General features: G+C 57.5%; 1 protein-coding gene across 1 annotated transcript; it reads right to left on the bottom strand.

The window, feature by feature from the left end:
* Positions 1–10,983: 10,983 nt before the first annotated feature.
* SLC6A3 (solute carrier family 6 member 3) lies at positions 10,984–53,368 on the bottom strand. The gene is made up of 14 exons (XM_027606423.2): positions 53,083–53,368; positions 51,626–51,757; positions 45,833–46,058; positions 34,491–34,629; positions 33,358–33,492; positions 27,805–27,908; positions 26,505–26,629; positions 23,336–23,448; positions 22,007–22,135; positions 21,259–21,358; positions 18,861–18,961; positions 17,315–17,482; positions 15,682–15,753; positions 10,984–12,282 (listed from the first exon to the last, which is right to left on the bottom strand). Exons 1-14 carry the CDS (start codon positions 53,366–53,368, stop codon positions 12,259–12,261), a joined length of 1,854 nt encoding a protein of 617 aa, XP_027462224.1. The 3' UTR covers positions 10,984–12,258.
* Positions 53,369–55,080: the final 1,712 nt, after the last annotated feature.

Genomic DNA, 55,080 nt, shown 5'->3' with positions numbered 1-55,080 from the left:
GGGAGGAGGTGGGCATCTCTGTCATTGTCTGAGGGGGCTGGTGTCACATCAGGCATGTGCCTGCGAACGGGGAAGTTTGGCCAGTTCAGGCATTGGGAGCGGGGCCCTTGGATTCCACTGCCCTTGGGAGGTGCTGATGGTCCCCCAGGGTGCTGCCCTTATCGACAGCCCCATTTCCCAAGAGGAAAATCAATGAGCTTACAGGTTGCAGCCTTAGAACACACAAGCCCTGTTATTATCTTACAGAAAGCCAGCTAGCCTTCCCACAGAGCTTTTAATGTGACTTCGTGTCAATACTGTGGTTTGCAGTTACCTCAGGAAACCTATTTTGAACAAATAATAGATTCTGTTCTCTGGAACGCATGGGCACACACAACTTCTGGAACCCAACAAGCTGTGGAAACAGCTTTTCACGTGGCAGGAAGCAGTCAGCTCGAGGCGGCTGTGTCTCGCGCCTGATCAAGCTTCCCTGTCTTCAGTGGACATTTCCCCCACCTCCCAGCCCTGGGCTCTGACTCCTGACCGCGTGTGGTAACGACAGCCGTGGACCAGCCACGTGGACGCCTGAGCGACAGGCACTCCCAGGAGCACGGATGCGCCCGGGGCCCCAGTCAGCTTGGGCGGCAGGCTCCCCGGACGCCCAGAGGGCGCGCCCGCATCGGGAGTCACAGCTGTGCGGCCCGGGGCCCCGGACAGCCCTGTGATTGAAAGCACAGAGGCTGTCCGATGGCGCTGTCCTGACACCAGCAGCCACTGGTTCTGTTCAATGCCCACAGCCTACCCCACACTGGAGCTATTTGCAGTTAAGGAAACTGAGGCAGGAAGCATCTGGGGCTGGGGTCCGGGCCGCTGACCACCCCTTAAGCGATGCCCTGGCCGCCCCTGCTGGCGTGTGAGGAGCTGGATGGTGGACACCTGAGGGTCTGTAAGGAGGGGCCGGGGGTCGGTGATGTGCGGGGTCCCCCCAGGTAGGAGGGGGGCTGGGAGTGCCCCGGGCTCTGCCTCTCTGAAGTCTGAGCCACCTCGAGGGGGTGGATGTGCCTGTGGCTGCAGAGGCCCGGGGGCTCCCACAGGCAGAAAGCCCCAACATGGGGTGTGTCTCAGACCCGGGAGCTGGGGCAGGCGCTGGGGGGTCAGCAGTGGGGGACTCGGGGTCCAGTCAGTGGGGAGGAGGGCCTCCCAGCTGTGCCTGCGAGGAGCCGTGGGTGGCTGCGCACATCCAACAGGGGTCAGTCACACGGGATGAGAACGCCGACACTGAAAGGGGAGCTTCTGCCCCCACCGGCTCTGCATTCTTCGGGGACTCGTGGGCTCTTGTTTTGTTAGCCGGTGCTAGGGACTGCATGCTCACGTCCCCCAAATTCCAATGCCGAAGCCCCATCTACCGCTGTGATGGTGTCAGGAGGCGCCCAGGCTAGATGGGGTCACAGGGGTGGGGCCCCCAGGGTAGGATCAGCGCCCTTGTAAGTAGAGACGCCAGTGTGCCGGCCCCCCGCAGCCGCCCCCCCCCCCCCCGCTGCCCCCTGCCATCCCCCCCAGCCCCCGCCTGTCTCTGCTGCTCCTTTCTCCCCAGGTGACACCCTGCTAACCCCAGGGCCTCGTGCTCACGGGGCCTTCATGCAGAGCCCCACAGCCGCTGTCCTGAACGTCTTAATGAGTTTTGAAAAGGGCCCTGGATTCTCGTTTTGTGCTGGACCAGCCAATTACGCAGCGGCTTCTGATTATCTGCAGTGTTTGCTGCTCTGCTCGATTCTAGAACGCACACAAGGTAATTTCAGGTTTGCTAAGTCATATCTCTGAGTGAAACAGATTTCCTAACTAGGGTGCAGTGTCCAAGCACAGTTCTCTTTGTCGTGCTGTATACAGTCACAGTGCTGGCTCCCAAAGGCCTGGGCTGGGCAGGGGCCGGGGCTCAGGCATCCCTCTGCCTCCCGTGGGCTGTGAGGGCCCTCCCCCGCCTGGTGGGCATCCCCACTGGCCTCAGAGTGGCCAGTTAGGGCAGGCGGGGGCTGAGACGGGAGGGGTGAGGCAGGGCCAGGGGGCAGGGGGCTGGGGAGGGGTGCCCAGGTGCCCAGGAGGTGGGGTGCTGGCTCCCGGGGGCCCTGGCTGCACGGAGAGGGGCTGGCCTCAGGCGTGGCCAGGCCAAGCACGTGCACCTGCTCGCTCAGGTCATCCAGTTTCAACTAAATGAACCTCACCACACCGGTGGGGGTGTTGCCTCATCCCCGGGAAGGAACCGCAGGGAAGGAGCGGGAGCAGGCTGAGCACAGGCTCCCCCCGCACCCCACAGCAGAGCAGCCCGGTCAGAGGTGGCCCCCAGCCACAGGGCCACCTTCTTGCAGACCCTCCTCGCCTACTGGACCCAAGGGGGAACAGCAGTCACCGGCCGTGGTCAGCAGCATGGGTCAGCGTGGTCCAGATATATTTGTGTCTCTAGTTAGAAAGTCCCCTGGAGCCATAAGAAATTGAACTGGATTAAAAAGCCACTTTTCCACGTGCTAGCAGTGGGCAGCGAGTGTGGCTGGACATGCCCTCAGTGACTGCCTCGGGGAGAGCCGACGCACGAGCGTCTGTCCCACAGCCGCCACCCACCGAGGATCCTCGGGTCCTCTCCGCACCCTGGCTAGGTTTCAGCTCCTTCAACCCGGGGACCATCCCTGGCCCGGTGGAGGAGGCGCCGGCCTCTACGCTGGGGATCCCTCCTCCAGCCAGGAGCCTGCGGCCGCGGACAAGCCCCAGGCCCCCCGAAACAGCCCCCCGCGCGGGAACAGACTGAAGCGGGCGGCACTCATTTGCCACCTTGTGGAATGGATCTGTAGGGGACAGTCCCCTTCACCTCAGCTTTTAAAAGGATCATTTTGTGGTACAATAGGGCTTTTTAGAATTTTAGATTTAGTTTCTCTGTGTGAAAAAGGCTTAGCGGATATCAGAACGTTTAATAGCTGATGGGTTGTAACACACCTTTGAATGCGCTTGTTGAAAAGCCACTCCAAATATTAGCCTTAGATCCAGACAGGGAACGAGCTCACTGTGAGGCCCGCGGGGCTTTGTGGCGGCACCTGTGGCCGAGCACCTGCAGCCTTCAGCCTCCGACCCAAGAAAATGTTGTGTCTGACAGAGCCTTCATCTACACAACAAATAAGAAAGAGGAGCTTAGCTCCTGCAATAAGAAAAATTATTTAAATTCTAGATAAATACATTTGGTACATTAAGTCAATACAGGCTTGGTTTTTAAAGTTCAGTTAGAGAGACGGGAGGTTTTTGCATTCAATTTGGAGGAGAAGGATGTCTAAGCAAATGGTGCCTTCTATTCGCGCCGTGTGCTTGGAGGACCTCGGGGTCTGCGGTCCTCACAGGGGCAGCCTCCCCAGAAAATGCCACCCCCTTGAGGAGGGGGGCCCTTGCTCGGGGCGGAATTTCCTGGTGTCACGAGCGTCCCGTGTTCATTGAAGTCCCCCCAGGACAGTGAGGGGAGGCCGGGCAGGGGAAGAGAAGAATGTCCTTGGTCCCTTGGATGTTGGTGGAGGTCTGTAGCAGGGGTGAGTCAGCGTCTGAGTCCCCTGGGTCTGTGTAACACACTGTGTCCGGGGAGGGGGGTCTACCAAGTGAAGGCACAAGAAAGGGCCCCACGTGGGACCCTGCCCGAGACCGTCTGGGCTACACTGCAGCCAGCGTGGGGTGGGAGGCCATGGGGGCGTTCCCATCCCTGCGTGGCTTTGGCCCTGCCCGCAGGCCGGCTCCCCATGTCCCCTGTGCAGCCTCCCAGCCGTTCCCAGGGGCCTCTGAGAGCGACCCCAGGTCCTCGAGTTGGGCGGAGGGCACCAGGAACCCCGGCACAGCAGCCTACGCATTCCTGGCTCCCTCCCCCAGAGCGCAGCTGTACCATCCAACACAGGGCTTGCTTTCCCGTGTGATTCAGCAGTTCCGTCCACGGCGGGCTGGCACGTGCTGGTGTCGGTGACCTGCGGCCCTGACCCGCAGGGGCGCTTGACTCCCGCTGCAGACAGTGCTACGGGTTCCAGCACTAAAGGCTGTGAGGTGTCCTGCCCTGGGACACGTGGATAACTCAGCCCCCACCCCATCTGCCGGGGCGCCGGGGCCCCTCTGCTGTGTGCCCGGATGACAGGCCCCTTCCCCTTGGGACATGGCCCCTTCTCAGACCTGCCTGCCCTGGGCCTCCCTTCCCTACCTGCCAGCTTGGTCAGACGGGCAGTGTGGGGCTGGAGGGACCCGCAGCCAGGGGTGACCAACCGCGAAGGGCAGGACCCCGCGTCTGCGACCCGGCAGACTGTGAGCTCCCGTCCCCACCTCCGGCTGCCTCCCGCCGCCGTCTCCCCCTCCTCCTCGGTCTCCGATCCTCTGTCTCTCTCGCTCAAGCACGCACACACCTGACGCACACGTTCTACAAGACAGACCCTGCCCTTCGCAGGGGCACCTGACTCGGACATTTTCTATTTTGTTAAATTAAAAAGAAAATGAAGCCAGCCTCACTAAATGGACGTATTCTGACGTTTCCATTCCCTGTAAGGACACCAGCCAGGGCAGCAGCAGAGACGGGTCTCAGGCTTGGCTGAAGGGGTCCCCGGGGCCGCGTGCAGGAGCCCTGGCCCGCCTGGCAGGGGGAAGGGGGGTGTGGGGCCGCTGGCTTTGCCTTTGTTTTCCCAGCTCTTGGGTGAGCCTTCCCTGTGCAGCCAGGTGGGCTGGGTTTGAGGACCCTGATCTGCTGGGCGGGCGCGGTGCCCCAGGATTTGTGCTGTGTTGGTGACCCAGGGACCTCGGGAGGAGGAGGGCCGTGTCTTCTCTGGGGGACAACAGAACATAGGACTTCACTCATTAACTGTATCTCAAACAAGGTGACCTCTTTGTTTTTAATTTTTTTAAGATTTGTTTATTCATTTGAGACACAGAGATACAGAGAAAGAGCATGAGCAGGGGGAGAGGCAGAGGGAGAGGGAGAGGCAGGCTCCCCGCGGAGCAGGGAGCCCGATGTGGGGCTCGATCCCAGGACCCCGGGATCACGACCTGAGCCGAAGGCAGACGCTTCACCATCAGAGCCACCCAGGCGCCCCAAGGCGACCTCTTTTTCTGCTGTCAGTAATCAGGAGGCTGGTAAAGGCCATGAAGATGCTGGTTAGATGCATCTACAGAGATTAAAGGGGATTGTGGAATCAAGAAGAGACAGACACAGAGAACCCACTTACCCTGTAAAATCACCTATTTCCCTGATGCAGAGCCTTCATTAAAATGCTTCTCTCAAAGGAAAAATCTCACAGCTTTTCTGGGATTTAACACCCAGACTTTGTGTCTAAAGGTCATTTAGCAAAGAGCGTAAATCCGATGGTAAAGTGCAGTGTGGACGGGGTACTGAGATGTGCCACAGACAGAAAAGGGGGCAGAGGCAGGCTCTTCCCTCCCAGGGAGCTTGCTTTCTACAGCAGGTTAGTGTAGGAAGAAAACAAGGCTTCAGGAGTTTTTGAAATTAGTTCCACTTGTATCAAAAAACCTGCCATCTCCTTGGAGAATAAATATAGCACTTGTGTGTCAAGCCCCACAGGGGGGATTTACCAGAATGACAGACTTTTAGATGTAATATAGGACCTTCCACTCATTCACACACCCATCCACCATCTATGCTTCTATTCATCCATCTATGTGGTTCATCCATCCAGATACACCTCCATCCATCTATCCATCCTTCTACCCATCATCCATCTTCCATCCACCCATCCATCCATCATCTATCCATCCATCCATTATCCATCCATCCATCATCCATCCATCCATCATCCATCAATGCATCTATCCACTCTCCATCAACCCAAGCCCCTGCCCATCAACCACTCACCCATGTATTCTTCTATCCATCCCTCTACCACCCATCCATTCATCATCCAGCCAGCCATCCACCTATCCATCATCCATCCACCCATCCATCCATCATCCGTCCATCCCTCCATCCATCCATCCATCCACCCATCCATCCATCTTCCATCCATGCATCCACCCATCCATCCATCTTCCATCCATGCATCCATCCATCCATCCATCTTCCATCCATGCATCCATCCATCTACTATCCATCAACCCAAGCCCCTGCCCATCAACCACCCATCTACGTATTCTTCTATACATCCCTCTACCATCCATCCATCCATCATTGATCCATCCATCATCCATCCATCAACCTAAGCACTGCCCATCAACTGTCCATCCACATATTCATCCATCCATCCATTCCTCTACCATCTATCCATTCATCATCCATCATCCACCCACCCACTCTCCCATCCATTCTTCTACCCTTCCTTGCCTCTCTTCCTCCACCTATCCATCTGTTCACCCACCTACTCATTCACCAAACCCCCACCTGTGTTCACGTAAATGCCCAACTGTTAATTCATTTATCTGTAAATAGATATTAAGTGCCATTGTCAGCCATGTAACAGGCCTATTCAAGACACTGGCAGGAATGAAGACCAGCTCAGTCCTTGCTCATAGGGGAGCACCCAGCCCACTGAAAAGAGAGACAAGGAATATCCACTTCCATGGGACACCTGCTGGGGAGGGCTGGGAGAGTAGGGAGTTTCAAGGAGCATTGACCTGGGCTGACCCCAGAAGCAAGGGTTACAGCAAACTTCCAGGCGTGATGTCCAAGAGAAACTGGGATGGTGTGAGGAGTCAGCAGTTGGAAAATGGGGGATGGGAGTGGACAGGAGATTGTTCCAGAGAGAGGGACAGGCAGAGGAGAAGACTGGGGAGGTGTCTGACTAGGCTGGACCCAGCATGTGGCCTTAGGGAATCTCAATTCCCATGCTGGGTAGACCCACCTCTGTTAGTTTCCTGGGGCTGCTGTAACAAAGCACCCAAGGTGGCCTAAAACAACAGACATGTACTCTCACTGTTCTGGAGTCCATGTTTGGAGGGGAGGCAGGGATGCTTCCTTCCACGGCACCCCCCCCGCCCCAGAGTCTGTTCCAGGCTCCTCTCCTGGCTTCTGGCGGTGACCAGTGATTCCATCCACATCACTGCAAACTGTCTCTCCCTGTCACACGGCCTTCTCCCTGGTGTGTCTGTGTGTCTCTCTCTTCCCTTACAGGGTCACCAGTCACACTGGAGTAAGCCCACCCTACTTCCCTATGACCTCATGTTAACTAGTTACATCCTGGTCAATGTGTTTCCACCACCACCAGCATTGCACAATAAGGGCTGCTCGCACTGGGGAGCGTGTGGGGCAACAGAAGCGCTCACATCTCCAGCATCCTCCAAAACGACACTAACATAACAGTGATCATACATCTCCAAGTACGGTCACACTCTGAGGTGCTGGGGGTTAGCACTTTGACCTCTCCTGCTGGGGGGCATGAGCCCCAGATGTCCATGCCGCCTGTCTGCTCTCCTGCTGAGCTGACATGCACCTGCTCTGATGCTGACCAGCATTCCTGTCGGTTCCCGTTTTGCGTTTGTGAACCCCTGCACGTGTGTCTGACACAGCGTGTGCATGCTCTGTTGGGCGCATGGCTGCAGGTGGAATTGGGGCATTTGGGGATGTAGCGCATCCCAGCTGGAACTCCTGAGAAGCAGAGCCTGAAGTGGGGATGCACCCGACTCAGAAGTGGGACACTCTCGGGAGACAGCGAGGAGGAGGTGGAGGAAAGAACAGACACGGTTTCAGGTGAAGTCGAGCCCAGCCTGACCCACGGGGCGCTCAGGAGCACACTTCTACCTTGGAAAGGGGTGCCCAGCATCTGCTCACTCGAATCAGTCAGTGACTGGAAACCGGCCACCCCGGGCGGGGCTCAAATCCCAGGTATCTCTGGGGGATACAGTCCCCAGGTGTTCCAGGGGTGAGAGCTACACCGGAGCAGGTGGGGGGGCGATGGTCACACCTGGCGTCGGGAGGGCTACCGTATGTGAGGTGGGGCACCAGCAGCACCCAGAACTGGGTCTGCTACTGTACGTTCAACTTCGTAGGCAACGCAAGTGCTTTCCCAAGTGGAGCCGTTATTTTCCTACCCGAGATGTAGTTGGGTTCCTGGCACCTGCCTGCTCACTGACGTGGCTGTCGCTCTGCTCAGATCCAGCTGTTGTGGCAGGAACGTCGCACCCCATCTGCTTTGCACATCCTCATTCTTAGCGGGGTTGAGTGTCTTTTCACGGGTGCATCAACCATTGGGACACGTCACCTTTGCGTGTGCCTGCCCGCTTTCCTACTGCGTTTTTGTGGTATTAGAACTCATCATACATATATATTTGGTTTTTGTCCAGGGTTACTGGCTCACTGCTCCTCAAATTCTTGGCATTTCCCAAAAGAAGAGCCATGGGAGCATCTTTTGTTACGATGTCTGATCTCTGGTCCTGGGTTCGTCCCTTCCTGCCACCAGGATCCAATGTGTGTCTTGTCATTCATAAGCCTCTTTATACCACAACTGGGTTTACATTCATGAGGTGACTTTGGGAAATGCCTGAAGGAGAAGGACTGTTGCCAAGGGAACCAGCCCTGAATTTCAGTCCTGCCCCGATTTCCAGGGGAGCCCCGAGGGAGGTTGAATCAGTCGCAGTGGCCAACCACACCTATGTAGTGAAGCCTCCTAAAACTGGGAAGGACAGGGATCAGAGAGCGCTCAGGATGGCAAACCAGAACCCCTTCATGCGCCACCGTGCTGGGCCCCGAACTCCAGGAGGACAGAAATTCTTTTGCTACAGACCTCGCCCTGTGTATCTCTTCCTCTGGCAGTTGATTCGGATCCTTTATCATCCTTGGTAATAAAACAGTAATCTAGTGAGTTAACTAGTTTCCCTGAGTTCTGTGAGCCACTCTAGCAAATTAATTGAACCCCAGGAGAGGTTTGTGGGAACCTCTGACTTACAGCCATTTGGTTAGAAGCACGGGTGATGCCTGGACTTGTGACTGGCGTCCAAAGTGGCAGTGGGGTGGTCGCGTGGGAAGGAGCCCTTAGCTGGCGGGATCTGACGCCAGGCCCAGGTCTGGAATGAGTCAAACTGCACGACACCCAGCTGGGGCTGCCCAGAATTGCTTGGTGTGGGGAACTCGCCCTCATGTCAGAACCGGATTCAGAATCAACACTGACCACAGACAACGTCCCCCGGTTTTTACTGATTTGTAGGAGTTCTTTATATATTTGAGATCACTTCCGTACGCGGCTCAGCTCCAGGCAGCATATGGCTGTCTGTCCACGGGCTGCCTAGGCAGGACCCCAGCCCAGACACCTGGGGCCAGGACACGAGTGAAACTCCTGTCACAACTGAGGGTGGTGGAGACAAGAACTCTCAGCAATGCTGGGGGGCCGGGCTCCATGGGAGGCGCGCCCTGGGACCGTCCAGAGAGGTGCTGCACCCCTGGGCTCTGCTTGGCTTTCCATGAGGATCTCTGCTGACTGCTGCAGACCCAGTGCGTGTGTGTGTGTGTGTCCATGTGCACGTGTGCACGCACGTGTGGGCATGGCACAGCCTACATGTCTGCATGATCACGTGTGTGGCATGTGCAGCGTGCGTGCGGCATGTCCCTATGATCACGTGTGTGGCATGTGCAGCATGTGTGGTGTGTCCCTGTGATCACGTGTGGCATGTGCAGCGTGTTCCTGTGATGTGTGTGGCATGTGCAGCGTGCGTGCAGCATGTCCCTGTGATCACGTGTGTGGCATGTGCAGCATGTGTGGTGTGTCCCTGTGATCACGTGTGGCATGTGCAGCATGTCCCTGTGATCACGTGTGTGGCATGTGCAGCATGTCCCTGTGATCACGTGTGGCATGTGCAGCATGTCCCTGTGATCACATGTGTGGCATGTGCAGCGTGCCTGCGGTGTGTCCCTGTGTGTCCAGGGATGTGGAGGAAGGACAGACAGCCTGACCCCCAGGAGTTCTGGGATGTCTTTCGCACTCCAAGACCTCTGGCCCCGCAGCTTTCCCAGGTATGTGACTCCTGGAAGCCTCCCCGTGGGGGCTGCGACCACAATCAGGCCTCTGTTTTGCCGGCTTCTTCCATGGACCTGCAGGTGCCCACCCTGCACCTGGGGTGAGGGCTGGAACAGAACAGGCCAGGGTCCTGCCTGAGCCACGAGAGGCCACCCACAGTGAGGCCGAGTGGACCTTGCCTGCTCCCGAGGCACCCTGGTGACTGGGGAGCAGGGGGCATAATGATGCTGCGGACCACGTGGTTCATCCCCTTGGGGCAGGTCTTTTGTCCCCCCCAGCAGGGTGTGTTGTGATGGCTCATCTTCACCTTCACAACCAGAGGCTGGCAGAGGTGGGGACACCGGTGGGGACAAGACCCTGGAGAAGCAGCTCAGGAAGCTCTGGATGGTTGAGGCATGGCTCACTGGCATGTGGCTGGGGATGGAGCGGACCGAGGACTTTGTGTGTGTCCTGTGGTCCCTGATAAAGTGACACCCGAAGGAAGCAAGGTGTACTTTGGGGGACCTGGAGGAACAATGATCGCATGGGCAGGGGTATGAAGGTCCTCTTGCGGGTGTGCCTTCAGGATCCTCTGGCTGGGGCAGCGCTGGGCGGCCTGGGGGAGGGACCTGCTGCCCGAATGCTCAGACCAAGGTAGGGGCATTGGTGTTTATTCCAAGCTTAACGATAAGCCAGAGAGGTCTCCTCTGGGCCGTGGCCAGAGCTGCCTGGTATCTAGAAAGACCCTTTTGGCCACAGAGTGCACAAGAGTTCCTCAGGGGACCAAGGGCAGGGGTCTCCTCGGGACCCTGGGGTCCCGTCCCCAGCAGAGGGGCTTGGGCCAGGGGGTGGCGGTGGTCTGACTGCAGGGCTGGAGTCTGGACACGTGGGGAGCCTGCAGGGAGCTGATGGCAGAGGAAGGCTCAGGAGTGGCAGGATTGTGGGCGTGAGGGCAACTTGCAGGCCTGTGCCCTGGGGCGCTCCCTCTCGGGGGGAGAGGGGCTGCCGCCCTTGGGGCAGGGGTGAGCCACAGCTTGAGCAGAAGGAGGCGGCCACACAGCTACGGTCCGTTTTCCCACATAGATTTATTGTTGGTGACGACTCACACGAGGAGCCGACTATGGACACAGACAGACAGACGTTGACGACACCCGTATCTACGCAGAGTACTCAAGGTGCCTCGAAAGGCGAGGGTAAACCCGATTCCTCCTGGCCACAACCACCAACCACCTGCAGCCCACGAGCCAGCTTCCCAAGTGCTGGGCTCCTCAGCCCGTGGCACCAAGGTCCCCTGGCCGGGGATGGCCGCACAGCGGCGTGCACAGTGTGGCCTCTCGGCGCCAGGGGCACAGAGCCGCATGCTGCCTCAGGCCTTCGGGCGACGCCGGTGCGCGGGGTGCAGTGTGACCACGGTCCTTGCTTGGTGCTGCTGCTAACCTCAGGAACGGCGACCAGAACATCAGCAGACAGACCTTCACAAGCCGACCCTGCATTCTGAGAAGGAGTTCTGACGCACAGCTAAATAGGATTTTAAACAGCCATTCCCCACACCAGCCGTGTGGCTGTGGCTGTGACGTGCGCCTGGGAGGACCGACACCCCGGCGGGCGCTGCCTCCCCAAATCCTGGCGCTCCAGGCTGCCTGCTGCGGGCGCTCTGCGCAGTCAGGGCTAGCGGGGTGGGGGCACGCACCCCTTCCTCCCGTGGCCAGGGGTCCACAGTGGGCAAGAGGGGTGGCAGCCACGCGGATCCCCAGAGTCGTATTTCTGTCAGCAAGGAGGAAATACAGAGCATCTCCATCACACAGGGCCCTGGGTGGGCTCCGAGCACACGGGGTGCATGGTGTGGGGACGCGTGGTGGCCCCCACTTTATTGCCTTTTGTGGTTTCCCCAGTGCACCTTCTGCACGATTAGGCAACATATGATATTTGGCTCTTTTAGTTCGACCAAAATAAAATACCCAGGAAGTCACGAGCACTGGGCTCTCAGCATCCACAATTACCGCTTTTCTCCTCAACACACGGATGACAGCAAGACCCGCGCTCCGGGGCGGCTGGCGGGGGGCGGGGGCGGAAGGGAGCTGGCTTGGCACAAACAGAACACGGATGGACGTTTTCTACCTGCAGGAACGGGCACGGATCTACATGAAGCGATCACAGACACAGCACGGACGGCCAGTCCTCTCCCCGCCGCAAAGGAAGGGCGTAAGGGGCCTGGAGGCAGAGCCCCCGTGTGGTTCTGGGAAGGCAGGAGTCGGACAGTGGGCGCCCCCGCCTTCCTCTTGAAGCTGGGGCTCCTCCTCGGCGGCGTCTCCACTGAGGGGCGGCCGTGCCGGGCCTCCTGCTGCCTTTATACCAGCAGCCAGTGGCGAAGCTAGGAAGGAAACAGGGTTTATTGGGAAGCAAAGCAGGGAGCTGCCTGGCTAACGGCGGCTCCTGGCTGCGACCTGACGAGCCCTGGGAGACCCCACGCAGCCCAGGAAGCTCATCCGGGAGGCGGAAGGCGTGGGAGCAGTGCCGCAGGCCTGACGCCCAGGTGAACCTTCCAGAAATACTCCTTGTATGGAATACAAGAATACACCCTTATATTGAATAAGCAGAAATGAAGGACGATACGTGACCAATGATACATAATAAACCTTATGTAACTATATATGAATAAGTCCTTTGGCAGAGAACAGACAGAGCGCACAGCTGCAGGAAGGGGCCGTGTGGGGACCGGAACCCCCGGCGGCCCCGGGCAAGTGTCACATCAGCGGCTGGACAGACACTGGGGAGGCAGACCGGTGATGCCCCGAGGCCCCTGTGCCACCTCCCGGGGCCTCTGAACCCGTCCCAGGGAAAGGCGGTACCCTGCACCTGTGTCTTGCTTCACGTGACCCCCCAAGTTGCTCAGGGCAGGCCTCGCTCACGGCTTGGGGAGGCCAAGGTTGACAAGAGTGGGCATTTAGTTCTCCAGCAAATGTCACTGCCTGTTATTAGGCAGCTGTTAGTTCAGCCTGTTTCTGAGCACCAGCCATTTATTCACGCTCAATAGCAAGAACCCTGTTTTTAAATGCTTCAGAACGAGAGCATGCAGGGCTCATTTCTGACACAGCCACAAAGGGGATGGGAAGATGCTGAATCTACCCCTGGTCGGACACCACTCCCTGCCACCCTCTGGGAGGAGCTGCCGGCCGGGCTCACGCGGCCATGGGACTCACGCTGTTGGCCGGGCTCCCCAGCGGCTGGAGCAGGATGGCAGCCCCAGCCCAGCAGAGCTGTGCAGGGCACACAGGCGGAAGGGAGCTGGGGCCCAGGGCCCGAGAGCCCCATGGGGAAGTCCCACTTCAAATCGATCTACTTTTCGGGAACACAGAAGTATCCACAGATGCAAGGAAACCCTATGGTGCAGACAGCACATGAAAGATCCAAACTAGATTAGGAGTGTGTTTGTCCAGGGATGGATGGGAGGAAGCACAGGCAGGTGCACGTGGGTTACTATCAATGTGAGATTTCTGTGTGGAAGTTCGTGGGGTTTGATTTTTAGATAAATGACTAAAGGGACTGAGAGGAGGGTGTTGTACAATCGTGAGCCAGAATCACCAGGTTTACAAAACTTCTGAGCGAGCACGAGAACTGGAGGACGGGGCAGGTGTCACACAGCAGAGCCCCGAGGAGAGCAGAGGCAAGGTTGGAAGGGATGACTGCGAAGTTCCCAGAGCCGACCCAAACCATCGGTCTGCAGACCCCAGACACACACATGGTCCCAGCACAACAGCAAAGGGAGCTGCCAAGAACTCAGGGCTTCATGTCACTGGAAGACAGCAGCTGTGCATCGAGAACTCTGTGTGCGCAGACACACTCGTCCATGAATAAGGGCAAAATAAAGGCACCTCCGGACACACAGGAGTGGGGACGTTTATCAAGAGATCTCCCTAAAGTCTGAAAGATCTTTTTTTTTTTTATAAAGCAAGAAAATGATGCTCAAAGGAAAGATGTAGATGCCAAAAAGTAGGATGCAAAAATAAACACTCAATGTGCACATCGACCCAAAAGGGCATTTCTATACAGAACAGCAATAATAATAATAATAGTGTCTAATTTATGGATTAAAAAAGACAGAAATGGAGTATTGAGTACTAATAGCATAATAGTAGGAGAAGTTCTACATTCAGGATGGGGGTTGAGATGTTCTGCCACTTTCTATATTTAAAGTAGTACGTATGTTACAATTTCAAAGACAGCTATAAAGGAATAAAGTATGTGAGTATATAAGTTCCAGAGAGAAAACATTAGAAAAAGGGGAAAAAAAAGGAAAGCCCCCAAAAAGCAATCCATAAAAAGGAAATAAAGAAGAAAAATAAACATTAAAAATGGGGCAGAGTTAAAAAGCCTGGAATCAAGCCAAAAATATCAATAATTACAACAAATGTAAATGGATTAATCTCTTGTCAAGAGTAAAAATTCCAGGTGTATACTAGGTTTGCAAAAGACACCTACATTTTGAGATCATTGTGAAGTTGAAAGTTAAAAACTGCAAAAGATGTTTCTGGCAAACTCAGGGGAAACCTGCTGCAAGTATCATTTCAGGCCTGGACGACTTTCAGAGCAAAAGCACCACAAGGGAGAGAGGATGCGTGAAGTCCCCGGGGAGATGCGACCATTTAAACGGGGAGTTACCCCGGAAAGCAGCCTCAGGATATATAACGCAAAAAACTGGTGGAATTTTGGCAGGGGGGGGGTCGGGTGGGGGGAACTGGACAAATACACTACCAGGGTGGGATATTCTGCAAATGTTTCCAGTTACCCACGGTCAAGCAGAGCTGAAGTCGGCGAAGTGGTACAAGGTCTGAGTGGCACTGTCACCAGCGTGACACGGCAGATGGAAGGAGAAGCGCGTGCCACCAACTAGAGGACACACTCGAATCCAAACACGCGTGTCACATCTGCCACGGTGCGTCAGGGCCTCCACCGCACATGTGTCTTCACACGCCTCCAAGGGTAGGTGGCCCAGATGCGATCAATTCAGAACTGATCACAAAAACATCGATGAAACATCCCCATAGATTTGGGGATTTGAAAGCAGACTTCCAAGCAACTCATGGGTTGACAAACTCACAATGAAAATTAAAATACCCTTAGTACCAACCGATAAGGAAAAGGCTGAGCTAAGTGTGACCGACACGCCCTGTGCAGGGCCTTGAGCGCTTCCATTAGGAAAGAAGGAGGCTTGAGAATTAGGACCCTAAGGTCTCGTTTGGGAAGTTAGCACAAGCAGAACAGAGCAAATCCAAGAAAGGCATGGGCCCAATCCTGCCGCAGGCCTGCTGTGACCCCTGCCCTCTCTGGTCTCCCGGCTCTCCGCAGCCCCCACCCCAAGAGTCTGCAGCAGCCTGAGTAACCCCTTGGGTCGGGGTCTGTCAGAGCACCTCCTGCAGCCCCCGAGTCCTGTGAGGGCAAGGCTCTGAGCTGCTTCGAGCCCTCTCCCTTCTCCATCCCTCCCTAACGCAGGGGTCTGCTCAGAGGACCCCACCCGGCCCCCCGCCCTTCTGCTCCCTCTTTCCGCCGAGCTTTCTCATTCTGCCCACTGCCCGCTCCCGCCCCCGCCGTCAGTACAGGGGTCCTCCAAGGGTGGGCCCCGGCGGCACCTAGGACGGGCCCGCACACAGGCATTCCCCAGCCTTGGCTCAGGGAATGACTGCAACCTCACGGCTTGCGGAGGCCCAGGAGCGCCGAAGGCCTAGGGCCAAGTGTAGGGCTCCGAGCTCTCCCCAAGGAGACGGGCACTCACCCTGAACTGGCGCACCTCCCCGCTGTCCACCAGCTCGCGCTCCTGCTCTGGTGTGATGGCATAGGCCAGTTTCTAGGAGAGAAAGAGAGGCCATGGGCACCGTCGTGCTCAGTGAGGTGCAGGGGCCCCTGCAGACACCCCGTCAGAGGCTGGGGTGACAGCTGGGCCTCCCCAGGCCCTGGAGCAGACTCCAGCCCACATGAGGACAAGTTTCTGTCTCGACGCCAAGCTTGCCCTGGGCTCTGAGGCTGCACAGCATACGCAGGCCCCTCTGAGTCCTCAGGCCAGGCGACCGTCCGCGGCGGTTTGTTACCCCTCCGGCCCTGGGGGCTGCAGGCCCCGCCCCCTTCCCCCCACCCAGGGGCCCTGGCTGGGCCCCAGAGGCAGTGACAGGCGTGTGGGAGGGGTCCCCACTGCGTGACGCCGGCCTGCTCCGCCTGGGGCTCCGTCCGCGCCCCGCCCCCCAGCTCCTGGGACCCTGCCTGCCCCAGGCCCGGCCCGACTGCTGAGGGCCGCTGCGTGCCAGGGGGGAGCCATGAGCCCCCCCTCCGGAGAACTCCCAGGGGCAGCTCTGAGCGGGCCTGCGGGGCGTTCCTTCCAAGGCGGCCTGGGTCCCTTGTTTCCTCCAGGAGTCCGGGTGCCAGCAGGTAAGCGGGCCCCTCGGGACCCGTCCCCCACCCCCTCCTTTACAGGTGGCAGGAGCCCGCGCCACACGCACAACGACGGAGAGGCCCCAGGGCAAGGCCCACCGCACAGGGGTTCCTGCGGGTGCCCCTGCTCGGCCACAGGCGGGCTCGGCCCCCGACCGCTGCCTTCCCACCTTCACCACGCTCTGTGGAGCTCCCCTGTGCCCATGGAGGACGTGCGTGGACACAGACCCCGGCAGGGGCGCGCAGGCACACACGCGAGGGCCTGAGCGGACACACATGCACACGGGCACGCACGGACGCAGATGCGCAGGCGCACGGACGCGCACGCAGGCGTACACGCACACTGGTGGACGTACGCGCACGCACACGGATACACAGGCACACGGACGCGCACGCAGGCGTACACGCACAGGTGGACGTGCGCGCACGCACATGGATACAGAGGCACGCGGACGCGCACGGAGGCATACACGCACAGAGGTGGACGTGCGCACGCACACGGATACACAGGCACACGGACGCGCACGCAGGCGTACACGCACACAGGTGGACGTGCGCACGCAGGCGTACACGCACACAGGTGGACGTACGCGCACGCACATGGATACACAGGCACGCGGACGCGCACGCAGGCATACACGCACACAGGTGGACGTGCGCACGCAGGCGTACACGCACACAGGTGGACGTGCGCACGCACACGGATACACAGGCACGCGGACGCGCATGCAGGCGTACACGCACACAGGTGGACGTACGCGCACGCACACGGATACACAGGCGCGCGGACGCGCACGCAGGCACAGCCGGCTTCCTCTTGCACGCGCCCCGGGCCAGTCCTCCACCGCGGCTGCCGCCCCCGCCCGCCGGCCCTGGGGGTCAGAGATGAACAGGCAGCGGCAGACCTGGGAGGTGGACGCCCACCCGACCTTGCTGTTGGTGTCCCAGCCGAGGCAGGGCGCGGGGCCCGTGTAAGCACGCACCTCCCGCAGGGAGCCGGGCAGGCTGCAGAACTTGTAGGCTGCGTAGATGGGCACCATGGACATGGAAGACGTGGCGATGGCCCAGCCCATCGCGTTGGCCCACTCGGGGAAGATGTAGGCTCCGTAGTGCGGGGGCCTGAAGGTCACGATACTCACCACAACCACAAACTGAAACCGAGGGCAGAGATCAGGCGGCGGCTCTCAGCGGGCAGCTGGCGTGAGGTGGGCGGGGGAGCGAGGGTTTCACCCGGAGGGTGTCCCAGCCAGGGCGGCTCTGGGGGCCCCGGCGGCCAGCCTGCTGCGCGTGCGTGCTGCTCAGCCAGGCCCGCGCTGCTGGGGGGGGCGGGGCGGGGGGATGCGCACCCCCCTGTGGGATGCAGGGCAGCCTCACCGCTGTGCCTTGACAGCCTCACGGGTTGTCATATCCGGGAGACCCTGCCTGGCTTGTCCAGCGTGCACACCGGACCCCCTCAGCTCTCTGAGCACAGCCGAGAGGAACATGCTAGACGCGGGCCTCAGGGGCGGGGTGGGGGGGCGGGGGGGATCGGGGGCTTCTGAGCCTCTGGGCACAGCTCAGGGAGAAACTGCGGATTATGTCGCAACCAGGCTCCTGCTCCCTCCCTCTCTGCCTGCCTCTCCGTCTCTGTCTCTGCCTCTCCGTCTCTGTCTCTGCCTCTCCGTCTCTGTCTCTCCGTCTCTGCCTCTCCGTCTCTGTCTCTGCCTCTCCGTCTCTGTCTCTGCCTCTCCGTCTCTGTCTCTCCGTCTCTGTCTCTCCGTCTCTGTCTCTGCCTCTCCATCTCTGTCTCTGTCTCTCCATCTCTGTCTCTGCCTCTCACTAGCCCTGGGTTGGCCCAGGAGGCGCGTTCCTTCCAGACGTGCCAGGGGTCGGGGAGATGTGCGTCTCTGTGAGGAGCTCGGGGGGCTGTCGCTCAGACCCGGACAGCCCTTGAATGGCCTCCGGGGTCACCTGTGCAGACGGGGCAGGACAGGTCAGGCTCCGTGAGCCATCGGGTCTTGGCCACACGACGGCTCCTCCGGCTGCTGTAGGGTGGACGCAGCCGTGGGCCGTCGTAAGGGGATCCGCGTGGCCCTGTTCTATTGGAACCGGCGGACTTGGCCCATGGGCCAGGGCTGGCAGCCCCCAGCCCCGATGAGAAGAGCCAGGCGGCTACCGGACGTGCTCGTGGTGGCCATGCTGGGACAGCATCTAAGTCACTCCTGTCCTCGGCCTTTGAACCTTGTGCCCCCCTCCCCCGGAAGTCTACATCCCATGACTGTCCTCAGGGCAGGAGCCAGCTGGTGGCCGTGCCCGGCTCTGGCCTCCCCTCCACGGCAGCGCTGTGATGCCTAGGGGGGTATCGCCGTGGATCCCGTGTGAGGTTTCTCAGTGGGCCCAGAGGGTGGGGGACACCTTCAGGAGACCACAGAAGATTTTAGGGGAGAGCCCCCTCCCCAGCCTCACATGAGCGAGTGAGAGCCCAGGTGCATGCGGCCAACAGGGGCCCTGGGGCCGGGGTGGGCGGTTGCGTGCACGCGGGGCCCTTACCAGGAGAAAGCAGGGGCTGACGAACTTCCAGCACAGCCTCCAGTAGAGGCTGGGCCGCTGCCCGGTCATCTGCTTGATGTCCTCGCTGAACTGCCTCACGCCTGTGGTGGAGGGAGCCGAGCGGGCCGGTCAGGACGACGTGCTCCCCGCCCCGGGTCCCACCCCACCTCCTGCAGCGCCCCCCCCAGGCCTCCCGGTGCTCCTGCTGGCCAGGGTCCCCACAGATGTTCACTGCAGTGACATCGGGTGACCGGTGATGTGCACCGAGGGACATGTGTGGGGCACCGGCGGCTCGCCTGCCCTCTCTCCATTCTCTTCCTCCCTCGCCCTAGGCTGTCCTGCCTCCCCTTGGCCTGAACTACTTCTTTTTCTCTTTAAAAAAATCGTGGTATTAAGGAGGGCCCGTACTGCAGGGAGCAGTGGGTGTTACGCGCAAACAATGAAGCGTGGGTCACCACGTCAAAAACTGATGATGTGCTGTATGGTGATCAACATAACAATTAAAAATTGTGCTAAAATACACATAACATAAATTTTACCATTTTAATCATTTTTAAGTGTGGCGTTCGGAGATGCTAATTCACATCGCTGTGCAACACTCACCAGCATCGCATGGTTCAGCTGGAACTTTCCATCTCCCCAAACTGAAGCTCCGTCCCATGAAGCACTAACTCCTCTCCCCCCTCCCCGACCCTGGCGCCCACCGTCACTTTCTGTCTCACATGAGTGCAATCCCACGGGATTTGTCCTATTATGACTGGCTTATCTCACTCAGCAGGATGTCCTCAAGGTTCCTCCGTGTTGTGGCAGGTGTCAGAATGTCCTTCCTTTCAAGGCTGGACAATATTCCAGGATATATTTATAATCATTATTTCTTAAGGAAAGCTATTTCTAAAGCTTAGTGAACTGGTACTTTCTCTAGGAGATCTCAACAGTGATTTCTCCCACCCTGAGTCTGGCCTGGCCTCTGCTGGGACGACCACAGCTTGTCCACTGAGCCTGGGGTGAGTCTCATGGGCCTCACGTTGGGGACATGTCGGGAATTCAGAATTCCCTCTGCACAAACCAACCCCATCATCGGAACCCTGGACATGGAGACGGACCAGGGGCAGAGTGGAATGGAGAAGGGCGAACCCAAGGCCAGCCCCTCGGCCCCTCTGGACTCAGCCCCATGAGTGGTCAGGTCAGCCCACGGCCCCTCCTGGCGCTGGGCTGTTGGCTCGAAGACTGACAGGGACCGTTGGTGCACAGAGAGCCTGGCACACTCTGATACATCTCCCAAGAAACACAGACTGTGTGTAGGGATTAGAGATGTGAATGGCCATTTGGAGAAACAACATGGACTCTGTCTTTTGAGGCTCTGGGGAGCACGCGGTTGCCAGCGTCTCTCCCGCCTCACCAGCACTGAGCCCATGATCGAGGGATGCGTTTGGGGCACTTCCTCTCTTTCACTGTGGGGTTTCATTTGGGGGTGGGGGAGAGAGGCCAATTTTAAATGATAAGTATTGATTCCAGGTGCCAATGAAAGCACAGAGTTTGATTATTTCCCTTTTCTGTAGAAAAGAAAATATAATTGAAAAAGCGTTCTGGGAATATGAACTATTTGTCAGGTGTAGCCTCTCAAAGCTGACCTGCTTCTTCGGGCCACGCTGACTATGGCCCTGAGGCAGAGGCCATGCCTGCTGCGTGACACTAGGGCTTCTACAGGAGGGTAGCTGGTGCAGCACGCAGACCGTTAGCTCTGGGCTGGAGCTCACAGCCAGGGAGAGTGCACCTGATGCCCAGAGCTGTCACTGCTAAGTGCCCCAGAGAAGCCTGGCCAGGACTCTCTCCTTCCGGGAGAGCAGGCAAGGTGGGCAGCTGGCCCAGGTCAGCATCCTGGGAAAGGACAGGGCCTTCTCCAGCTTGGGTGCCCGTGGCTGTCACAACGCCTGCGACGCGGCCCAGCGGGCCACCAGCCGTGGCTACAGGGGGCCCGGTCTCGTCTGGGCACTGCCTGCCCACCAGTGGCTCCCAGCCTTGGGGGGTGTGGAGCTCTAACTCAGGAGCCAGCTGCTGACTGGTCAGCAGCGACGGCTTGGGGAGCTGACAGTGAAACACACCGATCAGCCCCCACCTCATGAACTCCGTGCTGGTCACGGTCCCCAGGGAGGAAGAGGCCTGCTTCTTAGCTGATTGAGGAGACCTCACCTCCGCCGGGGCCGTAAGCCATTCTCGTAATGACCGACGAGGACATCAGCACAGTATGATCAGGTGGCCACACTGAACAGTTCTGACCACAGTAAGCATTTTGGGGTGCCCCCCCGGCTAACTGTGCTCATCGATCCAGGGACAGCACCGTGGCTGGGTCTGCCACCTGCTGACGCACACCGGCCCCGGAGGAGGGCTCCGTCCTTACCGTAGAACCAGGCCACCCCGATGGCCTCGACGAGCACTCCGAAGAGGATGGATGTGCCGGCCGCAAAGTGGTCCAGCAGCGTGAAGACGTAGATGCCGCCCTGGAAGAGGGGGTGCCCGCTGAAATTGGGGTGCCCGTCGCGGCACGCCTCACCCAAGGAAGCCACAAAAACACTCTCCCCAAATAGACACCGGGCCTGTGGATTCAGTTTACAGACATAGTCTATCTGTGAAGTCTGATTGGAGTCACTGAAATTCAGTCCATGCACAGCTTCTCAGGGACGTGCCTTTTGTGCGGGAATGGCAAGGACCTGTCTTCTCCTCTCCTCTCCCCTCCCCTCCCCTCCCCTCCCCTCCTCTCCTACCCCCCTCCCCCCCCAGGGGCGCTCCAGGTGCAATCAGAGGTGAAAGCAGCCGAATGCCAAACTTGGGAGGGGAGCTGACCCAGGCCCTGCTCCCCACCGTCAGGCCTCCCCTGGCCCCCAGCCCCGAAGATCCAACGGGCAGGTGCTTCCAAGGGGGCCGTCCAGGAGCTGCAGGAACCTGAGACTATTTCCCATGGACCACCGCTACCACCGTGACCATGGCTACCCTGTGCGACCATGTAATCCACATGTGACCACGGCTACCCGCATGTCATTAGCATATCACTGCAAGTCACGGTTTGGGGCTCTCAGACAGCACCAGCCACGCTGCCGACACTGAGCGCTAGTGAGGCCTCGCCAGGCAAAGCGAGTGTGGCTACGTACGTTGGTGACACAGAACAGTGAGAGCAGGAAGGTGGCCAGGACGACAAGGAGGGTGAAGAGCTCCCGGTGTCTGCGCAGCAGCTGGAACTCGTCAACGAGCCCGGTGATCACCGACTCCATGCCGCCCATCTGCAGCCAACAGAGCGGGCGCTGCGGGGTGGGGCGCGATTTACGTCACGTCCAGCGGACGTGCACCTGGGGCGTGGACACGAGTGGGGGCCGCACAGCATCCGGGCTGCAGAGTGCCCTGCACGCAAGAGGACCCAGGGGTGCACGCTGTCCCCTGAGGGGACGTGCTCAGCCACTCTGCAGCCCCATGTGGCACCATCCGCTGAAATCGCCACAAAGCCTCAGCCCTGCCTGACTGCTCCAAACACACGTCTCCCCACAGCACAGCCCTACTTTGTTCTTGGGGAGGACCCGGTGTGGCCACGGGCACAACCTTCCTGACTCTGAGTGTTGTCACGATGGGGTGTCCTCCAAGCACCCTGGCCTACTTGGCGACCCTCTTTGCCCTGTTGTTCATGGGATTCATACCCGCCAGATGTGCGGTCCAGGGCCGTGGTCACCCAGCAGGCGTTGACCAGGCTGGCTGGGAGATGACAGCTGGGGGCTAGAGCGTGTGACCCACATTCACGGGGGCAGGATTTGGGGTTCTCTGCACTTTCCAGGAAGCTCTGGGGGACAGGGCACCGGTGGCCACTCATGGGGACCCTGAGGTCTCAGCTGTTGGTCCTGAGCAGGCAATGGGGACACAGGAGCCTGAGTAAGTGCAGCAGGCCCACATGCCTCCTCCCTAGTGCACATGCATGCACGCACTCACATCCATGCACATGTGACCACGTGCACACACACACACACACACACAGGGCTGCACACAAGAGATGGAGTGGGCCGGGCCTGGGCTGCAGCTGGAGACTTTGCTGCCCTGAGCTGCGGGTGCATCCATCCCTCCTGGGGGGCTCTGGGGTCAAGGAAAGCAATGAGTCAGGAAGGACCGACCCTGGCTCTGGGTGGTCCTCACCCCGTTCCCTGCACTGCATCCTGCTGCTGGCTTGTATGTGTGTGTCCGGGTCTGTAGTGACTTGGGCAGAGGGCACAGCTGAAAAGCCCGAGTGAAAGAAGGGGTGAGTTGGTCCAACACCCCACCCCAGGAAGGGTCTCAAGCAGTTGTGGGACCCTCCTCCCGCCACACGGGGCTCTATGTAGCACAGGAACTCTGGGAGACCCTTCAGGGGCATTGGGGTTTGCCCGCCCTGTGAGGGCTGTGAGGAAGCCCGGCTGTCACAGGCAGGGCCCCCCGGTGTGCGCGGTGCTGAGGTCACTCACGGCGCTGTCGATCCCCAGGGTGAGCAGCATGACGAAGAAAATCACGGCCCAGGCCGAGGACAGTGGGAGCGTGGCCAGCGCCTCAGGGTAGATGATGAAGATCAGCCCGGGCCCTGAAAACAGACCTTCCTATTGCCACTGACTTGCGGCTCCCCTGTTCCCCCACCCAGGGAGGCCAACACAGCGGCAAGGGGACAAAACCCCTCCCAGCGCCTTCCCCGTTCTCCCTCAAGAGTCCTCTCTCCTGGGAACTCAGCAGACACCTGGCCCAGGACTCCAGAATTTGGAAAGCTGACGTCAGCCGGAGGCCCGCACCTGTTCCTCTGGGTCCTTCTGGTCTGCGTGGGACTGTGGGGGCTGGAGAGGAAGTGGGGGTGGTACCAACACAGGTGAGGGCGGGAGGGGCTCCAGCAGCCTGCCTGCCGTCCCTGACAACCTCTGTCAGGCCTCCTGGTCGGTTTTCCTGTGCACGTCACAGACACACGCATGCGCCCCCCACACGCATGCTCTCACACACGCACATCCATGCTCACAGGTGCCCATGCTCATGCACACGCACACACATCCATGCTCTCACAGCACACGTGCTCTCACAGCACACATGCATGCTGACACAGACATGCACACATGCACGCTGACACACATGCACACATGCATGCTGACATAAGCACACGCACACACATCCATGCTCATACATGCACACATGCTCGCACAGCACACATGCTCTCACAGCACGCATGCTCTCACAGCACACATGCATGCTGACACAGACATGCACACATGCACGCTGACACACATGCATACATGCATGCTGACACACATCCATGCTCATACATGCACACATGCACAGCACACATGCTCTCACAGCACGCATGCTGACACACACACATGCATGCTGACACATGCACATGTACACACACATCCATGCTCATACATGCACATATGCTCTCACACACATGCTCTCACACACGCACATGCATGCTTACACTCACTGTGGTACATTTAGCAATATATGAATATTTTTCCATGCCAATGAATAACTGTGTCTGATCTTTAAAAACCGCGTAATGAATATGGAAATACTACAGCTCAGCAAATGCTTGAAAGGGGCAAGTTTCTGCTCACATAGCAGCACCCCTGGGATCATTCCCTTTCGGGACATCCCAGGAGTAGGGCTGCTGTGTGGAGGATATGCATGCTGGGAGGCATGCCTGCTCCATCACCCTGCTGTGGAATCTGGGTGGGCGTGGAGGCCGTGGGCTCAGACAGAGGCAGGGAGGTGGGGATGGAAACGGTGCAGGACTCAACCAGACTCGTAGCAGTTTGGCCTTGATGATCCCCAAAGTAAAAACATTCCCACAGGAAACTAATCATTTCCATGGTCACTTTTAAAAGATGGGCCTACTTAACTCACTCATATGGCCTCCTGAGCCTTTACACACAAAGATGTGGCTTCCCTAATCTCAGTCCTCAGCAGGGCCACGGCAGGCACCAGCCGACGGGGTCTGGGCACTGACGGATCTTTGTAGAGGACAGAACAGAGCTTCACAGCCAAGCTGTCCTCATGGGGCCCGTGCTCAGGCCGGGGCTCTCTGCAATTCCTGCCCCCATGCAAGGGGCATAGTCCCCACTGCAGGGCTGAGGGGCGGCTCATTTGAGATGCTCTAGAGCCTAAATGCCATGAGCCACAGACCCAGGTAGAGGTCGGTCAGCTTGGTTGAACGTGATGTCAATATCCTCGCCTTTCAGTTCTGTACCTGAGTTAACATTTCATCCTGTTTTCTTGAGAATTAGAGCTATAAATGACATTTACTTTGCTTGTCACGGAAATGCATAGAAGATACTCACTCTACTTCCAGGGGTTAATAGAGGTTTTGTAAGCTATTGCTATTTATCATAAAAAAGGGCAAAAGCACGGGAAATGCATAAATGCAGCAGTGAGTAAATTTCACTGCTCTGTATTTATTTGCTTTATGTTCCCATTCTCCTGCCTTTATTGGATTTTTTTCCTGGAGGCAAGGATGTGGACTTAGGAAGCACACACGCCCAGATGCCCGGCCCCTGCTTTCCCTGCCAGTCTCAGAGGGCCGGGCCTCTGCTTTTTACTTCCAAAGTGGGGTCTGAAGGCTCAACGCTGCAAGAATCGGATGGGATGGAGGCTGAGAGCTGCGGGCATGGGTGGGGGGTCCTCTGCTCCCCTGTCCCTACCCCATTCAAGAATAAAAAGACTCAGGAAGAGATGAGTCAGGGACACCCTCACGGGCTTTCCTGAGCCTGAGGAGCAGCCCTAGGAGAGGATGGGCCTTTTCAGAGAAAGTGAAGGGGTGAGGACAGACTCCAGGGCAAGAGTCCTCCTCGCTCACCCCCAGGATGATCTGACGGCAGGCGAGGGGTTGCAGTGATCTCAGGAGACCCTGGCGTCCCAGCCCGACCGAGTGCCATGGCTTTCTACCCACACACTAGGACTGAGCAGCCCCTTCCATACCCCACCCCTGCACCTGGCCTCCTGCTGGGGCCCAGCCTGCTCCCTGGGTCACCTGGGCCCACTCCCACCTGCCCACTTCCTGGAACGCAGACACCTGCTGTTCATGGCTAGCTGGGTGAGCAGGTTGGGAACAAGGGTCTCTGTTGTCCCTGTGTGCCCAAGACTTCGTGATTCCTCTGGTTATTACCCAAATCCCACCTACATATGTCGTGATCAGTGGGTGTTTGGAGGGAAAAGCTTTGGCACCGATGAACGGCTCATGTCCCAGATCCACCAGGCTTCTCTCCGGCCTTGCTCTCTGGCCTTGCTCTCCGGCCCTGGGGGCTGTGTGGCTTGGAAACGCTCAGGGCTCCCACCCCTGAGCTGCATGGGCCTCCTTCCAAAGTGTAAACAAAGAGAAGGCTTACCCCGAGACGGGGAACCAGACCCTGTCCTGCAGCCCTGGGGCCTCCGTCGGGGGCTGGCGACCGACAGGGCAGCAGCGGGGTGTGGTGGGTGTGTCGCTGCCCCGGGGACCCGTCCACGGGTACTCTGCTCTGGAACACGTGTGGCTCATGTGAGCTGGACGCAGGGCCCGAGCGTCTCCCTCCCATTGTGTGGGGTAAACACTCGGAGGCTTGGGTGGCCAGGGCTGTGGGGTGGGCAGAGCTGTGGGGACACCGGGCCTGCCCTAGGGAGACTCACCGTCCTTGGCCACGTCCCCGATGGGCACGCTGTGCTTCTGGGCCATGTACCCCAGGAAGGAGAAGACCACAAAGCCGGAGGAGAAGCTCGTCAGGGAATTGACGGAGGTGGTGATGACCGCGTCTCTGGGGAACAAAACACACGTCCCAGCCATGTCCTGAAGCAGGGGCAGCTTCCTACCCTTGTCCTTAATGTGCTGCGTCTGGGGGCAGGCGGGCTTTGGAGGGGTGCTTTCGCAGTAGGGCACCCCCACCCCTCCCGTGGGCTGCACCACAGACAGGCTGGTGCCCGGGCTGACAGGACCCCCAGCGGAGTGGCTTTAAGGCTTTGGCTGTGTCCAGGCTTTGGCCCAAGCGGGCCCTGTGGTGACCAGCCATGCGTGTCTGCCCAGGAACCGAGGGGCTTCTGGTGCTCACGACTCAGTATGAAGGTGAGACAGCCCCCACCTGTAATGTGGGGGCTCTGGGCGGGCAAACGTAAACCAGCGGGGTCCCCACCCATGTTCTGCAGGGGGCTGTCTGGCAGGATGTCTAGAAGCCTGGCGGGGGAGCTGGTTGAAATGCAGTTCTGAGGGGGCAGGTCTGGGGCCCCCTGAGCATGGGGGACCCCACTTAGAAGGCTGAGAACTCAGAGGGCCAGAGGGAAGGAGAGGTGGGGGAGCAGGGTGCGGTCAGCCCCTCCGGGCACTGGAGTGGAAGGACATTTGCTGAGTGCCCCGACCCCGGCGAGGCCCAGGTGGGCTCAGGCAGGGGCTGTCCACCTGCGTGTGTGGCCACTTTGCTATGCACGCTGTCTTTGTATTTTTACTGCATTTTCTGTCCTCATGATGTGAAGAAAATAAACACAAGCCCACAAGGGTCAAAGAAAGCAGGTCCCAGATGAACTTGCTTTTGTTTTTAGATGGATTTTGGGTCCAGCCTGTGGCTGCAGGTCACTCAGCTCTGGCACTTCGCTGCCCGCTCTGGAGCCAGGTGCCCTGAGCACCTCGGGGAGGCCTGGCCCTGGGTGCCGGGAGGCAGGGGCAGCTGGGGCCTGGCAGGGGATGGTCGAGGGGGCAGAGGCTGGGGCCATCAGTGGGGACTCTGGGAGGTGGCGAACACCTTCATCTGTTCCAGTACTTTCTTTAGAGCAAGAACCAAATTGCCTGTAGCTTCCGCCTTTTAATTTCCACTAAAGAGCCATTTTGGCTCAGAGGCCCTGTGAGCACAGCATATCCCCCTCCCTGTATCTGGGGACACGTTATTTCTGGAAGTCAGTGATTTGGCAGAACCCGTGATGGGGACAGGTGCTCAGGACTTACCTGTAGCAGTTGTTGGTGAATTTATTGTAGCTGGAGAAGGCAATTAGCACCCCAAACCCAATGCCCAGCGAGAAGCATACCTGGGTGGCAGCATCTATCCACACCTGCATAGAGCCAGACAAGAGAGGTAATTGCAGGGAGCGCATTGAACCCGGGAGACCAGCTATCACAGCGCCAGCGAGGGCTCCATGGAACGGAGTCGAATTGAAACACAACATTGTCATCAGTGAGCCAGTGGCATTGACAACATGATCAGTGGCAAAAGCCGTCTCGTGGTTACACCCGCCGTGTCCCTGGCCCCAGAGCACAGCTCACGGAAGGGCTGTATCTTGGTGCTTTATTTGCAATTTCCCTCGGAACGTCAGCACCTCTGTGCGCATGGCCAGACTTGTAGTTAATTTATTAAGATGCACCGGGCGTTGATGGCTCGGTCAGATGTGCCTACTCATGTCTGCTGTCTTTCCCACGGCGTTTAAAGCCACAGGCTCACGGTATGCACACAGCGGCAGCCGTGGAAAGGCCGTGAAGCCCAGACACCGGTGTGTGCTCGCTTGGTGCACACGTGCCAAGTGAAAGCCCATGGCTGCTAACTGCACCAACGTGGTATTTTAAAAGTCAAACACAACTGTTCACATCAGGGTGACACGGAGACCACCTGAGGATGTGGGCACTGCCTCACCCCTACACAGCCTTGGGTGGGGGTGGAAAGCGGCTGAACCCCACCCTGGGGGCATCTCCCAGGAGGACCACATCTGCCATCTGAGGGGTCTGGGGGCTGGTTGGCCCTGGGGGCTGTCCCTGAGTGACCAGGCAGTTTATGGTGCGGGCCTGCAGGCGAGAACCCTCAGGCAGTGACACCAGAGATCGGCTGGGCACACGGGGCGACCTCCAAGGGCCCCAGGGTGGCTGGCCTGAGTATGACCTCACAGGGGAGCTGGACAGGATGCAGCAGAGGAGGCCGGAGCCTATGGCTGCTGGGAGCTGGCCCCCGCCCACACTCCAAGACCAGCAGGATGTCTGTCCTTTGGGCAGCATGCCCAGAGTGTTGGGATCACCCTGATGTCAGAGACAGTGTGTTCCAGGCAGCGGGCTAGGCCTCAGCATGCGGCCTTGAGTAGCTGAGTGGCGAGTGGGCCAAGGGGCCTCTGCCCTGCTGTCCCCCTTGTGCTGGTCGTCAGTTAGCTCACTTGGCCGGGCCTCTGCAGGCAGGAGCCATGGTCACAGGGAGAGCTCCTGCCTCCTGCTTAGTGTCGGCCCTCTCCAGGTCAGTGCCCACCCCTGAGCCTTCACATGTGTGACTCCCCCTCCAGGATGTGCCTCCTGGATGGCTGTCCAGGCCTTTGCTCACTGCCGCCCCGAGGACCCAGCTCTGGACCCAGGGCAGGACCCATTCTGGAACCCCCCTGGCAGCCTCTCTGGGCCGAAGTGGAACTGCCTTCCTTCCTTTAGCACCTGACTTCTCCTCTCCTGCGGGAATGGGAGCTCTTCCAGGATGGGGCTCTGTCTGCCCCAGCCTCGACCTGTCCCAACCTGTCAACCACCCCAAGAGCTGCAGATGAATGAATAAGGGTCTGGATGCCATCCGAGGATGCTCACCCCTATGGAGAAGCCCCTTGTCCAGATGGGGGATCCAGAAATGGATACCCAGGATGCAGGGCAGTCTCTGTGTCAGAGCAGTGCAGGGTCCACAGTGCCAGGGACATGGCAAGGGATGGAGCAGATGGTCCCTTTTGTCCTGTCTGCTTGCGGGGCAGGCCCCATGTAGAACCTCTGCTCCTGACCTGCTCTAGACCAGTGAGGATGCTGGCCAGGCCTCCTGCCTGCAGCAGTTCCATCAGATCCCTCTGGACTGAACCTTGGGGGATGGGTCAGGGTCAAGCCTGGGATAGTGCTGGGGAGCCCGTAACTGGATCAGGGCCAGCTCCTGCAACTATGTCCCTGGGGGCATCTGTGGGACCTGCCCCAACTGCTAAGCCCCAGAGAAGGATGCCCAGGGCCACTTGATCTCTGAGTGTGGCCATCAAGAGCCTGGGGGGGTGGGAGTATGGGTAGCACCTGGGCCAGGAGGAGCCCTAGGAGGACATCCCAGGATGACCACCAAGCCAGTGAGCCCCTGTCCCTGCCCTATCCAGAGGAGGCCCAGAGGAGCCGATGCAAAGATCAGCCAAGACCCCACAGCAGGACCAGGAATGGCTTCACCCTCTGGACTAGGGACAACATGGACCTGTCCATGGGACCCCAGGCTTGCCTGAGCCCAGGGGTTGTAGTCCTGCTCTGTCCTGGTCTATGTCCTTTCCTAGCCCTGAGCTGACAGGGTGGTTGGAGAGGATGGAATACACTGGTTTGTCCAAGATATTAATCATCTATCTGTCACCCATCAACTATGTGTCCATCAATCACCTACCTATCCATTCACCTATCCATCTATCTATCATCTATCTATTCATCTGTATATCATCTATCTACCCAACCATCCATCATCTATCCATCCATCCATCCATCATCTATCCATATATCCATCCATCATCTATCCATCCATCTATCCATCCATCCATCCATCATCTATCCATCCATCTGTCCCTCTATCCATCATCCATCCATCCATCTATCATCTATATATCCATCCGTCCATCCATCCATCCATCTATCCATCCATCATCCATCCATCATCTATCCATCCATCTATCCATCCATCATCCATCCATCCATCTATCCATCCATCTATCCATCCATCATGCATCCATCCATCTATCCATCCATCCATCCATCCATCATCTATCCATCCATCCATCCATCATGCATCCATCTAATCCATCCATCCATCCATCATCTATCCATCCATCATCCATCCGTCCATCCATCCATCCATCCACCCATCCCTCCATCCATCCATCATCTATCCATCCATCTGTCCCTCTATCCATCATCCATCCATCCATCTATCATCTATCCATTTGTCTATCATCTATCCATCCGTCATCTATATATCCATCCGTCCATCCATCCATCCATCTATCCATCATCCATCCATCATCTATCCATCCATCAATCGGTCCATCCATCCATCATCTATCCAACCGTCTGTCCCTCTATCCATCATCCATCCATCCATCATCCATCCATCTATCATCTATCCATTTGTCTATCATCTATCCATCCATCCATCCATCATCTATCCATCCATCCATCCATCATCTATCCATCCATCCATCCGTCCATCCATCCATTCATCCATCTATCCATCCATCCATCCATCCATCCATCCATCCATCATCTATCCATCCATCCATCCGTCCATCCATCCATCATCTGTCCATCCATCATCCATCCGTCCATCCATCCATCATCCATCCATCCATCCATCCTCCATCCATCATCTCTCCATCCATCTATCCATCCGTCCATCCACCATTCATCTATCCATCCATCATCCATCCGTCCATCCCTCCATCCATCCATCCGTCCATCCATCCATCTATCCATCCATCTGTCCCTCTATCCATCATCCATCCATCCATCTATCATCTATCCATTTGTCTATCATCTATCCATCCGTCATCTATATATCCATCCGTCCATCCATCCATCCATCTATCCATCATCCATCCATCATCTATCCATCCATCAATCAGTCCATCCATCCATCATCTATCCATCCATCAATCGGTCCATCCATCCATCATCTATCCAACCGTCTGTCCCTCTATCCATCATCCATCCATCTATCATCTATCCATTTGTCTATCATCTATCCATCCATCCATCCATCATCTATCCATCCATCCATCCGTCCATCCATCCATCTATCCATCCATCCATCCATCCGTCCATCTGTCCATCCATCATCTATCCATCCATCCGTCCATCCATCCATCCATCCGTCCATCCATCCATCTACCCATCCGTCCGTCCATCATCTATCCATCCATCCATCTATTATCTATCTCTATGTACCTATCATCTTCCACCTTCTACATATCATCTATCATCTATCTCATTTCTGACAACCTCTCATCTGTCATGTACTCTTCTCTGCATCACACATGAGCATCATTCTGCATGCACTGGCACATGTCTGGCTTTCTCCTATGCACTGCCCGGTTTTCCTGCCCAAAGTACGAGCTGCCTTATGTTGTCCTCATGTTATTTTCTTCGATTTCTTCATCATGGCCCCCTGGCCTGTGACACCCATGGCCACCTCCACCTGAAAGCATACCTGTGGCTGCCCATTGGCTTTCTGCAGCGTGAACACTCTCTCTCTTCCCTTGCTCACGCAGAGCATGCATCTGCTGCTCTCATGGTCTTACTGGCTGTCCTTGCGTGGACTTCCCAGCGACCTCGCCAGTGCCACTTTCCCTGCCCTCATCTGTGGGTGCCTCCCACTGCTACTGCAGCTTCACATCCTCCCTCTGCCACTCCCCCACTCCTGGGGGCTTCCTGGGGGCTAGGAGCCACACCTGCCTTCCCTCCTACCTGTTCCTTCCCATTTCCACCTCAGGGCTGTGCTTCCTGCATCCCTGGTGGGTGCCACACCTGACTCACCAACACCTAGTGGCACTGGGCAACAATCCTCCAAATGGCCCCTTGTCCCCAGCATCGTGCCCCCCACACCCCAGCTACCCCTCCCCATCATGTCTCATGGCCCTGCTACAGTGAGTCCGTGGGTGGCCATTGGGGTCCCCACCATCTGCCAAAATCTAGTGCATCTGAATTTTCAATGCTTTCCTGAGAATGCTACCTTTTCCATCATCCCCACCACCTTGGGCCTATGGCCACTCCCATTTCTGGGCCTTGTTTACCTAAAATGCCGCTGCCCCTTCTCTCTCCCTCTCTTGGGAGACCTCTGTCTGTCCCATGGCCTGGCCAAGCCCCCTCTCTTCGGGAGGCTGTCTCCAAGTATTTTAACACAGAATGATTGCTCTCTTTGTTGAAGAAATGTGTAGCCCAACTGCAGACTTCGTTTTTGATGTGATGTGATTTAGATTTCTCCCTGTGCCACGGGCACTGAGAGTGTGCACCAACCAATGGGCACCAATGAAGTTTGGCTTCCTGAGGAGGAAGCCTTTATCCATACAACCACAATGACCACAGAGCCAGAGCTCAGGGCTGCACTCCAGGTGAGTGGCTACACTTTCTGGCACAGACTGGGCAGTCCATCGGTGCTTATTGGAGGAACCTGAGAGCGTTCCCTTAGGAAGTAGGGATGGGCCAAGGGGGAAGATGCCAGTTGGAAGCAGCCTTCCATTCTGTTCCTGCAGAGGCTGAGCAGGTGGTCTGCTCCCCTTTCTTATTTGGTCCACTGAGCTCCCTGCTGTGCCCACATGTCTCCTGTTTCAACCCGATGGTGAACTCTGCTGGGTGGTGTGCTGCTGGTCTTGCAGAGCCCAGCGCACAGTAGGGCAACCTACACCTGCCACATTTACAGGGTGAATAAGAAATTCTGGCCCAGCTGCTGCTACCTTTGGGATCTCCTGCCCCAGAACACAGGAGCCCCATGGCATGGAGCCTGCCAGTTCATATGGACTGGGGGCCGCAAGTGGAGGGCATACTCACAGAAGACTCGCAGAGCCGATGGAAGTCTACACTCAGGTACGCTCTGATGCCATCGATGGCCCCCGGGAGTGTGATTCCTCGCAGAAGCAGGGCAAAGAGGACCACATACGGCATGGTGGCTGTGATCCACACAACCTGGAGAGTATAGTGTCACCAGGCAGCACCAACCACCCACTGGCTAGGTGGCCACCCTGGCTGGTGGCCTCTGGTTGGGAAGCCCATCATCCCAAACATTCACAGGATGCCAGCTCAGCGAAGGCTCCCTGCAATGGACTATTAATGCCCTCTATCCTGTAACTTCCCAGGGATTAAAATGGAACAGACAACTTGGCAAAGAAGGGACATTCCTCTTCTGCATTTGGTCTGTAGCAGTGGCTGGAGTGGCTGAGTTCCTGATGAATGAGATGCAGTGATTTTGCACTGGTTGTGCAAATACACATCTACATGGTGTGTAAAAGGTAAACTCTGGGCTTGGAGGTGGGGGGAGGAAAGGAACCTGTCCTTACTGAGAGGCTCTGGGGTGTTGGTACTCCACTACATGTATAAAGCAAGTGATGGGCACGTTTTGGTCAAAATTGCTTTGGGTGCCCATATAATAACCAAAATATTTTCATCAACAGAAAACAATTTATGCTGTGCTTGTTCATGCTGGAAACACCCTGTTGTGAGTGTCTTCCCTTTGACATCATTCTTTAACCATGGCCACCTGTCCACTCCCCAACCTACCACAGCCCACCTGTCCACTCCCCAACCTACCACAGCCCACCTGTCCACTCCCCAACCTACCACAGCCCACCTGTCCACTCCCCAACCTACCACAGCCCACCTGTCCACTCCCCAACCTACCACAGCCCACCTGTCCACTCCCCAACCTACCACAGCCCACCTGTCCAGTCCCCAACCTACCACAGCCCACCTGTCCGCTCCCCAACCTACCACAGCCCACCTGTCCGCTCCCCAACCTACCACAGCCCACCTGTCCGCTCCCCAACCTACCACAGCCCACCTGTCCGCTCCCCAACCTACCACAGCCCACCTGTCCGCTCCCCAACCTACCACAGCCAACTGTCCATTCCCCAACCCAACCATGGCCCCCATGTTCACTCCCCAGCTGGTAAGGCCGGCAGCCTCACCTTCCCAGAAGTCTTCACTCCCTTCCACAAGCTAAAGTAGAGCAGGATGATGACCAGCACCAGGCAGGATGTGAGCTGCCACCGGGGGGGACCCAAGTCATCAATGCCATGGCTCTCGTGGAGGTGTAGCACGCCACGCCTGGAGAGGGTGGGAGAGGTGGGTCTTTCAGGGGTGCCGCCTCCCCACCCAGAACTGGAACCAGAAAGCGGAGCTTGCCCAGAGACCTTCCCTCCCCCTCCTTGGCCTGGCTGAAAGCACCCAGCCTGATGGGACCAGAGACCCCCACTCAGAAGGGTCAGGCCCACCAGCCCTAGCTGAGATGCAGGGTCTGTGCCCTAGAGGGCGGTAGCATGCTGGGAGCCCACAGAAGCCCAGTCCTGACCTCTCACCCTTTGCACCCCTGACTTTTGGAGCTGGGAGAGGAATGGGTGCTTTGGATCTGAAGGAAAGGAGCTTCAGAAACCAGATGGAAGGTACTCAGCGATGTGGAGCATCATGGGATGGGCCAGGGTCCCCTTTGCGGGGGTGAGGCTGAGCAGAGTCAGAGCAATAAAGCAGGACAAGTAGACGCCTGTGGGTTCTCTGAGGGGAACAGCTGACAACATTTGCTCACATGGCTCCAGCTACCTCCAGGAGGATCCGCACGCAACAGACTCAGGATGATTCTGCTCCAGGCTTGCTCAAGAACCTGACTTGTGGAGGGAATCCATCATAAAGGCAGAACATGAGGCCATCAAGAGAGAATAGGACTCATGGCCCATGGAGCACTCCCTGTGCACTGTTATCCCCTTAGAGCCCCGTGACCGCCTGCGGCGTCCTGGGCGCCTCCCTGCACGGTGTCCCCTTTGATCCCTGTGACCGCCTGCAGGAAAGGGTGCGGCGCCATCATGTTCCTGTGCACCTGCCGCCTCACCTTCACAGTTGGGATTTTGAATCGAAGCCGATGCCAGTTGGTGTTGCTGCTCTAGGAGGAGGGTCCTGCTGGACGATGCTTAGGTGGCTGTGCCCTGCCTGCCTCCCCAGGGTCTGTTCTCCCTGAGCCTGCTCCTCATCGCCTGTCCACCCTGGGTCTGTCCTCCCTGGTCTGTCCTCCCGGGTCTGTCCTCCTGGGTCTGTCCTCCCTGGTCTGTCCTCCTGGGTCTGTCCTCCTGGGTCTGTCCTCCCTGGTCTGTCCTCCTGGTCTGTCCTCCTGGTCTGTCCTCCCTGGTCTGTCCTCCTGGGTCTGTCCTCCTGGGTCTGTCCTCCCTGGTCTGTCCTCCTGGGTCTGTCCTCCTGGAGTCTGTCCTCCCTGGTCTGTCCTCCTGGTCTGTCCTCCTGGGTCTGTCCTCCTGGGTCTGTCCTGCCTGGTCTGTCCTCCCTGGTCTGTCCTCCTGGGTCTGTCCTCCTGGGTCTGTCCTCCCTGGTCTGTCCTCCTGGGTCTGTCCTCCCGGGTCTGTCCTCCCTGGTCTGTCCTCCTAGTCTGTCCTCCTGGTCTGTCCTCCTGGTCTGTCCTCCCTGGTCTGTCCTCCCTGGTCTGTCCTCCTGGGTCTGTCCTCCTGGGTCTGTCCTCCTGGTCTGTCCTCCTGGGTCTGTCCTCCTGGAGTCTGTCCTCCCTGGTCTGTCCTCCTGGTCTGTCCTCCTGGTCTGTCCTCCTGGTCTGTCCTCCTGGGTCTGTCCTCCCTGGTCTGTCCTCCTGGTCTGTCCTCCTGGGTCTGTCCTCCTGGGTCTGTCCTCCCTGGTCTGTCCTCCTGGGTCTGTCCTCCCTGGTCTGTCCTCCTGGTCTGTCCTCCCGGGTCTGTCCTCCTGGGTCTGTCCTCCTGGAGTCTGTCCTCCCTGGTCTGTCCTCCCTGGTCTGTCCTCCTGGTCTGTCCTCCCGGGTCTGTCCTCCTGGTCTGTCCTCCCTGGTCTGTCCTCCTGGTCTGTCCTCCCTGGTCTGTCCTCCCTGGTCTGTCCTCCTGGTCTGTCCTCCTGGTCTGTCCTCCCTGGTCTGTCCTCCTGGGTCTGTCCTCCCTGGTTTGTCCTCCCTGGTCTGTCCTCCCTGGTCTGTCCTCCTGGGTCTGTCCTCCCTGGTCTGTCCTCCTGGGTCTGTCCTCCTGGGTCTGTCCTCCCTGGTCTGTCCTCCCTGGTCTGTCCTCCCTGGTCTGCCCTCCTGGGTCTGTCCTCCCTGGTCTGTCCTCCTGGGTCTGTCCTCCTGGGTCTGTCCTCCCTGGTCTGTCCTCCCTGGTCTGTCCTCCTGGGTCTGTCCTCCCTGGTCTGCCCTCCTGGGTCTGTCCTCCCTGGTCTGTCCTCCCGGGTCTGTCCTCCTTGGTCTGTCCTCCTTGGTCTGTCCTCCCTGGTCAGTCCTCCTGGGTCTGTCCTCCCTGGTCTGTCCTCCCTGGTCTGTCCTCCTGGGTCTGTCCTCCCTGGTCTGTCCTCCCTGGTCTGTCCTCCTGGGTCTGTCCTCCTGGGTCTGTCCTCCCTGGTCTGTCCTCCCTGGTCTGTCCTCCTGGGTCTGTCCTCCCTGGTCTGTCCTCCTGGTCTGTCCTCCTGGGTCTGTCCTCCTGGGTCTGTCCTCCTGGTCTGTCCTCCTGGGTCTGTCCTCCTGGGTCTGTCCTCCCTGGTCTGTCCTCCTGGTCTGTCCTCCTGGTCTGTCCTCCCTGGTCTGTCCTCCTGGGTCTGTCCTCCTGGGTCTGTCCTCCCTGGTCTGTCCTCCTGGGTCTGTCCTCCTGGAGTCTGTCCTCCCTGGTCTGTCCTCCTGGTCTGTCCTCCTGGGTCTGTCCTCCTGGGTCTGTCCTGCCTGGTCTGTCCTCCCTGGTCTGTCCTCCTGGGTCTGTCCTCCTGGGTCTGTCCTCCCTGGTCTGTCCTCCTGGGTCTGTCCTCCCGGGTCTGTCCTCCCTGGTCTGTCCTCCTGGTCTGTCCTCCTGGTCTGTCCTCCCTGGTCTGTCCTCCCTGGTCTGTCCTCCCGGGTCTGTCCTCCTGGGTCTGTCCTCCTGGTCTGTCCTCCTGGGTCTGTCCTCCTGGTGTCTGTCCTCCCTGGTCTGTCCTCCCTGGTCTGTCCTCCTGGTCTGTCCTCCTGGTCTGTCCTCCTGGGTCTGTCCTCCCTGGTCTGTCCTCCTGGTCTGTCCTCCTGGGTCTGTCCTCCTGGGTCTGTCCTCCCTGGTCTGTCCTCCTGGGTCTGTCCTCCCTGGTCTGTCCTTCTGGTCTGTCCTCCCGGGTCTGTCCTCCTGGGTCTGTCCTCCCTGGTCTGTCCTCCCTGGTCTGTCCTCCTGGGTCTGTCCTCCTTGGTCTGTCCTCCTTGGTCTGTCCTCCCTGGTCAGTCCTCCTGGGTCTGTCCTCCCTGGTCTGTCCTCCCTGGTCTGTCCTCCCTGGTCTGTCCTCCTGGGTCTGTCCTCCCTGGTCTGTCCTCCTGGTCTGTCCTCCTGGGTCTGTCCTCCTGGGTCTGTCCTCCCTGGTCTGTCCTCCTGGTCTGTCCTCCTGGGTCTGTCCTCCTGGGTCTGTCCTCCCTGGTCTGTCCTCCTGGTCTGTCCTCCTGGGTCTGTCCTCCTGGGTCTGTCCTCCCTGGTCTGTCCTCCTGATCTGTCCTCCCTGGTCTGTCCTCCCTGGTCTGTCCTCCCTGGTCTGTCCTCCTGGGTCTGTCCTCCCGGGTCTGTCCTCCCTGGTCTGTCCTCCTGGTCTGTCCTCCTGGGTCTGTCCTCCTGGGTCTGTCCTCCCTGGTCTGTCCTCCTGGGTCTGTCCTCCCTGGTCTGTCCTCCCTGGTCTGTCCTCCCTGGTCTGTCCTCCTGGGTCTGTCCTCCCTGGTCTGTCCTCCCTGGTCTGTCCTCCTGGGTCTGTCCTCCTGGGTCTGTCCTCCCTGGTCTGTCCTCCTGGTCTGTCCTCCTGGTCTGTCCTCCTGGGTCTGTCCTCCCTGGTCTGTCCTCCTGGTCTGTCCTCCTGGGTCTGTCCTCCTGGGTCTGTCCTCCCTGGTCTGTCCTCCTGGTCTGTCCTCCCGGGTCTGTCCTCCCTGGTCTGTCCTCCTGGGTCTGTCCTCCCTGGTCTGTCCTCCTGGGTCTGTCCTCCCTGGTCTGTCCTCCCTGGTCTGTCCTCCTGGGTCTGTCCTCCCGGGTCTGTCCTCCCGGGTCTGTCCTCCCTGGTGTGTCCTCCCTGGTCTGTCCTCCCTGGTCTGTCCTCCTGGTCTGTCCTCCCGGTCTGTCCTCCCTGGTGCGTCCTCCCCATGAGCTGTCCTCCCTGCGTCTGCCCCCCGGCCCCTCTCCGGCAGTAGAGTTCCCAGCGCCTCCCAGCTCTGGCTCTGGGTTGGCTGCCCTCCACCCCCCGTGTCCTGGTTCCCCAGCAGAGACCTTACGGCCCAGAACCTCTCTCCACTAACAGGAGAAGTCTCTCGGGGATGACAGTGCTGAGGGAGGCCACACGGCCAAAGGCCCGTCACACCTGGCCTCACCCATGCACAGGTCACACGCTTTGGCCTGGTGGCGGATGGCCATTTATTTACTCACTTGTCCGGGAGAGGAGCCTGGCGGCCCCGCAGGTGTCTGGAGCCTCCCAGACGGAGGGGTGCATACCACACACACTGGTTTCACTTGTAAATGTTTCAAATCGCTTCTGGAATTAGCACGACTGTACTGGCTCAACTCCCTCCCCAAGATCAAAAACTCATCTTGCTCTGACATTACTGAAACTCCTCGGACAGCTTAGCAGACAGGACACTGCCCTCAGCCTGGGGACGCAGCCGGCGTACACCAACCCTGCGTGCGACCGCCCCCCCGACTGCAGGCAGCTACCAGGCACAGCGCGGGAATGCGCTTCCCAGTCTGGGACGTGGCCCGGTGGGTCGATGAGAGGTGTCTGGGTAAGGCGGTTCGGGGCTGACATGCAGAAACGCCTGGAACCGTCAGTGGTCGGGAGGACCAGACTGTGACGGCCTGGGAGGTCACCAGCCGTGGGAAAGGGACAACGCTTCCACTTTCTGTTGGAGTCCTTTTTAAGGTGAGTTTATTGTCATGGTTCCTGGACCTGGACACCCAGAGAGCATTTGAGGCGTGCCAGGCACGCATCAGGCTCCATGAACCCTGCCTGGCTGAATCTCCGCAGCAGCCCCTGACCCCATTTCCAGGCACCCGGAGCATAAGGACCAACCCAACCTGGAGGCAGAGAGCCGCAGAGCGGGGGCTGGGACCCAGACAGCCTAAGTCAACCCATGCTGCGTCCAGAGAGCGGTGGTGTCGGGAGAAAGGAGCTGAGGAGCTCCACTCTGGCCCTGAGGGAATGACATCACAGACAACTAGAAGCTGGACAAAGGACATCAAACGGGAGTTTTTAGGGGACTGGAAGCGAGGCAGGCCTGAAGCCCGAGGGAAAGGGAAGGAGTGAGGTGAGCCCAGCAATGCCCCAGCTTCCTGCCTGGCTGCGCTCCCCCCAGGGCAGGGCAGGGGTGTCCCGAGGGCAGCAAGTGAAGGTGCTGGAGTGCAGGCCGTCTGAGGTGCTGGGAAGGACCTGTCCCAGTGCCCACGGACCCGTGGAGCAGCACCTGGGGGCTGGCGGCTGACTGACCGGTTCCCGGAGCTGACGCAGGCCTGGGGTCGCTGAGCTCCCGCCGGCCAGAGCAGGGGACTCACAGGTCCCACGGGGAGCCCTGGGGGGGCTCTGGAAGGGCCACACTGCGGCAGAGGTGTGAGCTATTCCTGAAGCAAAGTCCAGCCAGATCCACCTCAACACAGCTTAAAAACAAGCTTTAAGAGGATGAAACTGCCCCGCGAGCAAATGAACCTCCTACCAGAACAAAAGTAACATGCCTTGAAGGAAGACAACAAAACCTAACACACGCGAACGTAAAACTCATCAAGCCCAGTGTGCAATAAGGAAATTACTAGACACAAGAAGGAAGAAAACGTGACCTACAGCTCCCTCACACAAAATACAAAAATTAACTCAGAGTGCGTAAAGGACTTAAACATAAGAGCCAAAATTACAGGTTCTTGGAAGAAACAGCAGGGTAAATCTTTGTGACCTTGGGTTTGGCAATGGATTTTGTTTAAAAAGATTTTATTTACTTATTTGACAGAGAGAGAGAGAGAGAGAGAGCGAGCACAAGCAGGGGGAGCGGCAGTGGGAGAGGGAGAAGCAGACTCCCCGCTGAGCAGGGAGCCCAGGACCCTGAGATCGTGACCTGAGCCGAAGGCAGATGCTCAACCGACTGAACCACCCAGGCGCCCCTGGCAATGGATTTTCTGATATGACAATCAACAGCAACGATAAAATAGGTGTTTTGACTTCATCAGAATAAAAAACCTTTTGTGCATCAAAGGACACTATCAACAGTAAAAAGGTAACTCAGAGAATGAGAGACAATATTTGCAAGTCATCTAATAGATAAGAGATTAATATCCAGAATATACAAAGATTTAAAACTCCCCAACAGAAAAACCCCAAACATTTTAAAGACGGGCAGAGTGGGGTTATATCAAACCAGGAAGTTTCTGCACAGTGAAGGAAACCACCAACAAAATGAAAAGTCAACCTGCTGATGGAAGGAAATATTTGCAAATCATATACTTCATAGGAGGTTAGTACCCCAAATATATGAAAAACACATACAACTCAATAGCAGAAAACAATCCGATTTTAACAAAAGGCGGTAGATCTGAACAGACATTTCTCCAAAGAAGACACACAAATGGCCAACAGACACAGGAAAAGAGGTTCAACATCACTCATCATCAGGGAAATACAAATCCAAACCACCATGAATTATCACCTCACATCTGTCAGAATAGTTGTTATAAAGAAGTCAAGAGATAACTAGTGCTGGCAACAATGTGGAGACAAGAGCCCTCTGTGCCCGGTTGCTGGGAATGCACACCGGTGCAGCCACCCTGGAACACAGTATGGAGGTTCCTTAAAAAATTAAATACCATACAATCCAGCAATCCCATTTCTAGGTATTTATCTGAAGAAAATGAAAACACTAACTTGAAAATACATCTGCACCCCTATGTTCCCTGCAGCATTATTTACAATAGCCAAGACATGGAAACAACCCAAGTGTCCACTGACAGATGAACAAAGTATGGTCCGTCCACACAGTGGAATCCTGTTCAGCCTTAAAAGGGAGGAAACGGACACCTGCTACAGCGTGGATGGACTTGGAGGACATCATGCTGGGTGACATGAGCCAGACACAGAGGACAAATGTTGGATGACGCCTCTTATATGAAGCCCCCAGAGTTGTCAAATTCATAGAGACGGAGGGTAGGACAGTGGGCACCAGGGGCTGGGGTTGGGGGGCCGGAGAGGGACAGAGTTTCCGTCTGGGAGGATGAGAACGTCCTGGAGATGGGTGGTGGCGATGGCTGCAGAGCGCTGTGAATGTGCTTCAGGCCACTGAGCACACACTTAAAAATGGTCAAAAGGATATATTTTATGTTATGTATAGTTTATCACAATTTAAAGAAATTCCCCCAAATGAAGGCAAAATATGTTTCAGGAAAACCAAAGCAGAGAAAATTCATTGCCAGCAAGCCTACACTGTAAGGCATGTTAAAGGAAATTCTTCAGATGGAAGGAAATGAAGCCAAAATGGAAATCTGGATCCACATAAGGATTGGAGAGCCCCAGAAATAGCAACTATGCAGGTAAATACAAAAGTCATTTTTCCATTTCAAATTTATTTAAAATGTAACTGACTATTTAAAGCAAGAATAGTATCAACGTATCGTGGAGTTTATGACATCCTGAAGAAAGAAAACCCATGACAACAAAGGACGGGCCGGGAAAACGGGAGTATGTTATAAGGCTCCTAAATTACATGTGACATGGTAGGATGTCATCTGACAGTAGAGGATGAGAAATTAAAGATATACATTGTAAACCCTATAAATAGCCACAAAAGTTAAAACAAAGCTTATTAGCTAATAGCGTAGCTAAAATGGAAGCCTAAAAATTAATTAATTCAAAAGAAGAGATAGAGGAACAAGAAACAAAAAGATGGGACAAATAGAAAAAAAAAATCAAGATGAAACACTTAAACCCAACCATAGGGATAATTATTGAATGGGAAGTCCAATGACAAGACAGAGGTTGTTATGCTGAGTGAAAAAGCAAGAACCAGCTCTACACTGTCTACAAGAAATGCACTCTCGGTACGACCCGTGTGGGTTAAAAATGCAAGATGGAAAAGCTACCAGTGCAAACATTCATCGGAAGGCAAGGGTGATCACTTTGCTGCCAGACGAAGCTGCTTCAGGGTGAGGAGTGTGACCAGGGGGGACGTTTGGTACTGCAAAGGGGTCCATTCAAGGACTTGATATTCATAAATGAACACACGCTTCATAACACAGCCCCCAAAAGGCATGAATGAAGTCAACGCTGATAGAATCGTCAAGTCAAAGAGGCAGATGCATAATCACGGTTGAGAGTTCAACACCCCTTCTCAGCAGCTGGGAAGACAGGGGACAGTAAGGAGCTCCCACGACCCGTGGACACGGCACAACTCCCTCCCAGTGATAGCAGAACACCTGTTCTTTGTAAGCGCCCCTGCGAGACCCATCAGGATAAACCATATACCAGGCATCAGAGGTCTCAGGATGCTTTGGGATAATGAAGCTTTATAAGTAGAGTACGTCACTAAGTCAGAATTAAGTCAGAAATCAAAAATAGAAGCATGTCTAGAAAACCTCCAAAGATTTCAAAATTAAATGGGAAGCTCCCCAAATCTCCCATGAGTCAAAGAGGAAATCACAAGGCAGGCCAGGGAGTACTTGGAACTGAAGCAAAGTGGAAACACAGCACGTGGAGCTTTGTGGGAGGCGGCTAAAGCCTTCTCTTAGAGGGAAACGTGTAGCTTTCTAGTTTATAGTAGAGAGAAGGTGAAGGTGGTGGTAAGTGTCTACAGAACTGCGGGGCATTTGAACTGGTTGGAGTTACACGGCCTGTTTGGGGGTTTCCAAGCCCTCAGGCCCTGTCCTGGCTCAGACTTCACGTCTGTCCAGCGAGGTCCCAGCACCATTTCTCAGCCCTGGAGCTACAAACACCAGCCTCTGGTTTCGGCTCTGAGCCTGCAGCGTTTCCTCATGCACGCCCGCCAGGGATTGAAGTTGGGGGTGTGGGCAAGTGCCGGGGCTGATGAGGACAGCGTTTCTGGGGCAAACACCAACAAAGGCTCCGCTTTCTCGGGTAAGACGTAACGAAAGTAACAGCAACATCATGCTTCCCTCTGCAGTCTTGGTGGGACCCTTTCCACTGTGAATCCTTCTGCACCTCCAAACAAAAGACAGGTGGTCCCCAATGGTGTCACTTGGCGCCTTTCAACCTCTCTGAGTTTCCATTTTGAAAGTGTAAGAGACATCCTAGCTTGAAACCTGAGTCCTCATTTTGTTGGTGTAATTATGGACTAAACCCAAGCCAGCACTGAGCACCTCTGAGTGCCCCCCAGTGCAGGGGACTTGACCACAGGCCCCCAGGTGCTCATCCACGACCGTGTCTGCGCCTGCAGAGCCCTTCCCTCTGATCACGGCCAAGCTGAGCACTGGGCCACAGGGGTGAGGGCACACGTAGCCCAGGCACGACCCGTCAGTGAGACACTATTAAATTTGGGAGATGCAGCGGCATCTCAGCTCAGCGGCAAGCCGTGTGGTGTTTTTCACCCCTAAGAACGGCAAACTCGACTTCTCTTTATCTGGACAATTCTGGCCTGCTCATCACGTTAAGAGTCCCATCCACACACTGCAAACTTCCCTGGCTCTCTGTTTCTCCACAGCTGCGGACCCCCCGCTCCGGGCCGGCCTCCGAAACCAGCCCCCCCCCTCCTGAGAGCTCCCCGCGAGGCTCGCGGCCCCCTGCAAGCCCTCTCTTTCCCTTCCCTGTCCTCCTCACGCACGTCCACTCTCCTCCGGTTGCAAACCAACGACACCTTCCTAAAAACACAAGCACGTCCTGTGGCACACGACCATCACTCGTGCCGACCACACTCGTCCTGACCACGGCTCAAGGAAACCACCCATCCTCGCAGCTGCACCTCCAGACACTCCAAACCTGTCTCCCACGTTCCTGCCCCTCCATGCCACTTTCCGCCACGGAGATACGGTGCCCACACGGGGCACAGAACCACGGAACGAAGCATTCAGATCCTCAGGGTCTGAAACACAGTTTCATTCCAGGTGCTGCGTGTCTGCCGGTCCTGTGAACACCCACCACCCAACGCCCGCCCCCCGCCGGCAGCATCTCTCCGCAGCCACAGGACAGGAGCCCCGGCTGCACAGGGACGGGGGCCAGGGGTGGGACGGCCCCCTCCTCTCAGGAAAGGCCTCCTTCAACCGTCTGAGGATAAAAGCAGTTCATCGGGAGGCGGCGGGCGTGCCTGTCCACGTGCCCGAGTCCTGGCTCCTCCCAGGAGGACACGGTTTTCTAACTCCAAACAAGGTTGGCAAACGTGCCTATTTGCCGTTAGACCAGAACTGTTCTAGTTTTGTTGGTGCAAGTTCCTTTTGCTAAGTTGTTAAGTGGACTCATTTGCATATAAACATGAACGGAATGTGGGCAGGTGAGAGGTGCCCTCACGAGAAACGTCCCCCCGTGGACGGGAAATTTTACTGTCAGTGTGACGCCCGTAGTCACCTGCGATCATCCCGCGGGAAGCTGCGTCAGGACAGTGAGTGCCCGAGTCACCAGGGACCTGGGGGGGGGGGGTCTTCCAGAGCCCCCGGGCCCCACGCACATTTATGAACGCGTCCGCGTGAGGACTGCGCATTACTCAATGGCCAGGTTCAGCGCCGTTTTGGGAGAGCTCCTCAGCAAGCGTCCAGATTCTGAGGAGAAATGACGCACCCACAGGGACACCGACGGCCCTTCCAGCCTCCGTCGCCTGAGTGGGGGCGAGGACGGGGGGGTAAGAGCCGGCCCGAGAGCACCAGAGAAGATCAGACTCGGGGAGAGCCGCACCGCAGGCCATGGGCGCACATGGCATGGCATGTGGAGAAGGGCAGGGCCCCAGGAAGGCCACTGGATGTGGGGCCCGAGGAGGGACTCACGCAAGAATGGATGCTGGGTTTGTAAAAGGAAAGGAACTTCTCGGGAAAAGCAACAGTGGGGGTTGGTAGGCCCGGTCTGTTCAGGAGGCTGGAGAGTGTTTTCTGCCGGCAGAGGCGGGGCGGGAGAACGGAGCGGGCAGAGCCCGGCCCACGCTGCAGGCGGCCCACCTTCCTTCCAGGCAGCTCTGTCCACCGCAGCCGAGGACCCCCCTCCAAGAGTGGGGTTCAGGACCGCACGCCAAGAACCCAGAGGCATAGAGCGTGGCCACGGGACAGGGGTCCTCAGCACACGCTCGCGGGGCGTGTCCCTCCCTTACCACGGCCTGCGAGCCCAGCGCGTGCCGTGGCATCGGACCCCCACTTACTCGAAGTACTCGGTGGCGGGCGTGGTGCGGAAGGTGTGGTCAGGGCCAGAGCTGGAGTTGCTGGTGCGTGCCTCTGAGCAGTTGGGGCTGTTCCACGTGTTGTTGCAGTGGACCCACGGCAGCTCCACGGTGAAGGACGAGAAGAAGTAGTGCAGCGCCCAGGCGATGATGACGTTGTAGAAGAAACCCACGTAGAGCGAGATGAGAATGACCGTGAAGCCCACGCCTGGGGCGGGAGAGCAGAGCGCTGTCAGCAAGGCGCCCACCCGCCTTCCCGGACCCGTGCTGGCTGCACGCGGACACCGGAAACCAGACCACGTCCCTGCACACCCAGAGACAACCAGTGAGAGCTCAGGTGCCAGACTTCATGCCACGATCCCAGACAAGGGGCTGCACCCAACCCCCCAAACCACCCATGGCCATCTGTGTGCACTCAGAGACACGCAGGGTCACCTAGGGCCACCTTGGTAGAACCAGGTCACCCACGAACATACAGGGTGACTGAGGGCCATCTGTCGCCACCCAGTACCACTTGCAGCCACTCGGCATCAACCAAGGTCATCCGGGGCCCCCAGGCCATGCAAAACCATCAGAATCATCTACTGCCTCCCAGCACGACTCAGGACCATCAGGGACACCCAGAATACACAGCACCATGAAGAGCAAACAGACCACCCCAAACCACTCAGAGTCACCCAGCAACATCCACAGCCACCCAGGAAGACCCAGTATCTCCCAGAGCCACCCAGGGTCACCAACGGTCCTTGGAAACTCTGGTCCTCCATGGCCACCCACAGCTACCCAGAGCCATTCAGAGACACTGATGGTCACTCATAGCTGCTCATACCCCCTCAAGACTATCCAGGGCAAACAGAATCATCTGGGTTCATTCACAGCTACCTGGAGCCACCCAAAGTCACACAGGGCCATGCCTGACCGTCCAGGTTCAGCTGGGGTCATGCATGACTGTCCAGAGTCTCCTAAAGCAAACCAGGACCTCTCGGGGTGACCTTTCCAGGATCACAAAACCTGGAATTTGGGATCAGTCATCAAGGGGCTCCTGGCTCCCGGTGACCTAGGGCAGAGTGGTAAGCAGTCTTTGGGGCTGTGCCATCCTGACTGGGGGCAGGTGGGTCTGGCCTTCTCCCACTGGCCAAGGAGCCCTTGTGCTCAACACTAGATAAGCTCCTTCATCAGGCTCCACGCACAGCTCTTTTCAGCTTCCTTCTTGGCATTGTGGATAGGATTTTTTCGGACTGGAGCTTTGGTTTGCTTTATTAAAGCCTGGTTAGGTGCTATGCCCGTCTTGCCCACTTGTGGCTGGGGCCGTGGCGGTGGGTGGAGCATGCCTTCAAGGTGATGTTTATAGGAAGCGGCTTGGGGTGTCTTTTATGGACATAACCCTGAGGAGAAGCAATCTTCATGCTCAGGGCATCACTAGAGTTCTCTTCCTACCCTGAAAGCAAAAAGAGAAGCACTAAAATTTCTTTGTGCTTATGTATTAAACAGGTCCCCTATCAGGAGTGCCCTAGAAATAAAACAGGCCTGGTACATAGACCCTCTTGGAAAACGTGTGCCGTAGCCGTGATGATGAGAACACAACAGTTTTCTTTGGAAGGCCCTCTCCAGTGTGCAAGTGGCCAGCATTAAAGAAAGCAACATCGCAATTCTGCTCACTGAGTTCCTCAGGACGGAGGCTCAGTTGTGATTCACAGTAAACGCGCCCAGGCAGCCGTGTTCCCGGGGAGCCATGTCGTCGGGGAGCCGTGTTCCCGGGGAGCCGTGTCGTCGGGGAGCTGTGTTCCTGGGGAGCCGTGTTCCCGGGGGCCATGTTGTCAGGAAGAGCATCACAGAAGGTTTTCCCTGGCAGTGGCTGACTGTGGATGCCTGACTTGAAACCATTTTAAGGTTAGAACTTGTTGTGCAAGACCTCAGCTTGAACACGGGAAACTCAAGGGAGCCTTTGAACCAACAACAGAGCAGATCGGAGTCCACTGTGTGACAGAAGAGCTAACTGTGCGTCAGGTCCTTCCTGAACCCCCGCTGAGAGCACAGCCTTCCCTTTAGGCCAGCCAGGTTTCTCGACCTTCACACCAGGGTGACAAGGTCACCACCGAGGGCATGCGAGCTCACTCCGCCGGCAGCCGGGCACCGGGCACCAGAGGCCCCCTGCACCCTGGCCGCCGCCTCCCCGGCGCTGCCCCCAGGGGCCCACGTGCCCGGGGGGCAGGGCGCAGCTGCCCAGGAAGGTGGGCGTGAGTGGGTCACTCTGGGTTCTGTCCCAGGGCCACAGAGCCTCACGAGCTCCCCAAACATGTCTTCCACCACGGGCCGGCACGGGACAGTGTTCCCCTGCCGGGACGGCGGGCTCAGCCCTCTCCTGCGTTCCGATGAAAACAGGGGCCATGTGGCCTGCTCCTGCAGACGCCTGGGGAGCCCGGGGCCACGCGCGAGCTCCAGTCACGTCTTAACGTTGGTTTCCGTAAGTTTCTGTTTTCCTTAGTATTTCCTTACACTAACTTTATAACCTTTAACCTTTACGTTAGTCTCTGTACACTCTGTCTTACTTTAAGCCACTTTAAATTCTTCTTAGGAAGAGGAGGAGTTTGGTATTTCACAGTAAAATACTGTTGACTACGAAATATCATAATTATTTTACATTCATAAGGCAGGGCGGCAGGGTTTCCACGGCACGCGTGAAACAGCGTCTGCCGTGGCCGTGAACGGGGGCGTCCTGGTGAAGCAGGCACTCGGGCCCCCGCGGGCGCGGGCCCCCAGTCCCCCGCAAGCCACCGGGGCCAGTTCACTCCAGCAGCACCAACGCTGGCTTCAGGGGAGCGTCAGGGACACCAGCCGCGGAAGACCTTCCCAACAAGGGCCACTCCAGGTCTTCGCGAGGAACACTCAGATTCCTCCCATCAGTCTGGGCGTCCTGCACACGTGCGCTTGAACGGGGAGGAGACAGAGAGAGACGGGGAGAGATAGGGAGAGACAGAGAGATAGAGGGAGAAAGACAGGGAGAGACAGAGATAGGGAAAGACAGAGGAGAGATAGGCAGAGACAAAGGGAGAGACAGAGAGAGAGACAGGGAGAGAAAGAGACAGGGACAGACAGATGGACAGGGAGACAGAGAGAGTCCACCCACAGGCGCCACGCGGCCCGGGACACGGCCCTCCACACGGATGGGTTTCCGTAACTGGACAAGAGCTGTCTTGGGCTGCGTGGAGCGTGGACGCGGGACTGCAGCGTGGGGTCGGTTTCTGAAGCAGCCGAGGCCGGCCGCGGGCGCTTGGGAAAGAGGCAGATTCGCTCTGCGGTGAGGCGGGGGTACAGGCTCGGGTCCCTAAGCAGATGATGTGCTGCAGACACACAGAATCCTCCGGATTCCTGAAAGCCCACAGAAGTGGACGCTACGGCCCGCAGTCCACACGGCAGCAGGGGCCCGTCGTCCCCCCACACGGCCCCTCAGGGTCACCCGAGGATGGCGCACTTCATCTCGATCCGGAGGGTAATACCTCTGTGGGGAAGGCAGTGACCCCGCAGGTTCCAGGCAGCGGAGTGGCACGCGTGAGGCGCGGGGGCCTGCAGAGCGCGCTCCACACCGGGGCCTGCGCTGTGCCGGGCCCCGCCTCTGCCCTGCCCAAGCGCCATCTCTCGGGTGCCCGCGGCCTGCTATTTCCTGCCGCACCCCTCCATCAGGGGTTCGCGGAGGAAGAGGCGAGCGTCAGGTACCTCATTTAACCTTCAACTTCCGCGAGTGACCCTGCAAAAGGGACACCCAGCCCCTGGCACCTGGACACTCATCTGGCCTTGCTCCAAACCTCTCTATGGTTCCATTTTGGGGGGCCCACGAATCATTTACCGAGGGAAAAGCTGCTGACATCCTAGGATTCTGCAAGCAGGCCATTAAGAAGGAAAAGCACAGGGCGCTGGGAGGGGCCTCACGCCTGGCCAGTCTCAGCGTTTCCGCTGCTGGGGGGGCCGCCCCCCTGCGGAGCCCCGGCTGCAGCAGCTGTGAGCTGATCAGCTGCCATCTCTGACCACGAACCACTGACCCCTCCTCGCGTGTCCTTGGAGACTACGAGGGCTTCTGTTCTCTTCCAAACACACTGACGTTTCAAGGACTTCTGAGGAAATCCCAGGGCTGATCTTGTAGGAACCATTTTCCTAGTGAAGCCAGGTGTGTGGACCAGACCGCGCCCCCAGTCCCCCCCCATGGACTCTCCCTGAGCCATGGGCTCCTGAGACACGGCGTGGGCTGGAGGGCAGGTGCGCCCTGGAGGCCGAACGTGGGGCGTGAGATGGGTCTGGAGCCAGTGCGCCCTGCCCCTGACAGAGGGGCGCTAATTCTCAGTGCCTGGATCTCCAGAATGGGGACAAGGCGGTATGTGTCCTTCCCAGGACTCTCGTGAGGGCGGAGGGAGGTGACCACGGAAGGGCTGGCCACGGGGCAGGCCCCTCGGCTCAACACGAGGTGTGTTTGCTTCATGGTGCCGTGGCAGACGGGAGGGCTCAGTGAGTAACTAGCCAGCCGGCTAGCTGGGGGGTAGCTGGCGGGAGAACCAGCGAGAGAACAGAGGTGTAGTCCGTACGAGGGACAGATGAGTGTGGATACAGAGGTGTAGTCCGTACGAGGGACAGATGAGTGTGGATACAGAGGTGTAGTCCGTACGAGGGACAGATGAGTGTGGATACAGAGGTGTAGTCCGTACGAGGGACAGATGAGTGTGGATACAGAGGTGTAGTCCGTACGAGGGACAGATGAGTGTGGATACAGAGGTGTAGTCCGTACGAGGGACAGATGAGTGTGGATACAGACACAGACAGACAGGTGGTGGGTGGATGGACGGACAACAGGCAGATGATAGACGGTTGGTTCACAATACGAAGACGTGCTATGCCTGATGGCAGATGGTCACAGACCCGCTGGTTGACAGCAGCCGGATGGGTCCGGAGAGGATAGACAGATGACAGAAAACATTGTGGGTTGCTTCATGTCCCTCCAAAACTCATTTGCTGCCGTCCTAAGCCCAGTACTTATGAGAGCGACCTCATTTGGAGACAGGTCTTCACAGAGGTGGGCAAGTTAAGGTGCGGCTGTCAGAACGTGCCCTACTCCAGGGAGACAGATGTCCTTAGAGGACAAGCACATCTGGTTACAGAGACACATGCGGAGGAAAGTTCTGGAACAGCTCCTCCATCACAGCCCTCAGAAAGAATCAGTTTTACCAACACACCTTGATTTTGCATCTCTAGGCTCTAGAAATGTAAGACAACAAATGTCCACCGATTAGACCCCCCAGCTTGTGGCAGGTCCTGTGGCAGCCGTACAGAGTGTGACAGATGCGCAGGGGGGAGTAGAGGGCAGACTGACAGGCAGACGGAGGCTTATCCTCTCTACCGTTCTAACACCACCAACACCGCTCGTGACTTGCAGGCTGGCCTCACCTGTCAGCAAGGCCACGCACTCCTGAGTCCTCCATCAGCTCGGCCTTTTACAGTTGGACCCACATTAAAGTGGGTCTATGCACGTGCGCTTGGACGGGGAGGACAGGGGCAGACACAGAGAGACAGAGACAGACAGGGAGAGACAGAGAGAGGCCCAGAGAGACACAGAGAGACAGAGACAGAGAGAGACAGAGACAGAGAGAGACAGACATGGATATCGAAGGGCATAGCGACCTATCAGAGCGGGAGCGAACGCACACAGCTTGGGTGGGCTTGCTCTGAAAGCCCCGAGCCCCCGCCACGGCCCGTGCCGCCCGCAGTGTGAGGAGGGCCCGGGGCCATTACCTTTCAGGATGGGGCAGATCTTCCAGACGCCGGCAGCCCCTTCCCTGTTGAACTGCCCCAGGGCCAGCTCCATGTAGAAAAGCGGCATTCCAGCAATGACCATGAAGAGCAGGTAGGGGACCAGGAAGGCGCCTGTGAGGCAGGACAGCTGGCTCAGCCTGGGGGCTGCGCAAGGCCCCCTGCTGTCGCCGGAGCGCAGCCATCCCACCGCTATGTCTCGGGTGCGGCCACCAGTTTCTCCTGAAGCTCCCTGCGGGGCCACCCTCCAAAGGGAAGTCCCAGGCTGGGCGGGGGAGCCTCTGACCTCCAGGCCTGGCCCCCCTGTCATCAGCGCCCCGACACGTCCCTGCTGAACCCCAGTCATCCCCTGTGCCAAGTCATGAAATCAACCGCAGAGCAGAGAGGGCAGGCCCCTGGCCACACAACAGTTTGCTCCTGGAGCTGCCCTCCCCGCCTGCCCTCCCCGCCATGGCCTCTGCCCCTGCACTTGTCTGTGCAGTGTTGGCCCCTCTTGAGCTGTAAATCCTCTGGGATCGGAGGTCCATGTCTGACCCTACGGGGGTTCTGCCACCCATTGCCCGCTCCCCGTCTCCAGAGCCCACGTGGGTCAGGGGCTACGGTGGACAGGCACTGGCATCCCTCCAGCGTCCTGCCCGGTCCTCCTGGGGCCACACCTTGTCCCAGGCACCAAATGCCGGGCCCCATGGCTCTGCCTCCGATGAGGGGGCCTTTGTCACGGCTCCCTTCCTGGGATGGGGAGGGGGAGGCAGGGAGACCCCGCGGTCCTGTCTTTGTACAACTCACTGCCCTTGCTCAGGCCTCGCGTTCTCCGCTCAGAATGGGTGTGCTGGAAGGTCCTCCCCAAGAGGCTCTTCCAAACCCTTCACGCGTGCAGCCTTGAGGGACTAGCGGGTCACGGAGGCCGCAGGGAGTGAGCAGCAGTAGGACTCATGGAAGCGAGCACCAACTTAACTGCCTCCTCAGCTTCAGTTTGTGGGTGACCCTGTCTCTTACTTTCATTTTCTGCCTCCTGCCTCAAGTCCACAGCTGTGTGTGGTTCTAGGGCCGGCTGCGTTCAGGGAGCAGGGCGAGTGCAAGGGCACACTACTCCAAATTTGAGGGCCTCCGTGCACTCTTGTAATACCGTCTGCAGTCAGCCCAAGACACCATTCTGTGGGCGTTCGAGGATTTGCTTTCCAAAGCGAAAGTCATCTTTGGAAACAGAAAGCAGAGCCCTGGTACCTCCGACCACCAGGGACCACCCAGCTACAGAGGGCAGATTCACCAGGAGGCCGCCCGACCCTCTGCTTCTTTGGTCTGTGGACACGCCTGCCCCCCCCGGAATGTGTGCCCTGCTAAGGCGGAGTCAGGCGCTGCACAGCCCGTGAGGAGCAGTGCGGTGGCGCTACCCACCCCCCATCCGCACAGGGGGATCATGCAGGCCGGGCAGGACTCACCCCCGCCATTTTTGTAGCACAGGTAAGGAAATCGCCAGACGTTGGCCAGGTCCACTGCAAAGCCGATCACGGACAGGAGAAAGTCGATTTTCTTGCCCCAGGTCTCTCGCTCTTGGGTCTCCATGGGGGTCTGCGTGGGGTTGATGAGGGTAGAGTTTGTGAGCTGCACCCCATTTTGCTCCTTGACCAGGACGAGTTCCACTGCCTTTGGGCCCATGGCATTGGGCTCCTTAGCTGGGGCCACCACAGAAGACATCAGTACCACCGGGCATTTGCTTTTACTCATGGGCAGACTGGAGCCTTGGAATCCTGTGCTTCTTCGCCCTGGGTCTTCAGCCAGCATGAAAAATAAACACACACAGGAATGCAACGATTTAGTAGCCTGAACCATGGAGGCAAGAACAGAGATCGGGGGCATCTACCTTCATGTTTTTGGGGCAGAATACATTCCAAGCCCCCAGGCTGACAAAGCCAAGGTTGAGGACAGCAGGAGACAGGCTAGATCTTGTGGGGGCCGGGGGTGGATGGGCCCTGAAAACCTCAGGACAAATACCTGCCTTGCTACCTCTTTCCCTGGCACCCCTCTCCATACCAATCAAAGTGCAATGCTGTATAATCTCCAATTTTGCTTTGAATAATAATGCAAAATGTCACCTTCACCCTCACCACATTGCCAGGGACTAATTTCACAATCTTCAAATAGCATCCAAAATAAGTCTTTTGGGGCGCCTGGGTGACTCAGTTGGCAAAGTATCTGCCTTCTGCTCAGGTCATGATCTCAGGGTTCTGGGATCAAGCCCCAAGTTGAGTCCGTGTCTGGTTCCCTGCTCAGCAGGGAGTCTGCTTCTGCCTCTCCCTCTGCCCCTACCCCTCACCCACCCCCCGCTGTGTTCTCTCCCTTTTTTTCTCTCTCTCAAATAAATAAATAAAATCTTTAAAAAAGTAAGTCTTTACGACAGTGCACATGTATTCTTTACACACAGCAGCAAAAGCAGAGAGCAAATTTTTATAACCAAAATCAGCCACAATAATGCAAGTTTAAAGATAAGGATTCCGACAGCTTCTTCCAGGGACCCCCATGCCCGCCTGAAAGAGTCGGGCAGACCAGAGCACCAGCAGGATTTACCTGGGAGCAGACGAGTTTCCGTACTTAGTAACTTTACCAAGGAATTGTTTCCAAGATACTTTCATAAAACCCCATGTAACACAATCAAGGAGAACAGAGTTACACATGGACACAGCCAAAAACAGCTTCAAATAGGACTTCTGATATTCAGATCCATCAGCATTGTTTCAACTGTACACACACGCATGTGCACACGCACACACACACACGCGCACACACACACAACACCCTGGTTGAAGCAAAAGCATAACCAGATCATTTTCCTCTGTGTCCACATTTGAACAACTCACCATATAAGTGATTTTACCCACTGCTTCTCTGTGGCCCCTTCACCTCCAGTGACAAACCCAGCATTCCTGAGATGTAGGAAAAACGGCCGGCTTTGCAGGGCCTGCAGAGCAGGTGCAAGGGTCCTGCAATGGGGTCCAGCAGAGAGGGCTGGAGCTGTACGGATGGTGAGCCTTCCACTCTGACAAGGGCCCTTGCAGGCACATCCCGATCCCCTGACAGGGAAGTGCACACTCAGTATTTAGGCTGAGCCAACACAACTCCTGAAGCCACAGCCTCAGAACCCAGGTTTGAGTACAGAAAGCAAAACGTGGCCTCTCAGAAAGCTTTGTGCTCTGCCCAGAACGAGAAACAGAGGTGGCTGATAAACTTGTTCGCTCTGGTCCTTCCCTGCAAACAGCCTGGGCACACAGACCCAGCATCTCCGGGACCCCACCCCATCTTCGTAATCAGACAAACCCCTGAAAGATGAAGCCTGGGCTGAGAAAATCCCCCCATGTCTCCACCTCACCCTGTGCTGCATCTGGCTCAGCAGGGAGGAATCAGCCACATAGGCCCGCTCCAACCCAGGAACTGGAGCGGTG

This window comes from Zalophus californianus, chromosome 5 (assembly GCF_009762305.2).
Source record: "Zalophus californianus isolate mZalCal1 chromosome 5, mZalCal1.pri.v2, whole genome shotgun sequence".
NCBI lineage: Eukaryota > Metazoa > Chordata > Mammalia > Carnivora > Otariidae > Zalophus > Zalophus californianus.
Note: the sequence above shows the minus strand (reverse complement) of the source record. Positions and strands in the feature narration are given on the sequence as shown.

Excerpts from the sequence above, each read along its gene's own strand:
- SLC6A3 (XM_027606423.2), bottom strand. The coding sequence starts at position 53,368 with ATGAGTAAAAGCAAATGCCCGGTGGTACTGATGTCTTCTGTGGTGGCC. Across the intron at positions 21,359-22,006 it reads CACTGTTCTGTGTCACCAAC|GGCGGCATCTACGTCTTCAC; the intron begins GTACGTAGCCAC and ends CCCCTCTTCCAG. Across the intron at positions 18,962-21,258 it reads CGGGGTGGCCTGGTTCTACG|GCGTGAGGCAGTTCAGCGAG; the intron begins GTAAGGACGGAG and ends CCTCCACCACAG.